Source organism: Mus musculus, chromosome 2, assembly GCF_000001635.26.
Source record: "Mus musculus strain C57BL/6J chromosome 2, GRCm38.p6 C57BL/6J".
In the NCBI taxonomy this organism is placed as follows: domain Eukaryota; kingdom Metazoa; phylum Chordata; class Mammalia; order Rodentia; family Muridae; genus Mus; species Mus musculus.
Window position 1 is genome coordinate 139249901 of NC_000068.7, and position 72089 is coordinate 139321989.

The window sequence follows — 72089 nt, forward strand, 5'->3', positions numbered from 1 at the left end:
TCCAGTGTTTCATGTTATGTGCTTTTCCTTTAGATGAGTGTAGATAGTGATTGGGGAAATTGTGTCTTCTGTAGCGCTTCAGAATGAAAAGAGTTGGGACTGCATTGCTTCGAAGGGGCTTCAATCTCACTGTCTTCATCATGATGGGTCAGTGAACCCTGCCACCTCTTGTCCTAATCTTATTGGTGCTATGATTTGTCCACAAATATTTATTCAGGATATTGCATTTTTTTAGAGTGTTTTCTTTGACAGTGTGCCTGGGAGAGTAACAGAAAAACAATATAATTTATTGTCCTTCATAAATATCTAAGGGAAGAAAAGGAAGATAATATGCAAATTCTGAAATTCACAAATGAGATGGGATAAAAATCTCTGCAGAATTTATAAAGTCTGCACGATGCTTTCAATTGTGATGTATTACTCTCCCCTCCCCCACTCTCCCATCTACAGCAGTATCTTCAATATTTTACTGAGCTTGGCTAACATACAGCTCACAATTTTAAACTGACAAATCTAAAAGCATAAATTTTAGATGCTTTTTGCAAAACAGCAAGGCTGAGTACAGAATGTACGTTCTGAATATTATAGCCTGTCCTAATTCATGCCATTTTCACACACTTTTTCCCTTTTGGAGGCTTTTGGGGCATATTTCAAACAAATACCAGTGCTTTGTGTTTATGCCATGTGATAAAGAGTATCTGGCCCTGTCTGTAGGAAAATATCTGTTATCCTGATCATCTCTGTTATGGGGAAAAATGGATTCTATTCTGAGGACAAAAAAATAAGAGTAGCCTCAAAAACATTTAAAATCTGCTCATTTGGGATGTGCTAGGGACATTTGTCTATTTATTACTAAACAGGGTTTTATCCACACATAAATAGAACATTATAGAAAACACAAGGAAAAGTGCATTGCTTCCTTCTGTAGCTATCTATCTGACAAATTTGGCGGGGCTCACACCTCTGAATATATGATATGCAGCCATGAGAAGAAGCACCTTTGCGATGAGCATTTCAAGAAATTATTATTAAGAGAATCTTCATGGTAATGGCTTAAAATAATTAAAGGGTGGCTTTCTCTTAAAGACCCCAGAAGAGGAATGGCAGAGGGAGAAGAGTGGACTGACAGTCTCAATGGTTAGACTCACTTAAGCAATGGAAGCACAGGAAGTATGGAGAGAAGAGTCTGAGACGCTGATACTTCCTCTCTAATTCCTATCCCAACAAGGGAATTCTTTATAATTACTTATTATCCATTACATCCACAGACACCGAACCCCAACACTATTGCTGATGCCAAGATATGTTTACAGACAGGAACCTGGTATGGCTGTCCTCTGAGAGGCTCTGCCAGCACATGACTGACAGATGCAAATACTCACAACCAACCATTGGACTGAGCCCAGGGATCCCAATGGAAGAATTAGGGGAAGGGCTGAAGGAGCTGAAGGGAATTGCCACCCCATAGGAAGAACAACAGTATGAATTAACCAGACCCTTCAGAGTTCCCAGGGACTGAAGCACCAGAGTATGCATGAGCTGGTCCACGGCTCCAGCTACAGGAGATAACTGCCTCATCTGGCATCAGTGGGAGGGGAGGCGCTTGGTCCTGTAGAGGCTTGATAGCCCACAGAAGCGGGAGCCTAGAGGAATAGAGGGGTAGAGGGGTAAGGCAGGAGTGGATGGGTAGGTGGGGGAGCACCCTCTTAGAGGCAAAAGGGAGGGGTGGGGTGGAGTGGAGCACTTGTGGAAGAGAGACTGGGAAGGGTGATATTTGAAATGTAAACAAATAAAATGATTAATTTTTAAAAAAGATTTACTTATTTATTTATTTTATGTGAGTACACTGTCGCTCTCTTCAGACACACCAGAACAAACCACTGGATTCCATCACAGGTGGTTTTGAGCCACCATGTGGTTGCTGGGAATTGAATTCAAGACCTCTGGAAGAGCAGTCAGTGTTCTTAATCGCTGAGCCATCTCTCCAGTTCCAAGAGAGATATTCTTAATCAGTTTCCTTTCCTCTAATGCTGACTCCTTGTTGATATCCCCAGCTGATGACATTAATAAGAGTGAGCTTGCATGTTGCTGCCGTTACAGAGCCTTTTCACTCTGCCCAAGTCATCCAAGTGAGCAAGAGAGTCAGGAGGTGGCACACATCAGTTACCCAGCACTTAGAGGCTGGAGCAGGGGGATTGTGAGTTTGAAGCTGCTGATCTGGGCTACATAGAGGGATTCTGATGATGAGTAGAAAGGGGATGCAGGGTAGGACATGAGTAATAATAAAAATAGGTTGAAGGTACAGGGCAAGAGAGACAGGAAAATATATGGGAATGGGATTAAAACCCATATTTTTTTCTTGTTTATTAGAGAACACAAATAGGAACAGTGAGTACAAGACACTGAAAGCTATCACTCACCAAGCCTATATCAGGCAGAAAGACATGGTGGTATAATTACCTCTTCTTGTCTCCATCTACACAAGAGGTTTTATTTCCTGTCTCTCTTTGGGGAGCTCAGGTGAAACAGTAGAAATCTACAGATGTTGTTCTGCTCCTTTCATGGGCCTCCTTCTTGAAAGACGTTTTCTCTCTCACTTTGGGTGCACCTATCTCTCTGCCTATTTTCATTCTAGCTAAGTTTCCTTTCAAATGCTTCTCTGCCTTTATAGAAATTCCAGGCTTATTGCCTGTAACAAAGGAAAGATTGGCAATTCTACCAGGATGTTTTACCCCAGGCAATCCAGGATACAATTACTAAATTTGTAAGCACTAAATTCTGATCATTAGAGTTTGAATTTAAGCTGAATGGGGTGCTGGAGAGGTCAAGCCCCAGTGCTCATTTGTAAAATGGGGATAATAATGGCCACAAAATAGTTCGTTGCTAGGATAAATGAGGTAATGTATCGAACCTATTGTCAACTGCCTGGTTATTAATCCATGTTAACTGACATAGTCAAGCACTCTATAAACATTAATATATAGCAACAGTATTTCTAAATAATAAATTTGGGTGTCCTTTTTCTTCACCAGTCTTCCCTATGTGTAGCTTAGCAGCACAGATTTTCTTCTCAATCACACCAGCCAGGGTCAAGCATTTCGAGACACAAATTTTAACCCATATCGTATTTACCAGTCTAAGAGGTAATAAGTCTGGGATTTTTCTAAAGGCAGAGAAGCATTTGAAAGGGAACTTAGCTAGAATGAAAATGGACAGTGAGGTATATGCAACTGAAGGGAGAGAGAAAACAAGTCCTTCAAGAAAAGGGTCCACGGGAGAAGCCAAAACAGAACGCCTGTGGCTTTCCACAGCTTCACCTCTGCACCCCACAGGAGGCAAGAAATAAACCATCTTGGGAAAGATGGAGGCAAGAAGAAATAATCACACTTCTACCTCTTTCTGCTATTTCTCCTTGTGGTTTGGGTGAAATTGAATAAACAGAACCTGTCTTAAGTGTGACAGTAGTGAACCTATAGTCATGACTAGAGCTACTAGAAAAACATAAGCCACATTTTGTACTCAGTTTCCTGGGCTCCATTCACTCACCTCCACGAAAAGAAATGAATATGTATAAAGGAAAGGAGGGGCTCAAGGAAGGAAAGGAGGGAGAAACTGAGAAAAAAAATGAAAGGACAAAACTTAAATTTAACATTTTAACATAATATAGCTAAAGTATTATTGTCTTAATGGTTGCTAAAAAATAAACCAAATCTGTCATGAATTTAGAATTAAGTCTATGTGCTAAATTTACAGTATATTTCAATTTGGATGAACAATATTCCAAATGTTCAATTCCATGTATCCAATGGCTATTCATTGGTTAAGATTCTTCAAAAACACCTAGAAATGTTGATGCATAAACTCTATTTAGCAGATATTTTAAAACGTACACAGAGAAATCACTTGGTCAAAAGTTCATGTGTAAAAGCAGTGTCCCAGTACAGCCCCTGTGATTCTGTGATCTCCATTGGAATTCTCCTCAGGAAACACAAAGACTATAATAATATCAGAAAGCCAATTAGAACACAAAAAAATACAGAAAGTAAAATTCTACAAATATTCTTTTACCTTTATCACCATAACCATTTTATACGGAGATAATTTTTACCTTTTAAAAAGCAGCTTATCCCAGGACTGAGGAACAGCTAAGTGAGTAAAGCCCTTGGCTTGCCAGCATGAGTTACAAGGCAGATCGTCAGCCCCTACATAAAAAGCAGCTTTGAAGCTATGCATTTGTAATTGAAGGTGGAAACAGGCAGCTTACTGACCAGGCATACAACCTAACACTGTACACTACAGATTAAGCAAGAGGCAATTTCTCAAATAATAAATAATAAATAATAATAGTGTAGAGAAGTGATTGCGAAATACATCCCACATCAATATTGACCTCTCGCTCCTTTCTTATGCCTATGTGGGCCAGCACATTTGCACACAGGCATTCATCACACGCAGAAAATATACCCACATACACAATTAGCTTATTGTGAGCATGGTGGTCAAGCATAAACCATAGAAAGACAGTTTGCTGCCTTGATCCTTACAGTAGGTAAATCGGAATAATCTAATCCATTTTTCTTGATACATTCTTTAAATAGTTCACACTATGGACTTTTAGTGGTCCCATGTGTCTAGGAAAGATATTATTAGTAAGTCTTGGTATCAGCAAAATAGAAATTCTGTTCCAGATACTTAAATACTTTATCCTAACCATTCTGTTTCTCTAGAGCTTCTGGTACTACAAACTGTGTTATTCTGGATTATCAGGGTTTTCTAGAGGAATAAAACTGATAAAAATGAGTGTGTGTGTGTGTGTGTGTGTGTGTGTGTGTGTGTGTGTGTGTGTGTGTGATTTTTTAGAGTAACTTACAGGTTGTGGCCTTATTAGTCCAACAATGACCAATGGAAAGGCAAAAAAAAAATTTTTTTTTTCTGGTAGTTTATCAGTCCAGGAGTTGGGAATGCCTGAACTACACTCTACCTTGTAGTTTAAAAACAAAACAAAACAAAACAAAACAAAACAAAACAAAACAAAACAAAACAAAAACCAGTTTCTGGTACCAGTGAATGGCCTCAGCAGTAGATAGATAGACTTGCCAGCCATAGTGAGAGGAAGCAGGCAAAAAGCAAAAGGTTCCCTTTTCCATATTTTTATCCCTCAGGAAGCATGCCATAGACTAGGGTAGGTCTTCTGATCTGAAATGATCCAACTGTAGGATGAATCTTCTTGCCTCAAATGACCCAGACTTAGACTGGGTCTTCAAATGATCTAGTCAAGAAAATCCCACATGGAGGTGTTATGCTTCTTTGGTTTTAGTTTATTATAGTTGACAGAGAAGATTAGTACCACAAACATCACAAACATAATGAAGCAAATTGCCTGTTTTACGATCAAGAAGACAAGAGAGGAGGCAGAAGATGCTGGGGTTACATTTCTTTCTCTTTTTTTTTTTTTAAACTGGAGATTTTCTTTATTTACATTTCAAATGTTATCCAGTTTCCTGGTTCCCCCTCCCCAGAAACCAGCTATCCCATTCCCCCTACCCCTGCTTCTATGACTGTGTTCCCCCACCCATTCTCTCCTGTTTCCTTGCGCTCGAATTCCCCTACACTGGGGTATCTGAACCTTCACAGGACCAAAATTCTCATCCTCCCATTGATGCATGACAAGGCCATTTTCTGCTACATATGCAGCTGGAGCCATGGGTCCCTCCATGTGTACTCTTTGGTTGATGGTTTAGTCCCTAGGAGCTCTGGGGGTCGGGTTGGTTGATACTGTTCTTCCTATGGAGTTGCAAACCTCTTCAGCTCCTTTAGGCCTTTCCCTAACTCCTCCATTGGGGACCCTGTCAGGATCTGGCAAAGCCTTTTAGGAGACAACTATATCAGGCTCCTGTCAGCAAGCACTTCTTAGCATCCATAATAGTGGCTGGGCGTGGTGACTGTATATGGGATTGATCCCCGGGTGGGGCAGTCTCTGGATGGCCTTTCCTTCAGTCTCTGCTCCACACTTTGTCTCCATATTTCCTCCCATGAGTATTTTGTTCTCCCCCTGAGTAGGACCGGAGCATCCACACTTTGGACTTCTTTCTTCTTGAGCTTCATGTGGTCTGTGAATTGTATTTTGGGTATTCAGAGCTTCTGGGCTAATATCCACTTACCAGTGAGTGCATACCATGTGTGCCCTTTTGTGACTGGATTATCTCACTCAGGACGATATTTTCTTGTTCCACTCATTTGCCTAAGAACTTCATGAATTCATTGTTTTTAATAGTTGAATGGTACTCCATTGTGTAAATGTACCACATTTTCTGTATCATAATTTCTTTGGAGGGCACACGTTTAATAAGCAAATGGTCTATGCCATGCTGCCCAAAGCTTCCACCTTATGCCAATGTTTCCTACAGAGATTAACTTTATAGTTTATGAACCTTTGAGAAACATTTATCCGAGCCACACAAAGTTGAGAGATAATAAGGTATAGGTGGCTTATTTCTGTCAGTCATGCTCAGAGATCCCAGTGCTCCGTTGCTTCCTATACTTCCACTCTGAGAAAGCTGATAAGAAACTCAAAAACTTTGGTTTAGAAATTTACTCAGTCTTTGTCAGAGAATCTATGTAATACAAACTCAAGAAAAAAAAATGGAAAGAACAAATACCTCATTTTACTGTTGGTAACGTTTCAATTTAGTGAGAATGAAATAATACCTCAAGATCACATAACTTGCAAATAAGAGGGGAGCATTAGAAAATTTCCATTTATAGAAGAAAACTGTCAATCTTAAGAAAAGGAAAGGTAAATTTGCAAAATGTATTTACAACATGAGTCTTGTCTAGAGTGAATAACTATAGACACTCTGAGAAAGATCAATAATCTCATAAAATGACATGAGATATGCTCAAAGACTATCCTATGATTAAGGATATACAGACAGACCAGGGAACGTTTTGATGAGCTGTGTATAACAAATCTATGCATAAAAGTTTTTTATTGGAAAGTTCTTGATAATTTCTATAAACTGGAAATCATGCAAATGCCCATCGGTGACAGAATAGATTACACATAATTGCGGTACCTTCACAGACTTGAAATGAGATGCAATAAGAGGGAATTAACTGCTAGCATATGTAACAAATGAGTTTCATACAAATTTTGGAAAAGAAAAAAACAGATGCAGTACATGGTTATATACTCCTATGTATATAAAGTTTGGAAAGAAAAAAATATATTCTGTGAAATTTGAGGTCAAGACGTGTTGTTGGCATGAGTTCATAGCAACATAGTAAATAGAAGGGGACTTGTAGGGTGGAGCCATCTAGGTGCTGAACAGGTACTGCTTCTTGCTCCCGGAGTTGAATATGTGCTTCATGTCTGAAAATAAATGTACAGGGTTATACACACAGCCCAAACTCGTCTTTCTCAGTGTCTGTTATACTAAAATATGAAGTATTTTACAGGAAGAAAAGAAAGTCTAGATTTCTCCATAAGCTAGATGCTTTCCTTGGCTGTTGGATTTGGAGAATGTGAGCCCTCCACTGCATAGTGTACTTCACTTCCACAGCATTTGTTACCCTTCTTGTTGATGATTCCAAGCAATATAACACCCCTGTTTGCTATGATAGCAGTTTTAGAAAATAATCTCCTGGTGAGGAGAAGGTTCATTTAATAAAATAGCTCCTTGGACATTTTAGGGCAGCAATTACACTGAGATGCTTGAAAAACTTGTGACAGAGTGGTACAATTTAGAACACGTAGAATAATTTTTCTTCCTTTCTTATAATCCACAGCTATCTATAAGAATCCATAGAAATGATGCTGAATAACACATTGCCAACAAGTATTCTTGAAAACAGAGAAAGCCCTGCTTGACTATTTAGTCATAAGGATGTTCCTCTAAAGCCATTAAGGTGTGCAACTGAAACACCCACAAGAGGTGTCTACTAAGAAGATTTACGAATGAGAGGAGTTCTCAATTCTCTCTGACCCAATGCATCTATGCTAGTTAGCATGATGACTGATAAGTGGCTGCATCCACCTTTTCACAATAGCTGCTTTCTCCAGTATGGCGAAAAGCTCTATATACATACTAGGAGATGGTTGTGCCCTCTGGGGTTTCTATCATCAGTAATGTAATCAGAAACAAGGGATTACTGGCCTTATTTCACCAATTATCATGAACAGTGGTTCTGAGATGTACTAATCTCCAGTCAGAAAGTGTCTGGGCCCAAAGCTGGCTTAGGATCTGGGAAGATGGTAGAAAATAATGAATAGTTTATTGACATAAATATAACTATTAAACTTCCCAAGATACCGTCTCAATCCAGAGGATGGTCTCCAGAGAGGGAGGGCTACTGTTACTGATGTGGTGGTTATCAAGAGAATCACTGAATGTAAGACCCAAACTGCAGGTGTAAACCACAACACTGTATTTCTTCTCTCAGTTACTAAAGATCTATATAGAGCTTAGCAAAAAATAAATAAAATTTCCACTAAGGAATCCATTAAAATTTGACTAGAGTTAAAGAGGTAGAAGTCAAGTGCCATGGCTTCAACTGCTTCAGTTAGTTCTTATAATAACATAACTGTTTCAGAAGCCTATTTTTAAAGTATTTCATTTTAACAGGTTTATTGAATTTAATTAACATATGCACACTGAATATATCTAAATATATAGTTTGGTATGTTTTTGCATATGAGGACAAATGTGAAACTACCATACTTTACCCCAGAAAAGTTCTTCATGATTTTTGGCAAACTATTATTTTTACCTCATTTATGGGCTAATCTGCTTTCTGTTCTGGGAATTAATTTGTTTTGTTTTGAATTTTATGTGTCAAGAAGTATGTTAACAAAGTGCATGATCTGAGATTTATACTGTTCCACAGAATACGGTTTATTACGTTCATTGTTCACTATTATTACATTGACAGATATCACACGAGAGAGAAAGAGTATCTTAGAGAGAACAGAGTCTAAGAATTACAAGAATCAAGCCTGGTAGAACATTCAGCTCACCATTTGACATAGGAGAAGGCATAAAGAAAGAGACAACATTTTCTTCTTTTCCTCTCAGCATTTGCATCCATGAAACAGTAGAAAATTAGACTGTCAGCTGTTTCTTTCCATAGACACTTGGGATGGGATGAGACCAATAGGATAGACTTTATAGATGTTAAGAACCCATAAAACCAGGAACAAAGTTTACATTCAGAAGCAACTCACCTATGTCTGTTACACAGTGTGGCAAAGACAATCTGGTACTCATGTTAATCCCAGCACTGGAGTAAATAGATGTGGTGTGAAATATTCCCAATGAAAAAAGCACAAATTCTTCACCTGAACTTTTTTAAAATCACAAGTACCTGAGAAGGCATTGCATGATTAAATGCATACAAAAATAAGTAAGACTAATGACATTCTAATTATAACATAGACAATAGAGTAGGTCATACTTTATAGACCCGAATACTAACTAATCTCAAGGCACACCTATTAGATTATCATATATATGTTACAGCAGTATATCTATATAATAATATAGATATATAATCAGAGTGATTATAATGATATTAATGCCTTGTAATGAAGTTCATAATAGCCTGTGAGATAAAAATCTCTAAAAAAAAATTTTAAGCTGGCATTTATTTGTCTAATGTGTTTATCATCTCTGCTTTGAAATATCCCCTTCTCTAACCTACTCATCCTGTCTCTACATAATAACCAGGCAGGCCATTCATTTCAACTCTTGAATATTATAACTACTATGTTCAGATTTCCCAAGTAGAAGCCAGTGTCTGTTGGTGTGCTAGCATGTAGTGGTAATCAGAACACTAAGGGAGCAGCCCTTGAGTTAGCAGTGGTGCCTTACTGGTGGTGGTGGGTGGGGTCTAGGACAAAGAAATATGTTGGAGGGAAGAAGGTTAGAAGGAGAAGGTCTGTGGGATTCACAGGAGAAGGGAGAGGAGGGAAGGCTGCTACAGATGTTCTGCTGCAGAGTACAGATGAGGCTGGAGGATTGTGTTGCAGGGGAGGTGGAGGTGGAGGTGGAGGTGGAGGTGGAGGTGGAGGTGGAGGTGGAGGTGGAGGGGGAGGGGGGAGGGGGAGGGGGAGGGGGAGGGAGAGGGAGAGGGAGAGAGAGAGAGAGAGAGAGAGAGAGAGAGAGAGAGAGAGAGAGAGAGAGAGAGAGAATATCTGTGGGCAGTCTACCTGGTTTTCTGGCAGGTGTGACCTGTGCGCCTGCTGTAGTGGGTGTCTGGGAAAAAAGGCAACAAGTGGGAAGGAGTTAGGAGAGGATGATCTGTAGGATCCAAAGGAGATGTGGGCAGGGGAAGGAAAACCTTGCTCCCTGTCTTTTGTTGCAATGCTAAGGACACAAATAAGGGACTGGGTCTGGGGAAACAGAGCAAGAGAAGAGAAGGTCTGCCCTGAGACATTTCAAAGGAAATGATTTTCATGCATTGTTGGCATGCATAGTACATATTTCATAAAACTCACTTATAAAGTTGTAGTTAGCCAGAAATAAATAGATAGTTTCGATGTATAATTGGTACATATTTATGTGGTTTGGTACTGTAATTTAATGAATATTTTAATTTGACAATCAAATCACAGTGACTAGATTCCCTGTACTTACACATAGAAATAATTTTTATTTCTTTATGTTATGAACCCTCAAATTCTGCTTACCAAGTTATTTCAAAATGTAGCATTACTTGTCACAGACTATAACTGCTCTACTGTGCCACACAACTAAAGAATTAACTTCTCCACTGTGTTTCTGTACCCATTACCCACCTGTCACTATCATCTTTCTTTCTATTCCTCTTCACTCTTAATGGCCTCTAAAGAATAAATATTCTGTCTATTTAATTCTAAATTATTTCCATAGACCCACATTTCCCTCATCTAATCTAACATACTTTGCTCTTGCTATCTTGGTACTGACTTATCTTCAGCTCAGAGTAATAGCATCAGAAGTCTCCTTGTTGTCCTTCATTAACAACTCACTTAAAATATTTTTTTAATATTTTTTATTACGTATTTTCCTCAATTACATTTCCAATGCTATCCCAAAAGTCCCCCATAGCCTCCCCCCACACACACTTCCCTACCCACCCATTCCCATTTTTTTTGGCCCTGGCATTCCCCTGTACTGGGGCATATAAAGTTTGTATGTCAAATGGACCTCTCTTTCCAGTGATGGCCAACTAGGACATCTTTTGATACATATGCAGCTAGAGACAAGAGCTCCGGGGTACTGGTTAGTTCATAATGTTGTTCCACCTATAGGTTTGCAATCCCTTTAGCTCCTTGGGTTCTTTCTCTAGCTCCTCCATTGGGAGCCCTGTGATGCATCCATTAGCTGACTGTGAGCATCCACTTATGTGTTTGCTAGGCCCCGGCATAGTCTCACAAGAGACAGCCATATCTGGGTCCTTTCAGCAAAATCTTGCTAGTGTATGCAATGGTGTCAGCGTTTGGAAGCTGATTATGGGGTGGATCCCTGGATATGGCAGTCTCTACATGGTCCATCCTTTCATCACAGCTGAAAACTTTGTCTCTGTAATTCCTTCCATGGGTGTTTTGTTACAACTCTAAGAAGGGGCACAGTATCCACACTCTGGTCTTCATTCTTCTTGAGTTTCATGCTTTTAGCAAATTGGATCTTATATCTTGGGTATCCTAAGTTTTGGGCTAATATCCACTTATCAGTGAGTACATATTGTGAGAGTTCCTTTGTGATTGTGTTACCTCACTCAGGATGATGCCCTCCAGGTCCATCCATTTGCCTAGGGATTTCATAAATTCATTCTTTTTAATAGCTGAGTAGTACTCCATTGTGTAAATGTACCACATTTTCTGTATCCATTCCTCTGTTGAGGGGCATCTGGGTTCTTTCCAGCTTCTGGCTATTATAAATAAGGCTGCTATGAACATAGTGGAGCATGTGTCCTTCTTACTGGTTGGGACATCTTCTGGATATATGCCCAGGAGATGTATTCCTGGATCCTCTGGTAGTACTATGTCCAATTTTCTGAGGAACTGCCAGACTGATTTCCAGAGTGGTTGTACAAGCCTGCAATCCCACCAACAATGGAGGAGTGTTCCTCTTTCTCCACATCCATGTCAGCATCTGCTGTCACCTGAATTTTTGATCTTAGCCATTCTGACTGGTGTGAGGTGGAATCTCAGGGTTGTTTTGATTTGCATTTCCCTGATGATTAAGGATGTTGAACATTTTTTCAGGTGCTTCTCTGCCATTCGGTATTCCTCAGGTGAGAATTCTTTGTCCAGTTCTGAGCCCCAGTTTTTAATGGGGTTATTTGATTTTATGGAGTCCACCTTCTTGAGTTCTTTATATATATATATTGGATATTAGTCCCCTATCTGATTTAGGATAGGTAAAGATCCTTTCCAAATCTGTTGGTGGTCTTTTTGTCTTATTGACGGTGTCTTTTTTAAATATATTAATATATTTTATTTATTTTAAAAAGTAATATATTTGAATTTTCCAGGAAAAATACATATTTGTTCTAAGGAATTGAGGTCTCAAAGGTCTTTTTCTATGTGTTTTCTAGACATTTTATGAATTAGTTTTTGAATTTAGGTCTATGATTTCTTTTTTTTTATTATATATTTTCCTCAATTACATTTCCAATTCTATCCCAAAAGTCCCCAATACACCCCCACTTCCCTACCCACTCATTCCCATTTTTTTTTTGGCCCTGGCATTCCCCTGTACTGGGGTATATACAGTTTGCGTGTCCAATGGGCCTCTCTTTCCAGTGATGGCCGACTAGGCCATCTTTTGATACATATGCAGCTAGAGTCAAGAGCTCCGGGGTACTGGTTAGTTCACAATGTTGTTCCACCTATAGGGTTGCAGATCCCTTTAGCTCCTTGGGTACTTTTTCTAGCTCCTCCATTGGGAGCCCTGTGATCCATCCATTAGCTGACTGTGAGCATCCACTTATGCGTTTGCTAGGCCCCGGCATAGTCTCACAAGAGACAGCTACATCTGGGTCCTTTCGATAAAATCTTGCTAGTGTATGCAATGGTGTCAGCATTTGGAAGCTGATTCTGGGGTGGATCTCTGGATGTGGCAGTCTCTACATGGTCCATCCTTTTGTCTCAGCTCCAAACTTTGTCTCTGTAACTCCTTCCATGGGTGTTTTGTTCCCAATTCTAAGGAGTGGCATAGTGTCCACACTTCAGTCTTAATTCTTCTTGAGTTTCATGTGTTTAGCAAATTGTATCTTATATCTTGGGTGTCCTAGGTTTTGGGCTAATATCCACTTATCAGTGAGTACATATTGTGTGAGTTCCTTTAGAAATGTGTTACGTCACTCAGGATGATGCCCTCCAGGTCCATCCATTTGCCTAGGAATTTCATAAATTCATTATTTTTATTAGCTGAGTAGTACTTCATTGTGTAAATGTACCACATTTTCTGTATCCATTCCTCTGTTGAGGGGCATCTGGATTCTTTCCAGCTTCTGGCTATTATAAATAAGGCTGCTATGAACATAGTGGAGCATGTGTCCTTCTTACTGGTTGGGACATCTTCTGGATATATGCCCAGGAGACGTATTCCTGGATCCTCTGGTAGTACTATGTCCAATTTTCTGAGGAACTGCCAGACTGATTTCCAGAGTGGTTGTACAAGCCTGCAATCCCACCAACAATGGAGGAGTGTTCCTCTTTCTCCACATCCATGTCAGCATCTGCTGTCACCTGAATTTTTGATCTTAGCCATTCTGACTGGTGTGAGGTGGAATCTCAGGGTTGTTTTGATTTGCATTTCCCTGATGATTAAGGATGTTGAACATTTTTTCAGGTGCTTCTCTGCCATTCAATATTCCTCAGGTGAGAATTCTTTGTTCAGTTCTGAACCCCATTTTTTAATGGGATTATTTGATTTTCTGAAGTCCACCTTCTTGAGTTCTTTATATTGTTGGATATTAGTCCCCAATCTGATTTAGGATAAGTAAAGATCCTTTTGCAATCTGTTGGTGGTCTTTTTGTCTTATTGACGGTGTCTTTTGCTTTGCAGAAGCTTTGCATTTTTATGAGGTCCCATTTATTGATTCTTGATCTTACAGCACAAGGCATTGTTGTTCTATTCAGGAATTTTTCCCCTGTGCCCATATCTTCAAGGCTTTTCCCCACTTTCTCCTCTATAAGTTTCAGTGTCTCTGGTTTAATGTGAAGTTCCTTGATCCACTTAGATTTGACCTTAGTACAAGGAGATAGGAATGGATCTATTCGAATTCTTCTACATGATAACAACCAGTTGTGCCAGCACCATTTGTTGAAAATGCTGTCTTTTTTTCACTGGATGGTTTTAGCTCCCTTGTCAAAGATCAAGTGACCATAGGTGTGTGGGTTAATTTCTGGGTCTTCAATTCTATTCCATTGGTCTACTTGTCTCTCACTATACCAGTATCATGCAGTTTTTAATCACAATTGCTCTGTACTAAAGCTTTAGGTCAGGCATGGTGATTCCACCAGAGGTTCTTTTATCCTTGAGAAGAGTTTTTGCTATCCTAGGTTTTTTGTTATTCCAGATGAATTTTCAGATTGCTCTTTCTAATTCATTGAAGAATTGAGTTGGAATTTCAATGGGGATTGCATTGAATCTGTAGATTGCTTTTGGCAAGATAGCCATTTTTACAATGTTGATCCTGCCAATCCATGAGCATGGGAGATCTTTTTATCTTCTGAGATCTTCTTTAATTTCTTTCTTCAGAGACTTGAAGTTTTTATCATACAGATCTTTCACTTCCTTAGTTAGAGTCACGCCAAGATATTTTATATTATTTGTGGCTATTGAGAAGGGTGTTGTTTCCCTAATTTCTTTCTCAGCCTGTTTATTCTTTGTGTAGAGAAAGGCCATTGTCTTGTTTGAGTTAATTTTATATCCAGCTACTTCACTGAAGCTGTTTATCAGGTTTAGGAGTTCTCTGGTGGAATTTTTAGGGTCACTTATATATACTATCATATCATCTGCAAAAAGTGATATTTTGACTTCATCTTTTCCACCTGCCACACCCTGTGCCAGGATTGGTGCCCAGTCAGGAAAGAATAGGGTGTAGTCCGGGTAGCTCATAGAACCATGGAGATTAAATTTTAGCAGTAACAAATAAATTGTGTCTTTTTCTTGACCCGAGCCCCCCAAAACAAACATAATAGTGGAGGGTAAGATTTGGAGAGGAGTTGGGAAATTAATATTTGAGATGCTGTTGGCAGGTTATAGATTCTGGCCTTATTCAATGAGCAATGTAAACAAAGTGGCAAGCTCCCAACATCTGAGCAGTGTGATAAGATTTGTGTTTTAATAACAAAATAAAACAAATCTCTGGAGTAGCAAACGGATTCAAAGAGAACAATCTAGACCAATCACACATGGTGTTCCAATATTCATAGGATTAAAAAGTAATAAAACACAATCAACACCAATACTCAACTGGAAATGAAGTAAGCCTTGATAATTCAGAAATGATGAGCAGGGTAGAGACCCTATCCATAGAGAGCTGTAGAGAGCCAGTTCCCACCAATGAAGTTTAACAGGGAGTCCAAACAGCTTACAGTACTCTGAATTTTCCCTTTCTAACCAAAAGATCACTCAAATGAGAGTAGGTATTTCATTTTAGCTTTTCTTTATCACTCTTAGGGACATGAATTATTGCTGACCTGAGATTCAAGACTTCCAAGTCCCAACCTTCACCTTTTGCCTCCTCCCAGGACAGAGTGATGCCTGCCTTTCACATGTTCCAAAACACTTTGATAATCCCAGATGAGCTCCTTATTAGCAGACTCTCACCATAGTTTTTTAAAATAATTATAATTACTTTTCAAAATATATAAATATGTGGTGGTGGGTATGTGCAGACCTATAGGGTCAGAGATCTAGGATTCCCTTGAAGGTGGAGTTACAGGCAGTTGTAAGCCACTTCGTGTGGATGCTGGTGAGTGAAACCAGGTCCTTTGCAAGAGCTCTAAGCATCCTTGTCCAGTGAGTCATCTCTTCAGGAATACTCCCCATGTGTTTTGAGGAGCGTTAACTCTCTCAAGGCTGGAGATACAGACAGGCTTTTAGAATGCTTGTCTACCATTCAGGAACCCTCTGGGCTTGATTCTCAATACCTCATAAAACTTGCTGGTAGACTCCTGTAATCCCAGCACCAAATAGCTAGAGGCAGAAAGATCAACCTAAGGTAATTATCCACCACCACTAAAGGGCCTGCATCAAAATCCAAACAAAATGAAAACATTAACTCCTTTTTTTCCAATTCAGAAACTCAACCGGTTGCATTATCTTTCCCTTTTATATTCTGATGAGAACTTTTAGAAGACACAGAATGTGGAATAGCAACATTTACACATCAGGCTTCTGATAAGAGAGTCTTAACGTGGCAAGGCAAAAAAAAAAAAAAAAAAAAAAAAAAGAAAGAAAATAAAGCCAGCATTCTTAAGGATATAGCATATGAAATATTTGGCTTCTCTCAAAATAAACATTATACTTAAATTAGAGTCAGTTTTGGCTCTTAGGGGCAATAAGTTCTGTTCATTTATCTAAACATAAATACTCAACTTGAATAAGAATGTCTATCAAGAGCTTCAGTCTCATTAAATCAGCTACAACTTAAACACCAGGGGGAAAATTATATGTGTTCATTTTGCGTGTATTCCCACTTTCAAGTTGCTGTACAAGATTCCCAAGTGTTAAAAACAGCATAAATATACTGAATAACCACTAAGAACATGCTAATCTCCATTGTATTGATTTTTTTAAACGTGCATTTCACGCTTGTTCTTGAATTGTCTTAGTGGACTGCAGTGTTGTAGCCACGGTGATACCAGGAGGTGGTTGTTCTACAGACAGGTGATCAACAGGTATCCAAAGGTCACTGCCAAGATTAAAAAGGGAGGGTCCCAGAAGCAAAGTTGATGCCATATTCTAAGCCCTAGTGATTAAGACCAGCAGTTCCTGGTCCAAAACATGAGTAAAAGAGTAGGACTCAAGTCAAGCATGAGATGGTAAGTATAGGATTGTATGAAACAATCCAGCCCTGCCTGGAAGTCCAATTCGAAGCAAAAGGCAGCATGGTCCTGGTAGGCCTTCCATATTCCTATAGGAGGTGGTTGACACTTATTCAGTAGAAGATAGTGTTTACATTGGACTGTGTTGAACAATCTGGTCAACCACAAAGTCTATACTTATTTTTCTTTTATGTCTCTGTATGAACAGGAGAGGCAAGAAGTAGGAATATATTGAAATTTAAACATGCTTATTTTTGGAAGGCATTTATTTCTTTTAAAAATCAGAGAAAATCTGCCAAATAGCTAACACAAATCCATCTGGGGTAAGCGGGTGGGAAGAGATTGTAAACTGCAGGTTTTCTATTGAGATGCTAGAACCAGCTGGTTGCCATGGAGAAATGATAGAGAGAGATTTTCTTCAGCATTGTAATCTGATTTGGAAAGGCAAAACTGAGACTGAATCCAAAGTCTGGATTTCAAGGGAAGTGGCTGAGCTGGGACCTCATGGGTAACATTTAGAAGAAGGCAGGCCTGAGATGTTAGGACTGAGAGAGGCGAATGGTAAGACTGGGAAGCTCTGAGCAGCTTCCAAATGGGACTGTATTCTAGCCATTGTTTATTGAACCTGGGACCTGTGTCCAGAGTTGTGACAGTCACCTTCTAGATACGCAATTATTTAATATGTATATTTTACAAATAACTAATATAACAGAAATTATTTCCTTTATTCTTTACTGGAAGAAACTGAGATCAGACCGGTCACATAATTTGGACAATTTATATTGCTATAAGACACCAGACTCCAGCCACACTCTTTCACCTCCTAAAATCTGAGCAGTTTAAATAAGAAAAGGAATGGTTTGTGAACCATTGAATCAATAGTGAAACAACAGAATAAACTCGGAACAGATCCAAACTCTAATTATAGATAATGGTAGGACATTATCTCTTAAGGCTTAAATATTTTTAGATTGGTATTTATGTTTTCTTTTATCTATTTAAAAATGAGTTTTATTAGGTCTTTACTAAATGCTTATATGTCATTTTTTTAAAATCAGGAAAGAAATTATCCAGGTTTTTTAGTAAAAAAAAAAAAAAAAAGCAAAAACAAACAAACAAAAAAAACCAACAACACTGTTAACTACTTCTTTGAGCAGTTCATATAATGTGTTCTGATCATATGCAGTCCCTCCCTTCCAGATTAATCCCCACTCGATGCTGTATACTTCCCTTTTTTAACCCATCAAGCCCAATTTGTATTACCCACATGTCCTTGAATGTTTGACCTACAGTCTTAAATAAAACAGATCCTCCTTCTTCCAGCAGCTACCACGTATCAATGGCTTGTTGGCAGGGAGTAGAATTTTGTAGTCACCTTCATTTCCATTATTGTAATTGGCCAAGCATGAACTTACATGAATCTTGTGCATGAGTCTATGGGTATAGCATTAAGTCATTAATGATCTGGTTTCATGCTATCTATTTAGCAGAATAATAGTTGAAGTTCTACCCTAGGACTTATGATCTATCTAGCCACAGGTTCTTAGCTCAAAGATGGTGGATCAGGAGATGAATCTAATCATAAATTGGGGAGTTATTCCCATGATAATCATGCTAGCACTATACTAGTGGGCATGTCTTGTCAGGTGAGTTATTATTGTACCTTGCAAGGTTGAGAATTGGATAAGACTGATAATTCCTTTCTCCTCTAATAGCTGGTATAGCGCTGTCTAACACTATGAAAGCTAGCCAGTAGAGACGAAGCTTCCAGATCAGTACTAGCTTAATATCTCTATGTTCTGTGACTTGTATATGTAGTGTTTTCAGCAATTGGGTATTACCATCAAGTTCTGAAGTAACAAAGAGGATTGGAAATAGCCTGTAATGTCTGGAGTCCTATGGGAACTCATTCTCCAGTAATTACAAAAGAAGAAAACCATAAAAATACTGGGGTTATTGATTCATTCACCTGCGATCTTTTTATAGGAGCATGTCATCCTGCTATAGGATAATTCTGTTTTAAGTGACAGGGTACATTGTGCACATGCATTAGTGAGCTTCTAAGCATTTTCAAAAGATTTTCGTGTTTATGTATCCCTCTGTCCCTTCTCTGGACTGCTTTCCAATTTAATCCTTCCCATTCTGTTGATTTCCTTTAAACTTCTCTACTACATCTTCCTTCTTTTGAAAGCTCCTGCATTATTTGGTTTTATCCTGGGTCCTTGATACTGGCCTAAAAAAGAAAAAAAAAGTGTAGTGATGAAATGACGCCTAATGGTATTCTGCTATATTCATAGATCAGTGCCTTCTTCAGCCATCGCCAAAGAAGCTTTCATGGTTAGTGGTTTTTATGGGATTTCTCAGTGTGCAAAAAGTGGGTTTCTGACTTGTACACCTTCTTTAAGATTTTTATCATTTGTTGGCTTGTCTTATCTAACATTGAGGTGGTAAGGTTTTCTTTTGTTTTATTTTATCTTATATTTTTATTTTGTTATGAATTTTAAAAAATAAATGAATAGATGAATGAGTGAATGAAGAAATTAAAAACTAGGCACAGGATAAAGGTTAGCAACTGAACTGTCACTTACATGTGCTGAAAAGGGAAAATGAGTTTTCTCCAATGCAGTAACTCTGCTTATATACAACTAGCTCAGGACAGACATTGTGTTCAGGAATATTTGACCAAACTATGCTGGACTACATAGTTCTTCCTGTGTTTGTTTAGTTACACTTTGGTGGATTCTTTGTTTTCTCTTTTTGGGTGGTGTTTTATGTTGTTTTCTAGGTTTATAGGTGGTTTATTGGTATATTGGGTTTTGTTTGCATTTGAAAGAAGAACTTAAAATTAAGTAGGTAGGGATAGGGAGAGGGTTTGGAAAGACTTGGTTAAGGGAACATGGAATATATTTATATTTAAATCTAAAAAATTGTTTTTAAATAATAAAAATAATAAAAGAAAAAAGAGAACCCACCTGCAATGACTTTTTATTAATTTCAAGACAAATTAGAAATTAAGAGAATAAACACACACACATATGTCTATATACATATTCTATCATATACATATATATGAAAAGGAGTAAGTCTATAAAATATAGCAGTCCCTACAACTCAACAGAAAGTCTTATTATTCTACCTAACAATAAAGCAAATATGTAAATAGCTTTTCTTCAAAATGTGAAAGGTGCTCAGCATCATTTATTATCACAAAACCCTAAAATGCCATAAGGAAATAATACCCTGTACTTGTTAGGTTAGCTAACAAGTTATCAGAAACAATGGTTAAGGGGTGGAGATATGTAGTAGAAGGAGTGAAAGGGGGCACAGCCATTATAAAAAATAATATGGAAGTTTCTCAAGGAGAATTGAACAGATGACCTAGCAATCTTGCTTCTGGTTATATTCAGTAACAATAAAATCAACACCTCAAATTTATAGTTACCACCAATGCTTATTATAGAAAAATCACAAAAGTAAAAATATAGAGCCAACCTAAGTGTTCATCAATGGGTGACTAGATATGAGAATATGACATAACTAAGGCATAAGAAAGAAGAAGCCACTGGAACTAATATTTCAACATCATGTTCCTAGTGTGTATATGTCTGGACTTAGATCATTCCCCAGCATAGGAATAGTGAAACAAAACAAAACAGAAACATGTCATTATGTGAGGTGGAATAACTGAGAATGAGAGAGAAATATTGCATATTTACATTATTCACTAGTATGAGATATTCAAAAAAAACTCTTACAAACACAAAACATAAATATGATATCCACAAAGTGAATGTTAGAGAAAATGGGAAAATATTGAGCATGGTATGTAAACATTCATTTACACGATGTTCTGGGGATCTGGAACACAACGTAACAGCTACAGATCATCTTACTATATTATTTTCTCAAAAATTTTCTAAAACCTTCAATATTAAATGTTCTCACCTATAAATATAGAGAGATGCACAGACATACACACACCTATAAGTATACACATATACACATATTGACATACACACAGACACCGAGACAAACAGACACAAACAAACACATGTACATGCACACAGGATGATAACTATTAGTTATGAGTTTGATTTATTTTAATATTTATTTTATAATGTGTAACAAATAACCTTTAATGTAAACAATTGGCTCTATGAATTATTTTTCAGTAAGACAAAACCTCTCTGTACTATACCTGAATGGAATTTCCTCCAGTAAATTGAACCTAAATCTTTTCCCTTGTAGCCCCATGGAGAATGTGAAGTACGTGGCTTTCCTTCTTGCAAAGTTTTCATGCATCTGAGAAGTGTCTCTGAAGGAAAGAAGGGATTGACTTATTAACCAAAAGTAATACTTCCAAACACTTATTTTCCTTCAAAGTATATTGAGCATTGTAAACAAATAAAGCTAGTATTGGTTCAAACTGAAGCCACATATTTAATTGCTTATGCCTTTTCATTAATTATAGGCAACCATTATATACACAAAATGGCATTCCAAAGTCTTTATTACCAAATATATTTCTAGGACATTTCTGCAGGCAAGGGATGTAGCAATACACTGGGTTTTACCCCAGCATTGCAATTGAAGGACAGAAAAGGAAAATGTGAGCATATACATTTATTTCAGGGTTTTTTTTTTTCATTTTTGTTTCAATCTAATGAATTTTTAAATAAGTAAGTTATCACAAAAATCACACACGACTTAATTCCTAAGGGCCTGGTTTTATGTTTCTGACTATCTTAACTGTATGACCTTGGTTGGTGAGGTTAGCATCTGTGTGCTTCAGTTGTTTGTTGGTAAGATTTGGGCTTAAATCTGTTTACATATTACAGCAACTCTGGGCCAGGAACTGGGTGGACTGATCTGTCAAAGTGCATTTGGTAAATTTTCATGCACCTGCAGTGCACAGCACCATGATCAGAATTACTATACAGATAAGGAAGCCAGGGAACAGAAATGTAAAATTATAGTCCCCAAATCAGGCAGCTCATACGCACAGGGTCTCAAGCCCAGGAAATTTGCTTCTGGCATCTGGAGTCTTAACCACTGCACACCTGGCTTCCTCTTGCAAATTGAAATCTTAGATAGTGGAAATAGGAAGCAATTGCTGATCTCCAACAAATGCTTACATTGCATAGGGAAGTGAACTTCCTCTCTAGTGGCAGCCCTACACAATGTACCTGTGACCCTCAAAAGCACTAAATGAGATAAAATATGATTTATTTAAGAGGCAATTAAATAAAACTCCAGGAGAACAGGGTAGCATGAAAATGAGATGGGAAAGCGATGAAAATTAAATCAGGCAACATTAATGGAAAAGTTATGCCTTTTAACCAAAGCTGGATCACACTTCTGACCTTCAGAAAAGACTGGGCCCATTCAAGGGGCTGGAAATCTGGAATGTCTCACACCAGCATCCATTCTTCATCCTATGGAGACGTTCCTAGGTTCTCCTCAGTGCATTAACTACAGGCACCTTCAGTGGTGACTATACACTATCCTCATACCTACTTCTGTGAGCAAAGAAAACTTTTAGAATAGTAGTTCTCAGCCCTCGGAATGCAATGACCTTAAATACAGTTCCTCAGGTTGTGGTGACCCCCAGACAGCAAATTATTATTGTTGCTACTTTATAACTGTAGTTTTGCTGTTTATAAATTGTAATGTAAAGACCTGTGTTTTTCAATAGGCTTAGATGACTCCCAGCCCAAGGGGTCACAACCCACAACTTAAAAACCACTGCTTTAAATTTTAGAGGAGGGACAAAAAAACTAAGGCACAGGGGAAAGATATTTGACAGCATGTGTGAAAAAGTGCAAGTTGCAAGTACCAAATTATTTATACTCCATCTTCTTAGGAATATTTATGAAGTGTTCCAAGTGCAGAGATGCTGGTGTAATTTCTGAGTTAAGGCATGCTTTCTTCCTGGAGCCTTGCTTTTGGGAGTTATTATGTTACTAGCCTCACTCACAACTATACACATGAAAAGAAATGAAGATGTTACAGTGTGCATTAATTCATTCAACAGGTTTGTATGGATATCTCTATGTAATTAAGATATCAACTAAATACTAGGGATGTGTGAGTGAAAAATAAAATACAATAAAAATTAGTTAAAGGTTCACCTACATTCTTGTAGAAGGCAACCAAAAAAAAAAAAAAAAAAAAGAACTAAGCATAATTAGTATGTGAATTATACTGTATGCTAGAAAGTCAGTGCTATACAAAACAAGAGCAGAATAATTGGTCTGAAAAGCATCATGGAGTCAATTCCTTTTTAAATGTGACTGCCAACGAGCCTTTCATGGAGAGATGACATTAGAGATTTGAAGGAGGTGAGGGAGTCAATTGTGCAGTTATCTGGGGAGGAAGAGCTTGGAAACAAGACCAAGAAGAACATTCCATCCAAGGATACATGATATGGAGCCTGGAGCACAGGGTAGGTGGTGATGGTGATGGTGATGGTGATAATGAAGCTGCATGGAATTAAAAGAAACGAAATGAGATCTGAGATACCCCTGGTCAGATGTCCAGGCTCTGCAAGATGTTTTGTGTGCAGAGAAATAATGGAAGTTCAGAATGTTGATTTTAAAGTGATATTTCACTCTGCTATGTTGAGGTCAAACGGACTAGGGGGAGGGGTAGAAAAGAGAAGAAACACTAATTCAGAGAACTCTATTTCTTTTATTACTTTTATTTTTTTGTTTGTTTGGTTTTTGTTTTCCCCTTCACAATCATCTTTTTTTATTGGATATTTTCTTTATTTACATTTCAAATATTATCCCCTTTCCCAGTTTCCATCCCTCCCGGAAACCCCCTATCACATCCTCCCTCCTACTGCTTCTATGAGGGCATTCCTCCACCCACCCATTCTCTCCCACCTCCCCACCATCATTTCCCCTACACTGGGGCATCTATTGATCCTTCATAGGACTAAGGACCTCTCCTTCCACTGATGCATTACAAGGCTATCCTCTGCTACAAACACAGCTGGAGCCATGTGGACTCCTTTGTTGACAGCTTAGTCCCTGGGAGTTCTGGGGTGTCTGGTTGGTTGATATTGTTGTTCTTCCTATGGGGTTGCAAACCCCTTTTACACTTTCAGTCCTTTCTCTAACTCCTCTATTGGAGACCCTGCCCTCAGTCCAATGGTTGGCTGTGAACATCTGCCTCTGTATTTGTAAGGTTCTGGAACAGCCTCTCAGGAGACAGCCACATCAGGCTCCTTTCAGCATGCACTTCTTGGTATCCACAATAGTGTTGGTTTGGTAACTGTGTATGGAATGAATATGCAGGTGGGACAGTCTCTGGGTGGCCTTTCCTCCAGTCTCTGCTCTACTCTTTATCTCCATATTTCCTTCTGTGAGTATTTTGTTCTCCTTCTAAGAAGGACTTAAGCACCCACACTTTGGTCTTCCTTCTTATTGAGCTTCATGTGGTTTGTGAATTGTATCCTGGTTATTTGGAGCTTTCAGTTAGAATGGCTAAAATCAAAAACTCAGGTGACAGCAGATGCTGGTGAGGATGTGAAGAAAGAGGAAAACTCCTCCATTGCTGGTGGGATTGCAAGCTGGTACAACCACTCTGGATGTCAGTTTGGCAGTTCCTCAGAAAATTGGACATAGTAGTACCTGAGGACTCAGCAATACCAGTTCTGGATATATACCCAGAAGATGTTGAAACATGTAATAAGGACACATGCTCCACTATGTTCATAGCAGCCTTATATATAATTGCCAGGAGCTGGTAAGAACCCAGATGTCTTTCAACAGATGAATACAGAAAATGTGGTTCATTTACACAATGGAGTACTACTCAGATATTAAAAATTATGAATTCATGAAATTCTTAGGCAAATGGATAGAACTAGAAAATATCATCCTGAGTGAGGTAACCCAATCGCAAAAGAACACACATGGAATGCACTCACTGACAAGTGGATACTTTTTTTTTTTTTTTTTACAGTCCAGTCTTTACCATCTACCCTGCCACAGTTCCTCATCTCATTCCTCCTCCACCCTGTCTCTAAGAGAATGTCCCCATGCCAGGCATCCCTGTTACCTAGGGCCTCAAGTCTCTTGATGGTTAGGCACATTTTCTACCCCTAAGGCCAGACCAGTCAGTCCTCTGCTGTATATGTGTCAGGGGCCTCAGACCAGCTAGTGTATGCTGCTTGGTTGGTGGCTCAGTGTCTGAGAGATCTCAGGGGTCCAGGTTAGTTGAGACAGGTGGTCTTCCTACAGAGTCGCCCTCTGCTTCAGCTTCTTCCAGCCTCTCCCTAATACAACCACAGGGTCTCTAACTTCAGTCTATTGGTTAGGTCTAAGTATCTTCCTCTGTCTCTGTCAGCTTCTTGTTGGTCCTCTTGGAGGATAGCCATGCTAGGCTCCTGTCTGTAAGTACACCATAGCAGTAATTGTATTGGGCCTTAGAGTCATGCCTTAAGATGCATTTCTTATTTGGGCCAGTGACTGGACCTCCTTTCCCTCGGTCTCTTTTCCAACTTTGCCCTGTAGTTCTTTTAGACAGGAACAATTCTGGGTCATAGTTTTTAACTATGTGATGACAACCCCATCCCTCCTCTTGATGCCCTGTCTTTCTACTAGATGTGGACTCTACACAGAGAATGCTATTTTAACACAAGTAAGTGACTAGGAAGATAGACACAGAGGTAGCAGGAAGATGGTAAATAGAACTTCTGTTTTCATTATACAAAAGATTTCCAAAATCGTAGATAGTTAAAGTGTTACAGAGCATAAAATTTTAGGGATGATACTCTAGTAACAAAATCACATGACACAGCCAGAGAACCAGAGCCCCTAATTTCACAGTCAAAATAAATTTCCCAAGCATATGCCATTAAAAATGGGAGTAGATGCCAACACCTCTAATTTCGGAAAACCCTAACACAACTAATATAGCAATGGAGGCCAGAACTTCAGGCCAACTAATCTCTGTGTGACTTGGTAAAGGTCTAACCAGGTGAAGACACATAGACTTAAAGAAAGACCTAGGAAATATACAAGCATCTGTAACCATTCCTGGTACAATGACTTTTTCTGTAAAGAACGGTGACATTTTCCTTGAAAGCAGCACTAAGTCATACATAGTAGCTGTGTTTATATGGAAGCCATGAACAGTAGATTTCTCCTTTAAATCGTTGATAAATAATAAACCCTCAGGAAAGTCTTTTCCAGGACAGTAATGGTACATGTAGTGATCAGGACAACTCTGCCACAATGAGTAACATTCTGGTCGTCCCTCTGCAGTTATCACTTTGACATTTCCCACAAATGTTCCTTCCACTGCCCTAATAATTCCTATAGAACTATTTGGCTGCCAGCAGCAAATCCCCCTTGGGTAATCTCAAAACTCTAAAGGAAAAATGCCTTCCTCTTTCAGGAAATATTGTCTTTTCACAATCTATTAATCCCAGCCTCTGCTCTTTGCCAACAAAGGTTCTATTTGTGTATTATAAAAGGGAGTCCTTAACAAATGTTGAGAGACTGATAAGGTGATTTTCTTCTTATCTAAGGGAAAATTAAAGGCCTTTTATCTGGAATAAAGCCAAAATAATTTTGAGAAAAGTCCATTTTTCTTTCCCTTCCTGGCATATCCAGGGCTCATTCTCCCTTCTTATATATTTGCTTGACAGGAGAGCCAGTAAATCAAGTCGAACATATTTTTATACAAGATGCAATGCATAATGGTATTATAAAATATTTTAGCTACTGGTTAAAAATTTCTTAATAGAGCGAAATATTGTGTGCATTCCCTGATACCCACCTCTCAGCCAGCAGGAGAAGCTTCCAGAAGCCTGCTGAGACACGAGAACAAGTCTGTCTTGACACAACGCCATCTTTGTTCCTCACACATGGCTGCTTATTCAGCTTTTACAATGGCTTCAAAAGAGGACCTCATATGGCAAGTATTGTAAATGTCACTTTCTAGTCTAAAGACTACGTTCAAGCTATCATTCCTTCTCAATGCTAATAAAACATAACTTCAGCAGGAATCTAGCAATTTTCTAGATATTTGTTGATTAGATTGACTTATTTATTCTTTCTGGCTGCTGGTGTTAGCTCTGTTACCTTTGTCATCATGTACTCATCCTGAGGCTATAAAGTAATAAAAAAAAATTAAAGTAGCATTTGCCTCTTGAAATAGAAAATAACAAACTTCCTTCGTCATCTTCAAGATTGCAGAGCAGTGGTTCTCACCGTTCCTAATGCGTTGACCTTGTATTCCTCATCTTGTGGTGACTCCCACCCATAAAATTATTTCATTGCTACTTCATAACTGTAACTTCACTACTGTTATGAATCATAATGTAAACAACAGATGTGCAGGATAGCTTATAAGCTACCCTTGTGAAATGGTCATTTGACCTCTGTGGCTTCTCGCCACACAGGTTGAAATCCTCTGTTGTAGAGACAGACTGGATAGGATTCTCCACATTTAACATTATTGAGGAAAAATACTCCTGAGATCAAGTAATGCCACGCTGCTTGACGAACACTTGATGAAGACAAAGAAAGCGAGGTTCAGAGACAATGTACTAGAACATTAGAGACATGCATCATTTCTATATGAAAAGTGATTGTGTCAAGAAGAGTCCATGAACAGATTAGGAGAGGATCTGGATTTGAAAGTGATACGCTTACAGAGAGATGAGATGCTCGTGCCTGCTTCAGTACTTCTGTGTGGTTATTAATAATCTGCTAACACAGCATGCATGGGGCATATGCTCCCGTTACAGAGAAACCAGCTCACTGAGTCACCAGGCAGGGAACCAGGCAGAGCTCATCCGGAACCACACAGTGCTGTCAGCACACAGCCAGCTTCCGATACGGCAAAGCAATGGTGCTGCTTCTGTTACCGGCACTAGCTCTCAGAAACCTGGAACTGAGGAAAGAAAATAAATTAGATCACAGCCCAGGTGGGATAGCCATTCTGTTGGACAGCAGGGTGGACCCTGAAGGAAGCGTGGGCAGTAATTCTCCCAGGTCCCAAGCAGAGACAGGCTATGTTGCACTAAATGCTTCCAATAAGATGAATCTGGGCTTCAAGAGTTGGAGAAGGAAGGATGAACCTTCTGGAGCCTACGATTCCTACTGAGTTATTTCACTGGCTGTCAATCTGGCCTTCACGCACTGCTCACTTGTCCCTTCTTTGTGACCCTCTTAAGAAAAATTAACTCAAAAGTACAGAAGTTGGGGCTGGTGAGTGAATACTTTGCTGTATAAGCATGGGGAATTTGAGTTGGTCTCCCCAGCAACCACATGAAAAGCCATGTGTACCTAAAACCTCAGCAGTGTTAAAATGGAGAGGGGCTATCTCCAGGTTCAGGGAGAGACCTTGTCTCAGGAGAGTAAAGCAGAGAGCATCAGAACAAGATGCCCAACAGCATGCTCTGGCTTCCACAAGTGCACACAGGCACATGGAAGCGTACAGCACAAGTGCACAAAGAAGTTGCCTACAAAAGAGTGGCGTCTTTAATGGCTACCACTTTAAACAAGCAGTGACATGCTAAAAAGTAATTTCCATTGTGCAAAATGGTGTAGACACTTAAGCCCTGATACATCAAATATCATCATCCATGAGAATTACCTCATGCCCTGATGACAAATCAAAATCCATCCTAACTGTCCTAAGTCAAATTCAACATTACAGAGAGATCCCTAGGAAATGTATATGGATATTGAATTTGAAGTGCAAAATAAAATGTTTCAAGGAAAAACAAGAACACATTGGGCTACATGATGAAAGGTGCATAGGTTTCTAACTCAAATGTGTCATTTGGAATCTGGCTTGGCTTTTCTTTTGGTGCTTTCTTCTATATAAGCATCACTGGGAAGCAAACTCCCTAAGGAAGTAGCTATGAATGCATCCATCAACATGGCCAGGCTTGTGCACTAGTTGATGTGCTCACTGTAGCAAAGGAACACACTTATTTCTCATAATTCCAGCAAAGGTTCTTGAGATTCACTTTGGTAAATAGGCCACATACTCGATTCTAGAGAAATTATCAGTCAGATTTCCTGATTATGTGACATTTGAATCACCAAAAAAAAAAAAAAAAAAAAGTGACCACCCTTCAAAACAAGATAAAACCGACAAGATGTTCTCAATTACATGAGAAATGCAACTGCAGCAGAGGGCCAGCACTTTGCTGTTTCGAGCACCATTTCAGACAACAAGCAACACATAGGACATATTCCAGAGTAAGTGCCACGGCTGCCTTAAACACCTGGATTAGCCCTGCAAGCTTCAAGAGTATCTACGCTTCCAATGTGGGGACCCCAAACGGAAGTAAGAGCTGTGATTCAGTTATGTCACCCAATTTTAGGTTGTAGAATGTGAAACACTGGAGGATTAGAACCACACAGCAAAGGGTACCTGTGATTGGAAACTTGTGTGAATGAATTTTAAGAACATAAGTTTTGCTCCCCCAATTGGGGAGGTTTTACAATACTGCACAGGGGATAAACTTCGTTTTCATTACAGTTTAGATAAAAAAAAAATTGACAGCCTAAATTTTTGCATCTAAACTACCATTAGTCAGTCATCAGCAGCCTTCCAAAATAAAAACCTAGTTATTAGATTTAAAAAGAGGGGACCCAGAAGAGTTGGATAAAAGTCAGTATGCAATTCCTTCTACCTCTTTAAATATCTAATATTTTGAAATATGATTTTGCATTAAACTAGACAGCCAATTGATATGAGTTGTACCTAATTGCATCCTCTGCAAATACTATGTGTATATTGTTGTTTTAATACTCAAAGCTACAAGGGGACTTGTAAGATGGCTTAGTGAGTAAAAGTTTTGCAGTACAAGCCTGACCACCTGAGTTTGATTATCATAATATTCTTAAGAAGCTGAATACAGGGTAGACAGTTGGAACCCCAACACTCTCACAGTGAAGTGGAAAGTGGACACAAAAGAGTCATCCAGAAGCTGCTGGCTCAGCTATGCAACACATCAAAAACAAGGGAGACCCTTCCTCAGCAACATGAAGGGTGAGAACCAACAACCAAAAGAAGTGTGTTCTCTGATGCCGCCACACACACTAACAATAATAATTATTTAAAGATAAAAATTACTCTTGGGGAGAAAAGAAAGAAACAAAGAAAGAGAGAGAGAGAGACGTGGGAGAAGAAGAATTGAACAAGAAAGGATGGGGAAAAAATGTGATTAAACCAGTGAGGAAACCATGAGGAGGAAGGGACAGAGGAGAGTGGAAACAACATTTTAAAAGTCAAATGGGGTTCAAAAACCTTTCCTTGAATTGATTTCTGTCAAGGCCACCTGCTGACGGTCCTTACACTTGTAGAGTCAGATGTCACTCTGAGTTTAAGCACAGCACTCACAGTTCTGACAGCAATCTACAGCACATTTAGAACCGTTTGTAAAGGTGACACTGGGAAAATACATTTTCAAACCATAAAATGAGAGTGAATGTTGTGGATCCATAGGATGCCTGGCCTGCTGTGCAGGAATGCTCTCATCATGTCAAAACTGCAGCTCTCATAGGGACCAAGCTGGCTACTGTCCTACCAAAGGAACTGCACACCTGTGTCAGGATGTAAACCCATCTGCTCCAGAAGGCATTGGACAACAACTGGCTACTTTCTCAGGGACATGTCTTTCTTTCAAAATAGCACAGTCCTGGTATATTTATGTCATAATGAGTGGTGTCTTCCTCCATCACTCAATGGATATTTGTGTGTGTGTGTGTGTGTGTGTGTGTGTGTGTGTGTGTGTGAGAGAGAGAGAGAGAGAGAGAGAGAGACAGAGAGAGAGAGATTTGGATCTGTATGCATATCCTAAACTGAAAAGAGTATGGTTATTTATGAGCATTTGAATGTATGCGCATTTGCAAGCAAACACACTGATTTTTTTATCATGTTCTCATCCAATAAAAAGATGACAACAACGTATAAGAGGACATTTTTCTTCTCCATAAAAGATTTCAATATTTGTTTTCATACAGAAAGCAACTATTCTTGTGTAGCCAAAGGTAGCTATCTTGGACTCATGGAGAAATGTCCAAAATAATACTCCCTAAATGTTATTTAACATTCTACTGGAATTGCATTTTTAGGTATCCAAAAGGAATGACAGAAGATAGTTGATGGCACATTATTTTAGAGGGAGAAAAACTATCAAAATGTTTCTGACTGTAGCAACAATAAAATACTAATGAAGCAGAGGAGCAGATGGAAATTGCAAAGCCTGTGCAATGTTAAAGCCCAAAACATGGTGATTTGTTAAATTACAGGGTTCTTTCCCCTGAGACAGGAGCTGCAGTTTGCTGATAACTCAACAACTGGGATTATTACTGTAACGCAGCAACGCCATTTTCTTCCCGAACCCTGCATGAACTAATTAATTACATAGCTTTGGTTACTAAGTGAGAATCAAGCTTTGATATCCAATTTCCAAAGACTGAACTTCATAAACTGTCAGAAGAACAGATTTTTCTTAATTGTGTTCTGACTATTTTGATTAAGTACAAAGACTACTATCAATTGCCATAAGACAATTTTAAGAAAAACCTACATTCTGTTTTGACCATTTGGAAGAGTTCTCCTTTTTTCCAAAACACCCCCTCCCCTTTTTTTTTAATCCTGGATACAGAGACTTCTTTAGTGACTGGCAATCTATCATGTTGCGTGGCTGCTCTAAGCATAATGTAAGCATCAGGAGGCCAAGAGGCTCCTAAAAGGGCTTTATAATGGTGCCAGCTGGGCATACCAGTCTAGATGGGTGAAATATAATTTCTTCCATCACCCATATTGTCCTTTCTGTTCGAAACAAAAGTCCCCAGTCTATTTGTCAATAAATAAGTAAAATTTCAGAAGCCTCCTGAGTGCAAGCAAATGGGAAATAAAGCTCTGTCCATTGTAAGAGAAAAGAATTGCCTTTGTTAAGTGGTTTTCCCCTAGAAGCAGCTAAGTATCAGAAACAAGACTGACCCCTGGAGGCCCAGTGAAAATTGGGAAGGAAACCTGGATCCTGAGTCTCCTGCAGTATGTAAGGCCTTTCCTCTATCATCATGTCTCGCCATCTTCTCCCAACATCTTCTGCTGTCACAGAAACAACCCCTTTCCTACCAGTGGAAGAGTACCCCCATAATGCCCAGGGACTAAACCACCAACCAAAGAGTACACATGGAGGGACCCATGGCTCCAGCCGCATATGTAGCAGAGGATGGCCTTGTCAGGCATCAATGGGAGGGGAGGCCCTTGGTCCTATAAAGGTTTGATAATTCAGTGTAGGGGAATGCCAGCAAGGCAGAAGTGGGTGGGAGGGTGGGTGGGTGGGGGAACATCTTCATAGAAGCAGGGCAAGGGGCATGGAATAGGGGGTTTCCAGGAGGAAATCGAGAAAGGAATGCATATCTATGTGTTTTGGGATGATTGTACCAGGGTAACCAATACAATGTTGCTAATAAGCAAACTGTATAGGACCATTGAGTTAATAATGATGGAAGAGCTAAAACATGTACACATATATTTAAATTATTAAATCATTTGTAAAAGTTTATTTAAGATGCACTTATACTAGTGATACCAGAAGAGTTCTAAACTAGAGAATTGAGTAAAGGCAAGCAACTAGATAAAATATAGCTATAACATAGCATTGTTGGAGGAGGACAAAAACATACCTAAAATAATATTTTTATAAATATAAGCACAGATGAATAGTATTGGTTTATTTATTTTAAATGGCAAGGCACCAGTATTCTCTAAGATGGATTTGGATGTATAGGAGCTGGACAGGGAAGATTTAGACACACCTCATTAGCTAGCAGTACAACTTGAGAAAACTTACTCTTCTTTGGATGCTTCTACACTCTGGAGATTAGAAAAATGCCTGCCTGATAGCGACACTGTGTGAATTAAATGAGTTAGCAAAAAGGCAGCTACCTCACAACCCAGCAATGTTCTAGATGCTCTGTCTTACATCGTTGAGTATGCAGATGCTAGGACTAATACATCCAATTCACAGGTCAAGAAAATGAGACTCACGGATGGTAAGGTAATTCACCAATATCTTAGAGAAATCTAGAGATTCCGGGACAAGGACGGTCTTCATGGACAAGTGTCTAAAGTAGAATGACTACATTTTCAATCCAAAACTAATCCCTGAAGTCCATGTATCCTCTTATAATATAGGGGAAATAAACGAATCGTATTAAGGTTATATATCATTGCAAACTTGACCAATCTGGAATCCCCTAGGAGATTGGTGGGCACTCCTGTGAATGCTGTGAGAGTGTTTCAAAAGACGATTAACTGAGGGGAAGAAGACACACTTGACTACAGAAGAACTAATCCATTTTTCTGGGACCTGGACAGAATATAGTGACAGGAGTTCGGGCATGAGGTAGTCTCCTGAGTGCTGCCACTTGCCTGTTCCAGCTTTCTCTCCACCGTGATGTGAGCTCACTGTGCCCTACACTCTATAATGATCCCTACAAACCAAATACACTTTCACTTCATCAAATGCTTTTGTTGAGGTGTTAGATCACAGAAGTAGCCCCACTAAAAGAGATCCACCGTCTGGGACTTGAGGCTTAAGAATACATTGCTCCAGGATCTAATTAAACAGAGCGGATAGTGTTCCTATCTAGTTCAAAATCCGAGAATGAATGTAAATCTCCCTTTTGCCAAAAGTGGTATGACAGATTGAAAAACTGATTCTAATACTTTGCCTCATGTGAGTTTATGGTGGAAAGATGTAATGTGTTACCCTTTAGCTTTGGGTTTGTCTGTGTGAATTGTTTTGCATCATGGAATGTGAATCATTGTAATTTGCTCAGAGGTTTTAACTGTACTTGTTTTATGCAGTTGGTTTTATCTCCTTGCACATGTGTTAATGTGGCAAGAAAACATCCCAGATGCTTACAGCTCCTGTAGAACCAGACAAGTGGAATAGACATGAATTGGACTCAGGCCAATTCCAACCTAAATATGCTTCACACCAAATACAGAATTACCATGAGTGGAAAAACAGTACATAGGCTCTAAACTACTGGACCATTACTAGTTTGTTGTCATTATTGTTACAAAGCATTGTGGTGCCTTTGTAGACAGATAAAACTGGTCATGTATAATCATTCTTCCTTTTATACTTCTGAAAGGGCCGCTCTTTCCCTGCTAGGACTAGAAGCTTTAGCTCTGCATTTAATCAATATGAAAAGAGGGTCTTTTATTGTGCTCTCTGCATACAGCATCAACTCACATATCAATCTGGGGGACTGAAGTCTTTCCACAGCCGGCTTTTGCCACACTTATCCTCTTACTCCAAAGTCTTCAATGGCTTCCTTGTATAGAATGCTTTCACACTGCTCCAGGTTTAACCAGTGCCTTCTCCCTTAAACATATGTTAAAGTTCACACTCACTGTGCTGTACCTGGAACATTTTTTAGCAGACTATCATTTCCATATCCTCTTATCCCTGTGTTGGATTTTACTACAACTTAAATTCCTCCTCGAGCTGAGCCGTTCGCTTCTTACAGTACCATCTGTTTGGCACACACCTCACCCCTCCCATTGATGATGGACTGAACACATCATATTCTTTACTAAGCTCTTAAAAGTCCACCCTTCATTTTCATAATTTTATAACCATCGTGGTTGTTTGCTCCCAGGGAAGGCTACAGGCATATGGGCTCTGAGTATTTATCAGTGTTATCTTGACTATACAAAGAAAGTTATTTAATTCCTGAATCTGTTCTGTGATACACTACTGCCACCACACAGTTAGGCTTTGAGGTTGTCAGAGTACAATATGGTTTTATTTCACTCCCATGTCACAGAATGTGTCAGTTAGGATTCTGGTCCATGTGGTGGCTACCCAGGGACTCATGCTCAAAGAAGCTTCACCACAGTACTGTATTTACAATTTCACACTGAAAAAAAAATGTAGGAGCAGGTAAATGACTCCCAGACCCACACGTTTAATCCCCTATTTTATATGAATCCTAACAAAACTTTACCTACCAATCTAGATAGACAAAATCAATTACCACCTAATACGTGACAGGTAAATACTTTTATTCATGAAGTGTTGCTAGAAGGAAAGTATTGTGATATATTTAGCTAAGAAAATAAAATTCCCCTGAAGTTTGGCAGCTTGACAAAGATGTCATAGCTAATATATATAATATATACAAATATTATATATATTAGGAGTAAAATTTAAAACCAAGACTTCATATCCCCAATCTTTTATTTAAAATGTAGCATTTGAGGATTAGAACAAAAGCATATCTACCAACAATGAAGAATAAGGCTATAAATTTGAAAACATGCAAGAACGATATGGGATAGTTTTGGGGGTGGGGAGTGAAAGGGAATGATGTGATTTTTATTGTAATCTCAAAAAGTAAAACAAATATATGTTATAAGATATTGTAAGGAATGAAGCATACCAACACAGGGAGAGCTAGGTAGAAAGATATCTTCTGTAATTACTTTTCCAAAGAATTTTTCCTTTGGGTGTATGAAGAATACTCAAAACAAATTCTATTTGAATGACCCAGATCTGATATACTGAGAACCAAGTAGCACAAATATACACTAGAGCCTCATTTTTCATAGTTTCTGCATTCAAAACTCTATGTACTCACTGAAAGCAATCAATGATCCCAAGCTCATAGAACCTTCACAGTCATTCACAGGGATAGAAGCAGTAATGAAACTCTGGAATTTTATAAAGTGCAGATTTCAGGCTGAAATAAAACAAGGGAGTACTCTGTCTTCTTGTCTGATACACCACACTATAACGGGGTTTCTTCCTCTCCATTTGCTCCAAGCCACTTTTTTTTTCATTATTGCACTTTTGCTTGTTCTTTTGCTTTAGAGTGGCCTTCTGCATAGTGCCAAACACTATTTAGTGTTTTCAAGTCCAGGAACATTAACCGTGTCTCATGAGAAAAATGTATGGTTCGGATGAGCTTCAGTCATTCACAGGTCACAATGCTGTGAGTTTAACAGTCATAACTCAACAACCTGGCACATCCAAGAAGAGATAGAACTCTCTCCTTCCTCTGTGAAGTTGGTGAGAAATAACCATAGAATGTGAAAAAATAAAAAGCTATGGGAAGATAGTAAGGAGGGTACATTTGTTCATGTCTAATATGGCCACTAACTAGATAATTGTTCTAAAATTGAAAGCCAGGGAAGTTTATTGTCCTCTTATCCAGAACCAGAAAAAAACAAACAAACAAACAAACAAAACGCCAAATCATTCTCACCTAGTTCCATCTGATTTGCATGTTTCAAAAAAGATTGTGGCATGAAAAAAAATAAATTTGCAGTTTCTGAAGTTTCAAGACATTGCAAAAGAAGTTTTTTATGATTTTGACAAATGCTATATAGTAAAGGTTTATAGGAAAGAGCAGGTTTTCATCTATGATGAAACTAGCTCATCTCATAAGCACACTGCTAAAAGAACTCAATTAACACAAACAGCACAATGGTCAAATGTTGCAGAGGAGCATACAAGAACCTATCTCTATCTTCCTCTAAGGAGCCATGGTTCAATATTTGCTAATTCTCTGCTATGAGTGATTTTACAAAGCAAATATCTGCTTGGAATAATGACAATTGTCTTAGTTTGAAATAGAATGCCCCCATAAGCTCATGTAGTTGATCTCTTGGTCTCCAGCTGTGGGCGCTGTTTGGAAAGATTTAGGAGGTTGGAGGAGGATATCACTGGAGGTGGGCTGTGAGAGTTTAAAGACTCAGGCATTTACAGATGCTTTCTCCACTTGGTTTTGCAGTTCAAGATGTGAGCTCTCAGCATTCTGTTCCGGGTAGCATAGTACCACTGTGAACCTTAAGCCCAAATAAACACTTTCTTCCTTAAAGTAGCCTTGATCATGGCATTTTATCAACAGAAAAACATCTCTCTCTCTCTCTCTCTCTCTCTCTCTCTCTCTCTCTCTCTCTCTCTCTCTCTGAGTGTGTGTGTGTGAACATTTCAAATGCGTTTTTTAAATTCCCATTTTTTCTATTGTTTACTTCATTTTCTTAATGTTTTGTGTTTCATTTTTATCATAGCTTATTTAGCAAAACTGGAAAGTGATTTGGCACTTATTGTGCCCCTCAACTAACTATTATAATTGAGGAAGGAACTCATCAGTGTTCAGGAGTAGCGACAAAAATATATTCCTTAAGTAAGAAACTGGATTTTTCCATATTTTGCAATCAAATTTCTTTTCACATCATGTTTTATGTGTGTTAGCACTAAACATAATTAAGTGCCTCCTCCTATTCATACAAACCTATTCTCTTTTATACTTTAAGAATTGGTGCTGCAGAGATGGCTCCATGGTTAAAAATACCTGTTCTTCCAGAGAAACCTCATTTGATACCCAATACCCACATACTTGCTCAAAACCACCAATAAATTCAGTTTTATGGTATCCAAAAGCTTCACCTGCCCTCTATAAACACCAGGCACATGATGCACAAGTATGCAAATACCCTCAAAAATATAAAATAAAATAACCTAGAACCAAACAACTGAGAAGTATTATTTTTAATTGCCTTTTAATTTAAATTGAAGATTGAAAAGCAATAAAAAGGAAAACTTCTCCTTCACCTACATACAGATTTCCTATCTCCAGGCAACTGTTACTGCAATTTAATTGTTCTACTTGATTGCAAATCATAAGACACGAAGAAAGATGAGTCTGTCACGGAGAATTACCATTAAAAAAATCTTTAAGTACGGTCTCACAAACAAGTCAGGGATGTTATATTCTTAGATAAAAAGGAAACAAGCAGAGAAGGCATCTTTGTGCTGCGAATCTGAGTGATGCAATCAGAGTAAAATTGCTATAAATGTATAGCATTTTTAGTAGTGAGAGAATGTCAACATGCCTTCTGAAATTAGAGCAGGAATTTCATATACATAAATGACTAGCAATACATTCTAGCTTTGTGCTGAGGCTGTAGAGAACAAGGTTCAGAGATGCAAGATTGTAGGGAACAGGTACATTGGTGTGAGTGTAGAATTAGCCATAGAGCAGAATTCAGAGTGTTTCATTTGCATTACTGCAGTACCCTTCCAGTGCTTACCTTACGACTATAGACATTTGCGAATCTGAGTGATGCAATCAGAGTAAAATTGCTATAAATGTATAGCATTTTTAGTAGTGAGAGAATGTCAACATGCCTTCTGAAATTAGAGCAGGAATTTCATATACATAAATCTTGGCCTCCACCTGTCCCCCTTCCAAAAAGCAAGTCACTTGCCCTCTTCTTCTCTCTGATCCAGAAGCCCTGCTACTTCTCACCCAGTGACCAGTCCCCTGAAACCTTTATTCCTAAGGGGAAGGTTCTGACACACTATTCCGTTGACCAAGACTACATAAGCGATAAAAATTAATATACATTTAAGTCAAGTAATATTCCTTTCTTTCTTTCTTTCTTTCTTTCTTTCTTTCTTTCTTTTTTTTTTTTGTTTTTTGTTTTTTTTTTTTTGTTTTTTTTTCGAGACAGGGTTTCTCTGTGTAGCCCTGGCTGTCCTGGAACTCACTTTGTAGACCAGGCTGGCCTCAAACTCAGAAATCCGCCTGCCTCTGCCTCCCGAGATTAAAGACGTGCGCCACCATGCCCGACAAGTAATATTTCTGATTCTAAGTCCTGTCTTCTGCTCTGTAACCAGTGCACTGCTTACACTATTAGCACCCATGGGTACAGACAGGTGTTTGGGATTAAGTCATTTTAGCCTCTGTTGAAGTGTTGTTCTTCTTGAGAGGAGTGGTAACATGAATGTATAAGTCAGTGTTACTTTAGCATGAGCTGGATCCCTGAGAGGGACTATAACTCGGGATCTTCACACTCCTATACAAACGTGCACATATGCTCTATGTGCTTATCTGTTCTGGTGTTTTGTGCTTGGGATAACTGTACATTACAGTTTCACTCTAGCCTTTATAAATGGCCTCTATGGGTGTCTCATTCATTTCTTTATTTACTTTTAGCTTTATTTTTTTTGAGACTATATTACAGTTACAACATCCCTTCCCTTTCCTTCATCCAGACTTTCCCATATACTCACTCCCTGCTATCCTTTAAAATCCATGGTCTCCTTTTCACTAATTGTTATTGCATGCATATATGTATTTGATAAGCAACATGAAGTAGGAGAATCAGAGATAATTCTATGGATGAAATGTGTTTCTATGGAAAACATGAAACTTTAGGAAAACAGTAGTATGTTCAAAGCTGGGTTCTACTTTAGACTACTAAGATTATAGGCTAATGTCTGGAAATATTCAAATCTAAAGTTCCATGTATAAATAGGATCTGCCACCACCTTATGTGATGTGTGTGTGTGTTATACTTACCTAAGGCACTTTTTTTGCCATAAAACTAACTCTTCACACTAACTCTATACTCTAACTCTAGTATAGAAAAAAGAGCATTCCAGAGTCTAATTTCTCCTCTCATTTCTTCTCAGCTCTTCTCCTTTTCCAACCTTAGTCTCTCTCTGTCTCTCTGTCTCTCTCTGCATGTCTCTGTCTCTCTGTTTCTCTCTCTCTCTCTCTCTCTCTCTCTCTCTCTCTCTCTCTGACTAGCTAATTGGCTCAAACTTTTGAAAAGAAATGCATGAGACAGGGTTTACAGAGTGCTAGCCAAGATAGCTATTGATAGGAGCATGCTTTATTAGAAAGAGAGAACCCCCTACCTCCCCATCTTCGTCACTTACATTGGTCTAAGCCATTGTTCACTTAGCACTCTATCAGTCCAGTCACCACATGACAGACTCCATTCTACGATCTGTCTTCCTTGTTGCCTCAAATGATGATGTTCACTTTGCTTCTGCCTCATCAACTCACCCTTTCATCTTTGTTTCAATGGAAAACTTATCTTTCCCTCCTTTTGCTTCCATGGCCTATGCATCCCCAGCTTAATCTCCTCCTGTTACAATTCTTTTTGGTATCTTAATTGTTTAACCTACTGTGCCTCTTGGGGAGTACAGGTGCACAGCAGATGCTAGACTAAATGGAAGTAATTTGTGAATGATGGACTATATTTTCATCATAATCAATCTACAGTTGAATAATATTTTCCTAAAGAGTTCTGGCCCTGGCACTTTGATGAAAGTTACAATTTATTGAACACTTTATCAGCATATAATCTACTGTAGCCTCCCTCAGCCTTGAAGCAGGCTGATCCAGACTTTGACCTTGCTGCCACTAAGAAGGAGATTACGTAGGGTAGAGCCTTCTGACCTTGATGGCTCTATTTGCTCTTCTCCAAGACTCTGTTTCCTGCTGAAAGGTCCTAGAGATGTTCTGGAGACACACCCTGTAGATCGCCTACTGGCTGGCTCCAGACACCAAGAATGGGCTGGTGGGGGATGGGCTTACCATCTTTATAAGCACAGATTCTCAGTAAACTTCAGAGGCTTTGAACAGAAAGGTTTGTCTTGGCCTTGTTCTCTTTTCTCACCATCTGATCTCTTTCAGCCCCAGCCCGCCTTTCAGAGGAACCTAGTTCATGTGGCCGCAGGCGGCTACAATCTACAACTATAACAAATACATAGATTGTAAATGTATGATCTGATGAATTTTCACAAACTGAGCTTAATTACAGAGCTGATATCTAGATCGTGCAGGAGTTTCAACCACTGTTTCATTTCTCCTTCCTCCTCATCCCTCTAAAAAGTAACCACTACCTTGATTCCTAATGTAATAAATTTGTTTCCAAATTTTGTATGAATTAACTCATATGTAGTTTATTCTTTTGTCTGGAACCATTCATTGACTATAGTGTTTTGCTATGTAAATATACTTCTGCTTGTTGTACTGGCTAAAGTTTACTCATTTCTACATATTGTGTATTTGTGTGTGTGTTTGTGTGTGTGTGTATAAACCATGATATGAATTCCTATAGATGTCTTTTTGCATATATGTGTTTGACTGGATATTTGCTAGATCATAAAGTATCCATAACCTTAACTTTTGTAAACTGTCAGTTTCCAATGCAGTCAGATCATTTTAAATCTCTGCAATATAGTATAAGAATTCCCATTGTCCTAAATCTACAACAGTATTATCATGAAGTTCACTTAGCATTTTATCATTCTGCTCTTATTCTCTGTATTTATTTTTTATTTATTTATTTATTTATTTATTTATGCATTACATTTTGGTGAGTACAGAGCTGTGTATCACTGTGGTGTTAAATTGAATTTTCCAGGTGATGAATGCAGCTTCCTTCACATGCTTGTCACACATTTGAGTATTATGTCACATAAAGTCCCAATTAACTCCTTTGCGAACTGTAGCCTTTTACATGTAACATTTTGTAGAAAACTATGCAGAATAGGAGAATTAGTTGCATTTTTACAACTATAGACAGTGGCCATTAATACTATCTTGAATTGCCTGTAATATCTCTGAGTAACTTAATTCTGTTCGTTAAGTGCATTCCCTATCATTTTTCTTTTTTTTTTAATTAGGTATTTTCTTCATTTACATTTCCAATGCTATCTCAAAAGTCCCCCATACCACCCCACTCCCCACCCACCCACTCCCACTTCTTGGCCCTGGCATTCCTCTGTACTGAGGCATATAAAGTTTGCAAAACCAATGGGCCTCTCTTTCCACTGATGGCCGACTAGGCCATCTTCTGATACATATGCAGCTAGAGACACGAGCTCCAGGGGTACTGGTTAGTTCATATTGTTTTTCAAAGCAACAGACAGAGACTCAGAAACCTAGTTTTGGTTAACTAAAAATCTCTGACTAGAGTAAATACCTCACTCTTCATCCTCATCTGAAAATGTAAAAATATTAAACCCAATATTGTCCAACACTAACATTTCATAAAACACTAGTATACATAGGTGAAGGGCAGTTCTCCACTGGATGCTTCCCCTCAGAGATCAGGACCCCTGTTCAAGAAGGGGAGGAAAGACTATAGAAACCAGAAGAGATGGTGAATACCAGAAGAACATGGCCCATTGAATCAACTAAGTAGGGCTCATATGGCCCACAAAGACAAACAGCAAGCACAAGGCCTGCTTAGTTCTGCACCAGATCCTCTACATATATGTTGCTTTAGCTTGGAACTCTTGTGAGACTCCTAACAGTGGTGGCAGCTGTATCTCTGAATCTTACCTATTCTTCAGACTCTTTCTGTTATTGGGTTGCCATGTCCAGTCTCAATATTAGGGTGTTTGATTGCCTCATGTCTTTTTTTCTCTCTTGTCAGACTATTATTTTTGGAGAGCTGATCTTTTCTGAAGAGTAAAATGAGGGTCAGTGGTTCTTGGAAAGAGGGGAAGTAGAGGGAGCTAGAAGTGGAGGGAGAAGAAACTATAGTGGGAATGTATTGTTTGAGAGAAGAATCTAATTTCAATTTAAAAGTTTAAAAGCAATAAGAAAAAGGGAATACTATGCAATTAAAATAACTCTCTGTTCAAATTACTGACCCTCTGTATACCTGAAGGCTTGATGCCCCAGTGTAGGGGAAGGCCAATGCGGTGAGGTAGGTGTGAGTGGGTAGGTGGATGGGTGAGCACCTTCATAGAAGCAGGGGGAGGTGGAATGGGATAGGGGGTTTCTGGAGGGGAAACTGAGAAAGGGGATAACATTTGAAATGTAAATAAATAACATATAAAACAAGAAAAAATAACTCTCTCAGATGCTTAAGTTTTTAAAAAAGCAAGATATTTTAACTACAGTTTCACAATGTTATTTCAGTGTAAAGTTCAACAACAGACATACTGGATCACATCATTTAATAATTGATAAAATATAATACAAATTGTTTTGTGTAAACTACCTCATCTCAACCCAAAGATGCTATTATTACTATTTCACAGATAAATAAAAAGTATGACTTGGTTTTCCCAGCAAAATAGTTAAGAAGGAAAACAGCTAGAAACTCTGGAGTTATAATTTAAAATCCCACTTGCTTTCAAATATCCTATTTCCCTCACAGAAAATGAGTAAGTCATGAACCAAATGTCCCAAAACCACCACTGCTATGTGACTTCAGTCAGACTTTGTAGATGTTGTGTGTGCCTTGCTTTTCCCATGTATCAAAGATGAAAACCTGAGATTACAAGCATGAACACATACTGAAATGTACAAACTGACAAACATAGTCAATGACCTCTATTCTGATGGGATAAGAAGTTATACTTTTAGTCTGAGCTAATTATTGTAGTCCTTGATTGCTCTATTAGATACCAATTGTTTCTCATGCTTTCACACACTGTTCCTAGCCAGCCACCTGTCAAAAGAAATAAGAGAACATAATCTAATTGGAAGACTTGGACACTGGGGGCAATTATAGTAAGCTATAGAGGGCTAGTACAGTCAAGTACAACTGGAAGCAGGAGAAAGTACACTTCTTTTCTACATTGAAAGTGAATATATTTTTTTTCTTATTGCATTAACCAGAGAGAGGTTAAGGTACACAGACTGGGACATTAAGCTCATTCTCAGCCAATTCTAGCCGAAAACAATCTCTGGGACTATCTCATATGTCTTCTGACAGAGGGGCATCCAATGGGGAGATTATGTCTGTTATCAAGGAAAGCAATGAACTTTCCATTTACATTGGACATTTATAATCTGATGAGAGAAAAGGTACATTTATCTAGTCTTTTAAAAAGGAAAAGGAAACCTTACAAATCTGTCCATTATACCTGCTGAGAATCTAAAGTGAGGTCAAGACAAAAACAGATTATATTTGATAGTGTTAATAAGAGTTTATTGCAAGCCCGCTAGCCAGCTCTCCCTCTGTAGATTTCTGAACAGCTTTGGAAGCTGAGCTATTCTTAGAGTAATGAGAAAGAGCCTTATCTCACACCATAGGAAATTTAAGATCCCCACGCCTTTCAAAGTCTTATTGATGCTCTCTAGCATGAAAAAAGCCAGGGTGATTATTGTCACAAATACCTGGGCAACGTGTGGATATAGAGGAACTCTGAGATGCAAGGACATGCTTTTTCCAGAATGCCATTTGTAAAAGCACACCAAAGGACTGCTGTGCCTGTTTCCACAATTAAACTGCTGTTGGAGACATTATCGGAATTAGTGACTTAGTACTATGTAATACAAGTGCTAAACATTTATTCTATCTATTTTAAATAATAATGAATCTAACAAAAATATATTAAGAGCTCAAAATGCATTAGTGAATTGTTAGAACATAGGTGGCAGAAGCCAAGAGAATGACCAGGTAAGAAGCAAGAGGAATAGCAATAGTATCCTGTCTGTAAAACTCCAAAGCAGGACACTACCTTTATCATGTACACAGATGTATTATTTCATTGGGTTCATGCTGTACTCGTGTGCTTCTTTGGGTCCTGGAAGAGATCAGCTAATTGGCTAAGTTTAGATCATAGGTAGAGTCCTTTCTCCAATAATTAAAACCATGTAGAAGACAGAGATGAAATGTGATACTATTCTGCTTTAACAGTTGACATATGTTTCACACGACATTTCACTAATATTCCACCAAACCTCTATTTTGAACCTAATTCAGATCCATATGTTGTGTTTCTAAAGAAAACTGAAATTTGCAGGAAAATGGATGGAGTTGGAAAGTATAAGTGAAAAAATCCAAACAAAAAATACAAAACCACATGTTCTTGGCCATAGGCAGTTCTTGAACCCATTTCAAATGGGTGTATTAATACATGTAAACTGGGTAAAATACGATAATGTGCAGAAAATGCACGTAAATGTGGGTAAAATACTATAAAGGAGATTTTAGATAAGAAAAAAAAAGTAGCTGATGAGGTGGATATGCCAGGCAAAGAATGCATGATACAATACAAAAGAAAAGAGACTGGTGATTTAGGTAGATCTTGGAGTAGGGAAAATGGAGGGGAAAGAGAATCTATTAAGACACACTGCTAAAAATATTGTAAACAAAGACTTACCAAAGAAGAAGAATTACACACCAATTTCCCTTTTGAAAATTGATATAAAAATACTAAGAGAAAAAATTTTATTCACAAACCAAATCTAAGAACACATCAAAACCATCATCCACCATGATTGAGTTGGCTTCCTCCCAGGGATACAGGGATGGGTCCATCAATGTAATCCACCATATAATCAAACTGAAGGGGAAAAAAAAGCAATGGTCATCTCATTAGATGCTGAAAAAGCCTTTGACAAAATCCAACACCCCTTCAAGTGTAAAGTCTTGAGGAGATCATGGACACTAGGCCCTTACCTGAGCACAATAAACACAATAAACAGCAAGCTAATAACCAACATCGCATTGATCAGTGACAAGCTTAAAGCAATTCTACTGAAATCAGGGACAAGGCTCCCCTCTGCTCCCCACACCTCTCTCTCTCTCTCTCTCTCTCTCTCTCTCTCTCTCTCTCTCTCTCTCTCTGTGTGTGTGTGTGTGTGTGTGTGTGTGTGTGTGTGTTTATTCAATATAGTACTTGAAGTTTTTTTTTTTAACTGAGAATCTATTTTATTTCACATACAAGTGCTTAAGGAATAAAGATGCAATAACATGTTGGTGGAAGAAAGTAGGCATTTACACTTGGCTCCAGGTCAAGGGTGGTGTACTAGGGATCCTGAGCCATCTTCAGAGAGAGGTGGAGTAGGCCCCTGGAGGGGCATCATTATTCATCTCTGACTGATTTTTGTCCTCTCCTGAAGTGCTCTCTCCTCTTCTTTTTTTTTTTATTAGAAATTTTCTTTATTTACATTTCAAATGTTATCCCCTTTCCTAGTTTCCCCTCCAATAATCCCCTCTCCTCTCCCCCCCCCCACCCTCCTCCTCAATCCACCCACTCCTGCTTCCTGGCCCAGGCATTCCCCTATACTGGGGCAGAGAACCTTCACAGGGCCAAGGGCCTACTTGAAGTTTAATATAAAACAGTAAGACAACTAAAGGAGATCTAGGGAATACAAATTAGAGAATAAGTCAGGGTATCACTATTTGCAGATATGATAGTATACATAAATGATTCATAAAACTACCAAGAACTCCTACAGCTGACAAACACCTTTAGCAAAGTGACTGGATACAAAATTAACTCAAATTCAATCAGTATCCCTCCTTCATACAAATGATAAATGGGCTTAGAAAGAAATTATGGAAACAACACCCTTAATAATAGCCACAAAAAATATATCTTGGTATAACTCTAACCAAGCAAGTGAAAGATCTTGATGACAAGAACATCAAGCATTGGAGAAAGGAATTGATGAATATATCAGGAGATATAACGATCTCCCATGTTCATGGATAGGTATGATTAACATAATAAAATTGGCCATCTTACCAAAAGTAATAAATAGATTCAATGCAATTCCCATGAAAATTCGAACACAATTCTTTACATATCTTGAAGGAACAATATTCAACTTCATATGAAAAAACAAACAAACAAACAAACAAACAAACAAACAAAACAGGATAGCTAAAGCAAAAGCAATCCTGTACAATAAAAGAATTTTGGAAGAAGTCATCCCTGACTTCAAGCTTTACTACAGAGTAATAATAATGAAACCACATGGTACTGGCATAAAAACATACAAGTTGATCAATAGAATCTAATCAAAGACCCATAAATAAACCCATACACCTACAGATACTTGATTTTTGACAAACAAGCCAAAACTATTCAATGGAAAAAGAAAGCATCTTCAACAAATGGTGCCGGTCTAACTGGTTGTCTGCATCTAGAAAGATGCAAATACATCCATATTTATCACCCTGCACAAAAGTCAACTCCAAATGGATCAAAGACATCAACATAAAACTGGATACACTAAATCTGATATAAGAGAAAGTGGGGAACAGCCTTGAATCTATTGACACAGGAGAAGATTTTCTTAGCAGAGCGCTAACAACTCAGGCACTAAGATTAACAATTAATGAATGGGATCTCATGAAACTGAAAAGTTTCTTCAAGGCAAATGGGACAAAACAGTAGCCTATAGAATGGAAAAAGTTCTTCACTAACCCTAAATCCAAAAGAATGCTAATATCCCAAATCCTCAAATGGCCAAGAAGCTGTTAAAGAAAAGTTCAATATCCTTAGTCATCGTGGAAATCCAAATCAAAATGACTGTGAGATTACATTTTATATCCTTCTGAATGGCTAAAAACCTAAGACAATGTAAACTCCCAGGAATCTACGAAGGTTACCCGAGCTAAGACGCTAGCAATAGAGGATAGAAAACTTGAAATGGCCACCTTCTGTAACTAGGTAAGACTTCCAATGGAGAGATGGGAACACCAAAACTCATCCCCACATTTATCCTGCCTAAAAGGTATGCAGGAAGAAAGTTGGATCAGAAATATAGGGGATCCCCAACCAATGACTGACATAACTTGAGAGCGATGCCAAGAGAAAGAGCCAATTCCTAACACTATTAATAATATAATGCTATTATTACAGACAGGAGCCTAGCATATCTGTTCTGGGAGGCTTCTCTGAGCAGCTGATGGAAATAGATGCAGAGACCGCTGCTAAATATTAGATGGAGCTCAGGAATTTGAGGGCAGCGAGGATTGAAGGAGCCAGAGAAGTCAAGGTAACCACAAGAAAACCTACACAATTAACAGACCTGAGATTCTAATGATTGGCTCTTGACTTCAGTGGATCTTGCCGAATTCCTCAAAGGCAGGTGCCAATTATCCAGTTTCTGTTCACTGTAATATTTCTGTGCCTGTTGTTGAGCTCAGCATAATAACACAAATGTTCATATTGAGTACTCACAGTAGCTGCACTATTACCCAAGAACTGCCACCATTTTGCAATCATCTGACTTGACAGCTCAGGCCAACTTGCTGTTTTTCTCTGCTCGCTACATTGACATTCAGGGGTGAGAACAGAAAGTGAAAATTCAGGAGACAGGGAGTACAGATTCTTGCTCCCCTCTGGTGACTATATCTGTGAGATCTTGGGTAAGTTTCTTAACTTTTCTGTGCCTAAAGTTTCTCCTCTGTAAGTGAAAACAGTAACATTACTACATAATAACCAATTTGAGAGTATTGAATTGGGGAAAGTCCCAAGAACTATGCCTGAAATGTAACATTTAGGAAATGTTCTTCCACTTGCTTAACTCCTTACTTCATGGCCCTGACTCCCTTTTCCTGGGAAGACTCACCCACTCTGTGACAGAACACAGTTCTGACCTGTTGACAGCCTGGAATGGATTCATCAAGAGCCTGATGTGTCTTCATCAGGACAGAGCCTCCTCACTTCCACCTTGACCAAAAGACAAAGGAAATCTCTGATGTTCTCCTATGTATTTCCGTTCATATTACAATGTGCTTCATTATTCCTCCTCCTCAGTTTAGAAAAGACCTACCTTCTAGTTATGGAGTTGATGCCTTAAGCTAGTTTTCCTTCTTTATTTGATTGTTTGTAATATTTGTTCTTAAGTTATTTTCTTAGTGAGACAATTTAGGAATTACAGTGTTAATGTCATAGTCAGTAATATTAAAATAAATGACAAGCTATGAACTGGTGTATTAAAACAACTAATAATTAGATTGGAGAAATATAAAAATTCTGGATTCAGTGAACCAGCACCGGTCTAATTTAAATGTCTAATTAAAAGTTATTTGGAGGCACAGCATATACAAACTGCACTGCAGTCATCTATGACTACGAAGAAGCTTCATAACCAGAAGGAAAATCAGACTCGCATGAAGAAATGGGGATGGACTGTAATCTTTAATCAGAGCACTCTGTTTCAATCAAGACCTGCCCAACTCTCCATTTCATTACCACTTCATTAAAATACGCTGTCCCTGGTGCTGAAGCTGCTGTTAGGTGCTTACTGGAAGGGTAGTCAAGCTTCAAGGCAGAAAATGGGGTAGCAATTCAGAATGGAAACAGGAGCTTCCAAAGTTGGCAGAGAGCTATAGAAGAAAAAGAAGAAAGGAAAAAGTCAAGATTAGAACCGATTTAACCAGAACAAGCCTTCCAGTCTGCAAGCTGATTCATTCAGAGGGCTATTCATAGCAGAGGGCTATTTAGCACATTGTCAAATATGTCATTCTAACAGAGTGTGATCGTTAGTACGAATAGAGTATGAGTAGTGACATATTTAGATTCCTTGTATAGAGGTGACAGGGTATGTACAGTTATGCAAAAGGAACTCTATCTTCATATGGAAAAAGAAAGATGCCTAAAAGTTCTAAAATTTGGTTGGTTTCTGAAACTTACCAGCCTCTAGCTCTACCAGTTTGTCACTGTTATACTTGCCTTTTGTTTTCTCAACTGTAGTATAAGCAAGCAATGACATCTTCTATGCAGTCTTATTATTAGAATTAATTAGATATTTAATAAGTTAATATATTGCAGATATATCAATCTACACATTTATGATGCAATGAGAATGGTAGCTAGGAAAAAGAATAATCCATTACCATCATCATTGTAAACATTATCACCTAGAAAAACTTTTCCCAATACAACACTATGAATAGTAGGTATAACTGGACCAAATCTAAAAATACTCAATAAAATTTTTGCAAAACGAATCCAAGAACACATCTGGCTTAGTTAGGATTTTATTGCTATAAACAAACACCATGACCAAGGCAAGCCTTATAAAGGACAACATTTAATTGGGGCTGGCTTGCAGGTTAAGAGATTAAGTCCATTATTATCAAGGTGAGAGCATGGCAGCATCCAGGCAGACATGATACAGGCAGAGCTGAGAGCTCTACATCTTCATCTGCGTCTTAGCTGTTAGTGAAAGACCGCCTTCTAGGCATCTAGGGTGAGGGTCTTAAGCCCACACCCACAGTGACACACCTCCTCCAACAAGGCTACACCTCCTAATAGTGTCACTCCCTGAGCCAAGCATATACAAACCACCACAACATCAAAACCATCGTTCACCACAATCAAGTAGGCTTCATCCTAAGGAAGCAAGGTTGGTTTAATATACGAAAATCCATTAATGTAATCCACTATGTAAACAAACTCAAAGAAAAAAAAATCACATGATCATCTTCTAGATGCTGAAAAAGCATTTGACAAAATACAACACCACTTCATAATAAAAGTATTAGAGAGATCAGGAATTCAAGGCCCATACCTGAACATAATAAAAGCAATTTACTGAAAACCAATAGCCAATATCAAATTAAATGGAGACATACTTGAAGCAATCCCACTGAAATCGAGGACAGGACAAGGATGCCCACTCTCCCCATATATGTTGAATATAGTACTCAAAGTGTTAGCTAGAACCATAAGACAACAAAAAGAGATCAAGGGGATACAAATTGGTAAAGAAGAAATAAAGGTATCACTATTTGCAGATGATATGATAGTATACATAAGCAACCCAAAAAATTCTACCAGAGAATTTCTCCAGCTGATAAACAACTTTAGCAATGGCTGGATATAAAATTAACTCCTCCCATTTTCTTAATAACATCAATGCAGTTCAAGTCTTCACTCAGATGAAACTTTGGAAAGCTCCTATACTGACTGGACACTCCATTAGATTATGTTACCACTTCAGTTAACACTAAGGATAGCAAACAAGGAGCTAAACAAGCTCCTCCATGAACTACCTACAATCAACACAGCACCCTGAAATGTGCATACAAATTAAGCTGTTTTGTTGCTATACATGTTATAAGCGGGGACACTTAGGGTTGGTGGAGGATCTGTCTTCCTTATGAGATCAACATAAATGTCACACTATCTAGTCTAGGCCCACACCTCACTGCTGTGTCAACCTTCAGGAGCCCATGCTGGACTCTTGTCCTCCCATCTCCCATTATTCATTTCTGTGTAAATAAAACAGTCAAGGGATGGAGTATAACTTAGGAACTGAAATGAATAGTGAAGAACAAAAATCCTTCATCTCCCTTCAGACACTCAGTCAATAATGTAAGCTAAAATTTTATATATAAAATTTTATATATATATATATGCAGTCTAAAAGGAGAGAGCAGAGCAGATAAATTACCTGTCTACTGAATAACAGATCAATAGGTCCCTAGGTCATATGTACTGCCTTTTGGTCCAATCATGCGTGTTCATTTTGTTTTGTTTTGTTTAAAAAAATTTTTTTAAACTAAGAAACTTAAATAACCAGGGGACATTTTCACAGTTTACCATCTAACAAGACACAGAAGCAGTAATTAAAACAATCTGGGGCTACAGGAAGACAGACAGAAAATCTGTCATCACTGAGATTATCAAGAATGGGAAAAGCAGTCCTGGAGGATCAGGCAGAAGCAGTGACAGTTTGTTACATCTCACCCCAGAGTGATAAGCAGAGAAAGAACACAGTACAGCTCACTGCCCGGGGAAATGTCAGCCCATGTGAGGGCCTCATGGAAAAACATGAGAAAGGTGAAGACGATCCTGCTCTTTTGCCAAGTTTATAAAGGGACCAAATTTCCTTTGTACACAGGAATTATCCTTGTAGCCATTTTCCTAGGCTACTTTTGGAAAGGGGCAACCACACTGGCTTTCTAATCCTGTATAAGCAATCTAAGTCGAGAGTTTAAAACAGCAATGTCAACTCGTATCCTGAAAATATCAATATTTTCTACAAGTTGATTGTTTTAAATGTCATAGTTCTTTCAGGATAATGTACTCCTTTTCTTTGTTCTAATGTTATTCAAAAACACTCACTGAACCTCAAGCCATTAGCTCCAAAAATTTAGCCTTCGGATGACTGTGAAATTTCTCAAACACTTAAAACTTCCCATCTGCACTTTTAAGGTGAATTCATTAGGAACACCCTGCGAGATATCTGACCTCAATTTGCTGACCATTATCACTTTGAATAAAATGGTTTCTTCACTGGGAGCAAATGAAATCTAGTCAAGGTTTCTCTGAATCTAGCTTTACTTCTATGACAAATAATAACTAAAAGAATACATAAGGCTGTTAATATCATATAGAATAGACTTTGGAACAAAACATTTACTAGAAATACAATAGAAGACTATATAATAATCTTCTGTAATAATAGATGAATTAATTTTCCAATGAAAGATAGTGATATTAAATGTTTATTGCCAGAAAACATGATTGCAAAGCCTAAGAAAGCAGCCAATTGTGGGATGCTTGCCTAGCAGATACTGGATTCTGAGTTGACTCATCAGCATTAATAAAAATTAATAAGTAAAATATTTTTAATCCTACAAAAAAATCTGAAGCAAAAAACCCATAGGAATGAAGGGAAAGCAAATCAGCATGGCTAATGATGGAGACTTCAGTGTTTACTTTTGAGCAATTTTAAAAGCTAAACAGAGCAAAAAAGATATAAAATACCTCATTTTATACCTCATAAAATACCAAATAAAATACCATTAAGCATCAAGGTCTAGGTAATATTTGTCAAATTAAACTGGACACCTTCACCTTGTCCAATTTAATTGTATTCTAGACAACAGAATAAATGTAAACACACTTAAAAGAATTGAAATCATATAGAAAGAATTCTTTTCCTCAGTAAAATAAAAACATCAATAACAGGATTAAAAGAACATTGCAAAATATCTACAAACTGAACAGCAGACTTTTAAATGACCAATGAATTAAAGAGAAGATAACAGGGAAAATTATAAATTGTGTTTAATTGGTTGAAAATGAAAATACTGTGTATCACAATTGGCAGGATGCCAAGACAGTACTGAGAGAAAAATATATAATTTTTAGGAAAAAAAAGTCATCAAATTACTAGCCCCAGAGTACACAGGGGCTACCCATAGATCCAGATGGTTAGACAACAGAGGATTGCCTTATCTGGCATCACTAAAAGAGGAGGCCCCTGGTCTTGTGGAGTCTTGATGACCCATGATAGGGAACACTAGAGCACTGAGGCAGGAATGGGTGGGCAGGTGAGGGAGCACCCTCATAGATGCAGGGGGAGGAAGGAGGGGATTAGGGTTGTGGAGGGGAAACTGGAAGGGGTTAGCATTTGAAATGTAAATAAATAAAATAACCAATAAAAAAAAAAAGAAGAACCTAAAAGAAGGAGAACAAAATAAACCCCAAAACAACCAGAATAATGGAAATAATAAATACTAAGGAAAGCAATCAAATTACAAACAGGAGGATGATAAGAGAAAAGTCAATGACAAAAAGAATTGGTTATTGAAAAGTACAATAAAACTTCTGAACTTATAGCAATACTATCAAAGAGGGGGGAAAATACAAATTATTAATAATAGAAATGATGCAGAAGAAGAATACAATTGTACTTTAAAACTACATGCGACTAAGTATGAAGTAGATCATTTGAATATCTTCATCACTGACAAGGTAATTGACTTCATAGCTTAATTTTACAATAATTTATTTATTTCTTTAGTGTGTTGTGTGTCTTAGTGTACATCTTTGTGTATGCCATTGTGTGTGGAAGGCAAAGAAAAACTTGTGTGAATTGATTCATTCGCTGGGTGTGTTCTGTGTATGAGACTCAAGTCCTCAAGCTTAGCACCAAGCACCCTTATCTCGCTTTGCATACCGTGAACTCATAAAACTCATAAAAAAAATGAAACTTCTGGGTTCAGAATTCTGATAAATAGGTAAGGATGTAACATCGGTTTTTAAATACATTCATGTGAAATATTTACAACTGGTTTATCAAAGTCTCAGAGTAAAAAGGAACAGAAATTAAATTTGTATGCTGCCAATAGGTATATCAACACTGAAACGAAAGAAGTAATATCATAATAGCTCAAAACAGACATTTAGTCATATATCTAAGAAAATGCATTTTGAGAATTTGCTGAAAGTGTCAAAACATTGATGAAATAAATCAGGAGAGCTAAAAAGAAATGGTATGTACTATGTTCATGTATTGAATGACTCAATACAGCGAAGATGTCAATCTCCCTAAATTGATGGGGTTTGCACACTTACTATAAAAATCCGAGAAACATTTTTGTAGATTCAGACATGATAGCTCTAATAGTATGCAGAAAAGCAAAATAACTAGAAGTAATTAAAATAAATTTGAAAAAATAAAGATAGAAGAAATCTATTTATTGATTCTAAGAATAATCTATTGACACTAACCAATTAATGACAAAGATAAACATATAGATTAATTTTTTAAAGCACACACATTCTAAAATAGAGCCTTACTAATAAATCTAACTTACCTTTTGACAAAGATGCAACAGCACTTCAGTGGAGAGAAGATATTTTCTTAAATAAATAATGATGCAATAAAAAAGGGATTTGCCTTGCATGCTGTGTATTATGTAACTCAAATGTGTTGGGTAGTTCAATGTAAAACAGAAGATTATAGTATGTTAAGTAAAAGAATAAAATCCTCTGACTCTAACACTATGCAAGGAATTCTTAACTATGATGGACCATTGTACATACACTGGAACTGACTAATGGTTATGGCAACATGCACATGACCCACACATGATCAAGCTAGTTCAACATGGGTAGGAGAGAGGCTCATGAAGTCCCACTTCTATCTGAGAAGCTATTGGCTGTGAGGGGAGCCAGTTTTCTTCAGAGAAATGTTAAAGGACTTCACATACTCCAATTGACAGTTCTATACCAACTCCCATAAACAGCACTAAGTGAAAACAGTTGGATGAGAGAGAATGAAAAGACAGTAAAGTTAGGAAAAAGGAAATTATGAGGGATGGGGAATTGGAGGGGAGGAGAGGAGATAAACAAGAAAGTGGCTAAAATGATACTCATCAAAATTAAAGGCTTGCCCTTTCAAATGTAAATTTAGAAAACAAAGAGCAAGCCATAAACTGAGAAAAATATTGAAATTTATTTATCTGGCAAAAGACTTATTGATAATGTATAAAGAACTCCCAACACTCTACAGAATAAAACAAGCAATTCATTTAAATAATGGGAAAATACACAAGGAGCCATTTTATTGTAGAAAATATGCAGATGGCAAATAAACTCATGAAGAGAGTTTCAATATTATTAGCAATGGGGGAAATACAAATTAAAGACATATCAATACATATCTACCAGAACACTTTAAAAGTGGCATCACATATTAGTTAGATGTAGAGAAATTAGGTCATTAATGCATATTTGAAATGTAGATTAGAATAGACAAAAGGAAAACAGTATTAGATATCTCTAAAAGCTAAATATGCATCTACTACACAATTTAGCAATTACACTCCTGGGCATTTATCCCATTGACTCGAAAATGTTTACACAAAATTGCCTAATTAAGGTTTAGAGTGGCTTTATTTCATAGTAACCAAAACATGGAAACAAACCAAATGTTCCATAATGGTTAAATGGTTATACAAAATGTGTACATCTACACAATTATTAGCCCTAGATTTTTTTTTAAAAAGGGCAAACTATTGATATTCACAACACCTAAAGGAATCTCTGAGGAATTAGGCTTGCTAAGAAAAGGGTAATTCAACAATTGAATAATGTATAATTCCTCTCTTAGTACATACTTAAAATGAAAAATTATAGAAAATGGTAACAAATTGATAAATGTTGAGTATTAAAAATTCTGGTAATATAAAGAAGTGATAAAAAGGAAAAAAGTGATATTAAATATTAGAAGATTTATTTCACATTAGTTTAACCACTATGAAAATCAGTTTAAAGAATTCTCAAAAAGTTAAAATTAAATCAACATGAGACCCAACTACTGATAACTTCTTTTTTATTCCCAAAAGACTTGAATGCCTATGCCACAGATATTTGTTCACCCATTTTAATGGCTGCTATATTCATAATACATAGGAAATGAAAACAATCTAAATGAGCTTCAACATAAAAATGGATAATTAAAGTGTTGTACACATACACTATAGAATAGTATTCAATTTTAAAGAAAATATAACAGATGGACAAAGAATCTCAGACATTGAAGAAACTGTAGGAAAAATGAATACATTAGTCAAAGAAAATGTTAAATCTAAAAATCTCCTGACACAAAACATGTAGGAAATCTGGAATAGTATGAAAAAGCAAAAGCTAAGAAAAATAGGAATAGAGGAAAAACAGAATCCCAGTTCAAAGTCCCAGAAAATATTTGCAACAAAATCATAGAAAATAAATGTTCTAATCTAAAGAAGATGATGCCTATAATGATACAAGAAGCATATAGAACACCAAAGAGATTGGACCAGAAGAGAAAGTCACCCTGGCACATAATCAAAACACTAAATGTACAGAACAAATCAAGAATATAAAAAGTTACAAGGGGAAAAGACCAAAAGCAGACCTATTAGAATTATTTCTGACTTTTCAATGGAGACACTAAACCCCAGAAGGGCCTGAAAAGACTGCTAAAGACACTAGGAGACTACAGATGCCAGCCCAGATTATTATACCCTGCATAATATAAATGAGAAATAAGATATTCCATCATAAAGCTGAATTTAAACAATAGTTATCTATAAATCTGCCACCATAGAAGATGCTAGAAAGAAAATTCCAACCTAAGAAGGTTAACTACATGCAAGAAAACACCAAGAACAAATAATCTCAGACAAGCAAAATCAGAATAAACACACACAAAACACCACTCACATCACCATCACCAACAACAAAATAACAGGGAAGAACAATCATTGGTCATTGATATGTCTCAATATTAATAGTCTCACTCTTCCAATCAAAATACACAGGCTAACAGAACAGATACAAAAACTGGTTCAATACTTCTGTTAAGTCCAAGAAACTCACCTCTACATTAATGATAAACATTCCCTTAAAATAAAGGTTGGAAAAAGATATTTCAAGCAAATAGACTTAAAAAGCAATCCAGTGTAGCAATTTTAATATCTAATAAAATAGACTTCAAACTAAAACTAATCAAAACATATAAGAAACTACATCACATAGTCATAAAAGGAAAAAAAAATCCACCAAAAGACATTGCAATTCAATTCTTTTCTTTCTTACTTATTCACTTTATATCACACTCACTGGTTCTCTTCCACTTCCAATCTTTCCTCTTACGCGCATTCGCAACCGGCCAGGAAAGACACAAGCAGCCAGAATCTTCTTCGGCAAAGCTTTATTGCTTACTCAGGAGCAAGAGAGGAAGAGCGCGGCAGAGAGAGGCAGAGAGGAAGAGAGAGAGAGAGAGCAGAGGAAAAGACGAAGAGAAAGAGACGAAGAGGTGAAGAGAGGGAGTGCCAGAACCCGGTCCCTTTTAAGGAGAATTATCCTCCGTCTAGGACGTGTCACTCCCTGATTGGCTGCAGCCCATCGGCCCAGTTGTCATCACGAGAAAGGCAGAGCACATGGCGGGGAAAACTGCCCCTGCACATGTGCAGATTATTTACTACTTAGAACACAGCTGTCAGCGCCATCTTGTAATGGCAAATGTGAGTGCGGCTCCCCACACTTTCCCCTATTCACCCTCTTCTTCTCCTCTGAGCAGGTGGAGGTCCCCCCAGGGTATCCCCCACCCTGGCACATCAAGTCTCTCTGAGGCTAGGAACATCCTCTGCCACTGAGGCCAGACAAGGCAGCCCAGCTAGTAGAATATATTCCACATACAAATAATAGCTTTTGGGATGGCAGCCATTCCAGTTGGGACCCACATGAAGACCAAGCTGCTCATATGTGCAGGGAGAAATATGTCCAGCCTGTGTATGTCCTTTCATTGGTGATTCAGTCTCTGAGAGCCCCAAAGGTCCAGTTTAGTTGATTTTGTTGGTCTTCCTGTAGAGTTCTTATCCCATTAGGGACTTCCGTCCTTCCTCCTTTTCTTCCATAAGAGTCCCCAAGCTCCATCCATTGTTTGAACATGGTTGTCTGAATCTGTCTGAGTAAACTATCTGGTGGAGCCTGTCAGAGGATATCCATGCCTGATTCTAGTCTGCAAGCATAACAGAGTATCATTAAAAGTATCAGGGATTGTGCTTGCCCATGGGATTGGTCTCAAGTTGGGCCAGTTATTGGTTGGTCATTCCCTCGGTCTCTGCAACATTGCAATTCTTAACAACTATGCCCCAAACAACAGGACAGCCATGTTTAAAAAACAAAGCAAAACAAAACAAAAAACTACAGTTTAAAACACATGTTTATTCTCATACATTGATAGTAGGAGGCTTCAAGCCTTCAATATCAAACTTTACCAATGAACAGGATATGTCACCCAGAGAAACACTAAACAGAAAAATGCTGTATCTAACAAATGTTATAAAACAAATGACCTAATAGTTATTTAAAGAACAAACAAACAGGAACAAATATTCCTTCTTCTCTATAACTAATGGAATGTTCTCAAAATATTGATCACCTTTGAACCAAAGCAAGGCTCAACAAAAACAAGAACAGAAGAAAACTGAGTCAAGACAGAAATAAAGAAAGAAATTAAAGACTTTTTAGAATGCAATGGAAATAGATGCACAGCATACTCCAACTTACAGGATACAATGAGAGAGGTCCTTTGTGGCAAACACAAAACATTAAGTGCCTACATGCACAAACTGGAGAAATATAATACCAGCAACTTAACAGGACTCTTAAAACCTCTAGAACAAGAACTAATCACAACCAAGAGGAGTATACAGCAAGTAATAACCAAACTTAGAGATAAAATCAATAAAATAGAAATGAAGAGAACAACATGAAGTATCAGTAAAAGAGCAGTTCTTTGAGAAAAATCAACAAGATAAACAAATCCTTATCCAAAAAATTAAAAAGATGAAGATAGAATCTCCAATTTAACAAAATTAGAAACTAAACAGAGATAAAACAGAAGACATCAAGGAAATTCAGAGGATCATAAAGACATACTTGATAAATCTACACTTCACCAAATAGAAAAACCGAAAAGAAAAAGATGTTTTTGAGAGGTACCACTTACCAATGTTAATTTTAATACAATATCAGATAACAATTTAAATAGACCTATAACTTCTAGTGAAATTGAAGCTGTCATTAAACATCTTCCAACCCAAAAAGCCCAGAGCCAAAAAGCCTCAGCACATTGAAGCTTGAACTCTGCTAGACTTTCAAAGAAGAGCTAACCCCAATGCTTCTCAAATTATTCCACAAAAGAGGAACAGAACGAACATTGTCTACTACCTTCTATGAGGCCGCCGTTACCTTGATACCTAAACCACACAAAGATTCAACAAAGAAAGAGTACTGACAATTTTCCCTAGTAAACATAGTTATAAGTGTTCTTAATAAAATTCTTGCAAACCAAATCCAGGAATACATCAAAAATTTATCAGCCATGATCAAGTAGGCTCATCCCAGAGATGTAAGGATGGTTCGATATCCGAAAATCAATATATGTAATCTGTCATATAAATAAACTGGAAGAAAAAACACATAATCATCTAGTGAGATGCAAAAACAAAGGCCTTTGGCAAAATCCAACACCCCTTCAAGATAAAGCTTCTGCAAAGCTTATGGAGATTAGAGATACAAGGGGCATTCCTAAACATAATACAGGCAGTTTACAGCAAGGCAATAGCCAACATTAACATAAATGGACCAAAAATTTGATCGAGGGGATACAAATTGGAAAGGAAGAAGTTCATGTATCACTATTTGCAGATGTTATGATAGTATACATAAGTATCCCCAAACATTCTGTCAGGGAACTTCTTCAGCTGAGAAACACTTTCAGCAAAGTAGCTAAACAGAAAATTAACTCCCGAAAAATCAGTAGCCCTCCTATACATAAATGACAAATGAACTGAAAAAGAAATAAGGGAAACAACACAGCTCACAACAGCAACCAACAACGTAAATTATTTTGGGGTAACTCTAATCAAGTAAGTGAAAGACTTTTATGATGAAACTCCAAGTTTTGAAGAAAGAATCTGAAGAAGATATCAAAAGACAGAACGATCTCTAGTGCTCATAGATCAGTAGGATTAAAATATTGGTCATTCTACCAAAAGCAATCTACAGATTTAATGAAGTCCCCATCATAATTCTAACACAATTATGTACACACAACTTGCAGTGACAATTCTGAACTTCATATGGAAAAACAAAACCCAGGATAGCTAGAACAACCCTAAACAAACACACTTTTGGGCATATAACTGGCCCTGATTTCAACTTCTACTACAGATCTCCAATACTAAAAACTGCATGGTATTGACATACAAACAGGTATAGTGATCAATGAATTCAAATTAAAAACCCAGACATAAACCCAAACATGTATGGATACCTGGTTTTAGATAAAGTAGCCAAAAATACACACTAAAAAAAAATCATCTTCAACAAGTGGTGCTAGTCAAACTGGATGTCTGTATGTAGAAGAATGAAAAATGACTCATGTTTATAACCCTGCACAAAACTCAAGACCAAATGGATCAAAGGCCTCAACACAAATCCAGATATAGCAAACCTGATAAAAAGAGAGACTAGTAATAGTCTTGAATGTATTGGCACAGGAGTGACAAAGTAACAATAGTAGCACAGGACCTAAGATCAACAATTAATAAATGGAGCCTCATGAAAGTGAAATTTTTCTGTAAGACAAAGGACATGATCATTTGGAGAAAGCAGCAGCATACCAAGTGGGAAAAGAATTTACCAACACCACACCCCATAGATGACTAATATCAAAATATATTTTAAAAGACTTAAGAAACTATATGTATTCAAAAACAAGTAATTGAATTAAAATATGGAGTACACATTAAACAAAGAACAAACAAAGAACTCTCAATAATGGAATTTCAAATGACTTAGAAACACTTAAAGAAATATTCAGTATTCTTTATTTCTGGTTGAAAAGGCCTTAAGTCTAACTAGAGAACTGTTGTTACTGCCAAGGTATGTGTGGTATTATTACACCCTTAGGGTTGTTGTTGTGCTTCATAGACACCATAGCTAGGTAAGACTATTGGTTTGTTCCCTCTGGTACCATGAAAACTTGTTTTCAAGAATGAGGCTTTTAGTCAGATCCAGCTTGGGTTCTCTGTGTTCTGTATCCAAAGTACATGATGACTTCAATAATAGGGGCTTTCTTTCCATCCCTGAGGGCAACCAAAGGCAACAGCAATAGCTGTTTTAGGAGTCTTTTGTACAACACTGACCAACAACTCAAAGGAGTCTTTTCATGCCTAATGTTGTGATTTTTGTGTAATATTCTCCAGCTCCTGGAGGGAGCTTTGTCAGCCTAGACAGGATATGTTCATTTAAACAGCATACATATACTGTGCACGTATACTTATGTGAGATATGTAGCTTTAGGTTGATACATGATAATATGGTATCTTATGACTTTTTCAGACACACTGTTCTTTTACCAGAGGAGGGAGTCTTTGATGCTGAAAATGCCTTGTGTCTGATTGCATCAATGTTAACACCTTTGTTGTGCTAAAACTTTGTTAAACACCATTACTGGGGAAATTTGGGTAAAGAATACACTAAAACTCTCTCTGTGGTTTATTACAAGCAAGTATGTCTCCACATTTTTCTCCAGGTAAAATGATTTTTTTACAGTGTCAACACTGGCTTTTTGCTCACAATTTTGCATCTAGTGTTAGAAATGCACTGGCTCAGCACTACCACCAGCTGTCAGGGAAGCAGCCCCTCTGTGAGCTCACACAGCACATGAAGCAGATATTCTGCCATCTGTGCAAGGCCCTTCTCCAGGCCAGTCTTCCCTCAGACCCAGCAGGTTCTCACTAACTAATTTATTTCGATCTTTTTTTCTCACCCTCATAACATAAGCCATGGATATGTGGATATAAATGATACAAATGCTAAGTCAGCACAATTTCCTTATTCCACTCAAGTCTTTACATCACAATTATGACACTGCCAAGAAGCAAGTAACTAACTAGCACATATGCCACAACAGATGGCTCACATGTCATGGTTTCTGCCCCCAAAGTTCCTCTGCTTAGTAAACCTATCAATAAACACATTACAAATAAGCATTGTGGAAAGGGAAAAAAAAGACAGAAGACTGTGCTGTGTGATGGGATCACAGATAATGAATGAATAGCTTCCCAGAAAGTTCCACCTGAGAATAAACACTGTAGAATCCAGACCCTAGGGTGAAATATTCTTAGTTGATGGTGTTGTTATATTTTGTAGAAATTATTTTGCTTTTGCTTGATTTGTTTCTTTTGTTTCATTTTGCTTTCTGAGACCAGTAAAGAAGCCATTATACATAAACACTAGAGAATCTAAGGAAACACTCCAGGTATCATGTGTGTCAGCTACTGACACATTGATAGTAATTAACTGTCTTTACAGGGATTAGCATCTATCATCTACAAGTTTGCAGGTCTGCATCTATGCTGACCTCAGCTGGGCTTAGTGACGGCTCTACTTTGGACTGCACATCAGCTGGACAAGGCTTGACCTTGGTTTGGATGTGATCCAAATGTATCTCTTGCACTTATTTGAGGTTTTAACGGCAAATAACAGCAGAGTCGAAGACAAGCCGAATCATACATGCCTGGGTGAGAATTTGTCTGATATCACATCTAATACTCAGTTAGTAACCATAAGCCTGTGACTGAGACCAGAATCAATGGAGTAGCCCAAACTGGCCACATCAGGATGAAACAAGAATATTTGCTCACTCTTCTATTATTTCACAAACTACAAACTTCTTTATAGTGTTCTCAATAAGGAGGCCATAGTGGTATTTCATAATACTCAAATGAGAAAATCATGTGATTAAAAGAGAAAGCTTTAGCTGAGTCTACACTGTTCAACTCAACTGTGTTTTAGGACAAATTTCTGTGTTTGAGGCCAGCTTGGTCTACAGAATGAGTCCCAGGACAGCTAAAGCTACATAGAGAAACCCTGTTTTAAACAAACAAATAAACAAAAAAAAAAAATCTCAACCTTAGCAATACTAGCAATTTGGATTGATTGTTAAGGCATGGGAAGAGGACTATTCTTTCTGTCAAAAAATGCTTAGTAATATTTCTAGCCTATCCCCACTAGGTGCCAGTAACTACTTCAAGTCATGATAACAAAAACTGTCTTCATCATTGCCAACTGATCCCCAGAAGTAAAATTTACCAATGTTTTAGAACCAGAATCTTAGAGAAATACTCAACATTCAAGTAGTGTTATGAATGGTCAAAATATTAGAAAATTCTAATAATAAATAAGTTGGGTCAGTATAAACAAATGTACACTACAGCAAATTTGACTTTGCTCTTCTCTATAGACTTGACATATCACCCTTAGAGACTTATAATGATTCTATCAGGGGATTTTTACCTCCCACTATAAATATTGAAATTAACCAACATTGGTAAACAAAGAAGAGGATCTCAAATTTGAACAGAGATTTTTCTGTTTAAAATGAGCTTTTAATAGAAATGCATATAATTACCACAAGAATTTCTGATTGTTAAAATCATGTCTATTCTGCTTTATCAAGGATCCTTTTGATATAAAAATACATGGCAACCAACAAGCTGCGAGAAAATGAGCCAGTCCTTTTAAAAATAAGTTATTGAGGATCCTTGATCAATCATATCACAAACACTAAGTGATTAAAAAAATATTTTAATAGTCTTCAGTTGCTTTGCATGGTATAGCTGCAACATATGCATGCCATCAAAAGTATCTGTCTTCTTACCAGCTTACACCCAACAAAATCATCATCAAAAGCATAATTTTTTAGTAAAGATTGCAGTTAATTCATCTCACTTTGAAAATGGGTAGAAAATTCAAAGCAGAAACTATTCACCACACTTAGATACTTCTAAAGTGTGCCTATCACCTTCCCAAAACAATGCAAAGTTGTTTGTTAAGTTTGAAAGAGCCTAAAATGCTGGCCGCATCATATCTCTACCTTTACCCACGGATTACCCCTACTCATTCAGCACAGCTTAGCCCTCCCCAACACCACTTGCTTACTGATGCTTGGAAACAATAAGCAGTTTCTCTGGTTATTGGTTCTCCACCTCATAGACCACCTACTTAGCAGCCACGCTCTTTTTCAGAATTTGTCACTTTTGCTCAACTACTCCTCCCTCTGTGAAACCTTTGTAGAAAAATCTACATGAGAATTCCCCATCTATTACTGCCCACTTCTCTTGCCCTGTTCTTTTATGGGGGGGGGGGCATTAGCTGTCTTCACCAACAGAATACAATGTAGATACAGACAGGAACTACAGTTTGCTCATTACTCTTATTCCAGAATTGAGGGTATGTTGTAGGACTTCAATAAAATTCAGAAAGCAAGGGAATAATTGAAAAATAGAGGCTGACAGGATCTTTTTAAATATTTCTGGTATTCTTATGCAATTGGACTATTTTGTCATGACTACCACATGCTCTATAAATGTAATAATTTTCTTCTCTAGCAGTGACTGCATTTGCAATTGTAATCATCACACTGCCTAGCACATGCCATCTTTGCTTCTGTAAGGTTGCCTGTGTATTTGGTGAATCTTACTGAAGATTGGTAGCAAGAAGAAGTAGCTTATTACAGGATGTGGTGCATAGAGCTTCAAAATAAACAGCTCTTCATTCTATAAAAAAAATGATGAACTTCAATTTCCATTACTCAGGTATTCCTGAAACAATTGCCCTGTGGATCCTCTTTGTATATACAAAATTCCCAGGCCCAGCTTTCCTCATCTGCCCTCTTTGTTGTCCTTATAAAAATGAGGACAAGTTTCTGTCTTCATCTCACCCAGTTCATTCTTCTCCTTTATAGACTTTGGTCTTTCTAGCTTCATCCTTCTTAGTCTCTTCCTCCCTCCATTCCAAGAAACTCTTCCAGGCATCTATCTAAACATGACACTTCTCTATAAAGTCTTGACCCTTTAAGGCATGATAGTCAACTAGAAACTGTCTTTATGTAACCTCATGAGAAAGGGGAATCTTGAAAAAAGTAAGACAGGCTCTGTTTATATACAATAAAAAGCAGAAGTATACCAGTGACAGTGGGAAGGTGGGAAAGGGGCAGGTGATATGGAGAAGATAACAGAGCTATGAATTCCTCCTCTGAGAAGCAGCCATGAACAGTCATGACCTGTTGCCCTGCTGGGAAACACTGCTTGGGGCAGGATGGGGTCAAGGATTGCTGCTATGGTGGTAATGGCCCTTCTGGACATGGATGCCATAAGAAAAACAAGCCAGAAAGAGAATGACCAGGCTACTATCAAGAGATAATCTCCGGGAAGATCAGTGGAGACTGCAGCAAAAGTGCAGTATGGGAGCCTGGAGAGAAGCCTAAGCTTCTCCCTGAGCACTGCAGAGTGACTCACTTGAAGAATTTACAATTGTGATTGCCTTCACCACCAACTCAGTGAGCTACAACGGGGAATGTAAGAATTACCCCTTCTTAGAATTGGAAACAATCACCCATGGAAGGAGTTACAGAGACAAAGTTTGGAGCTGAGACAAAAGGATGGACCATCTAGAGACTGCCATATCCAGAGTTCCATCCCATAATTAGCCTCCAAACGATGACACCATTGCATACACTAGCAAGCCTTTGTTGCAAGGACCGTGATATAGCTGTCCCTTGTGAGACTAGGCTGGGGCCTAGCAAACACAGAAGTGGATGCTCACAGTCAATTATTGGATGGAACACAGGGCCCCCAATGGAGGAGCTAGAGAAAGTATCCAAGGAGCTAAAGAGATCTGCAACACTGTAGGTGCAACAACATTATGAACTAACCAGTACCCTGGAGCTCTTGAATCTAGCTGCATATGTATCAAAAGATGACCTAGTCGGCCATCACTGGAAAGAGAGGCCCATTGGACACGCAAACTTTATATGCCCCAGTACAGGGGAATGCCAGAGCCAAAAAATGGGAATGGGTGGGTAGGGAAGTGGCGGGGGGAAGGTATGGGGGACTTTTGGGATAGCATTCTAAATGTAATTGAGGAAAATATGTAATAATAAAAAATATTTAAAAAAAAGAAGAATTATATTGAGCTTGGCACAGTCTTGCTGGAGGATGTACATAGAACAGAAAAGAACAGTAAATGACCAAGAGCACCAAAAACAAACAGATGAATGAGAACAATACAAAACCAAGTCCCATACGGCTGAGATCTAACCAGAAAGTGAAAACTTAGCAGCAAAAGTAAGCACAAACACCTAGGTGTCTTCGCACCCCTTCACAACCTCACAGGAAGCCATGTATGGAAAGCATGGTCCCCAGCACAGGTAGTAGGAAGTCACAGGTGGTAGACAGCAGGCCTCTCTCAAACTTTAGAGCCAGCTACAAAAATCAACTCAGGGACAAGAGTTGACATATTGTTCTGCAATGGGAAGCAATATTGAGTGGTGCTATAATATTTTCTGTTTAATTTTACTTTCATTTTTATTATCTTAGAGTCATTTATAATTTTATAATTTAATTATATAGTAGTTTTTGTTTTAGATTGCATCTTACCTATGTAGACTCTATAAATATCCTTTCTTTTTCTGTATCTATTCTATATTTATTATTTCTTGTAGGTCTAGCTTATATATTTTTTTTCATTTATTGATTCCTTTCCCCTTTTCATATCCCTTATCTTTATACGTCTTAATCTTTGTAATGTACTTATTTCTAAAATACTATGAATTGTGATTTATCCCAACCAGTACTTGAATGGCACTGTATCTGGACCTTAATGATAACACACAAGCACAGGATCATCTTTTACTGAAGGTTACTGCAGAGACTGCTGTCAAATCACTGTATATCTTACTGATGTCATCATACACACTAAATAGTGCTATGAAACCTAAGCCCAAGTTGAGGCCCAGGAAGAGTCACACAAAACAAAGCAACCCCACAAAAGTAATGAGAAAAGAAGAAAGAGGAAACTGGAAGATACATCTATCCTACAGATATACAAAACACAATAAACACAAAGAAAAGATAACCACCCTCTACAAGAGTTCCTCATAACTGCTCAATACTAGAAAACATAGACAATGGGATGGCTAGACTGCGCCTCAAAGTTCATCTGCTAGAAGCTTAGTTGTTAATGACACTATGTGGAATCTTTAAGGGAGGATTAGATAACAAAGTAAGGATATTGTCATGGAAGAGAGAAAGTCATCGTGAAAGAGGGCTCCTGCATCTGAGAACATAATACAGATAGAACATGCTATATTTAGGGATAAACACACACACATATAAGTATATGCCTGCAATGACAATAAATGTAAAAACAAGCCATGAATTTGAAAATGGATAGAAATGTAATATAGGGAGGTTTAGATGGAGAAAGGGGAAAAGATAAATTATTTAATTATTTTATAATCTCAAAAGAAAAAACAAAGTGTATTTCTCCTTTTGCACTTTCGCCTTTACAATGGAGTGTCATGGTCAGAGTACCCTATCTAGATCTAGGATCTCAGTATCAAGATTCTCAGCCTCCAGAGCTGAAAGTCAAATTACATTATTTTCTTTGTAACTTATCTAGCACTTACTAATTCTGTTACAGCAGTGCCCAGTGAACTAAGACAACTTTCTAGATCCCTGTCTACCACACGAAGATAGTGATAAATAACGATGCCCTCATGCCTGCTGACTTCTTTTGTCTCTGTGGGTTTCTATCCCAATAACTGCTTTTCCAAATGACTTCTTGTGTACACTGTCTGACTACTTACTGTTGTATTCTATAAGATTCCCTCTGTATATACAGAAACCATGGAGAGCCATTTAAGAAATCATAAAACTGAGAAGCCAAGAAAGAGTAAGGGTCCTTGGAAAATATAGACGGGTAAAGATGTTCTAAAATCTTTCATATGATATTTGAGCAAGAAAACTATATTACCTAACATTTTAAGTATAAAAAAAAAGGTTAAGTCAATAACCACTAGAAAATAAAATTTTAAAAGAGCAAATATGTCATAAACAGTGTTGGACAGCTTCCTGTACTACTTCATGGCCTAGCAAATGGCCATGGAAATGAAATCACACCAGGTGCAAGAGAGAAGTCAGCTTAAAGTTAGTCAGCATCGTGGTTACAAAGATGTTGAGTGTAGCAGGGGATGCCATTTTCAACTAATCTAAAAATGGAATTTTTAACCCAAAGAGGAAAATGAACTAAATATTCCACTGTTTGTGAGTGGAAAGAACTAAAACATTACACATATGACTCCCTTAGGAAATAAATTGACATTAAAATATAATTCTTCATCCTAGCTCTTTACATACACTCTGGTAGAGAAGACAGATGACTAAAAATGATACTTAAAATACAATTATTATCCATATATTAAAGTAATAATTCCAAAAATATTGCTGACCTAAACATAAAAGGGAAATTAATATATATTTTGCAAAACAATTCAAAACTATAAGGAAATTTTTCTTAAGCAGAGGGACAGAAATCATCAAGAAAACAATAAATTTGGCATGATGGTATACATCTTTAATCTCAGTACTCAGGAGGCAAAGTCAGGCAATTCTCTATGAATTCAAAGTCAGCCAGGACTACCTCTAGGTGAACAAATTCCAAGTGAACAAGGACAACATAGTGAGAACTTGTTTCAAAAAATGGGAGGGGTCGGGAGAAATGAAAGAAAAACACTAATAAGTTTGATATTATTAAAAATGAAAATATCCTTCCGGGCAATGATGGTGCACATCTTTAATCCCAGCACTTGAGAGGCAGTAGCAGGCAGATTTCTGAGTTCGAGGCCAGCCTGGTCTAGATATTTATTTCCAGGACAGCCAGGGCTACACAGAGAAACTTTGTCTCATAACAAAAAAAAAAAAAAAAAAAAAAAAAAAAAAAAGAATGGCTATTCGCCAAAAGAAACAAAGTTTTAGCATGTAAGCCATGTGGTGGGAAGAGATACATATACTACATGTACCCGACATATTACTTCTATGAGTCAATAGAAGTAAGATATTCCATAAAGAAGCAAGAAACTTCAACTGGCATTCACAAAAGAAAGCATCTCTATGAGAAATAAAATCTGAGAATAACAAAACAAAACTAAGAGCCACAATGAGACACCATCACATAGTTATCAGAACAGAATGCCCCTGACAGTGGCCATTACTAATGAGAATGAGAATGTACTGAAATGTACAGGCATGGCAAAGAGATCAAGTTAGAAAGAATATTTGGCAGTATCTTTTAAAACTAAATATTAACATACTCTATAGTTCCTTATTATGTAGTAGTAGAAATGATCACTTACAATACGGACAAAGTTGTTCCCAATAACATTATTTGAAAAAAAGAATATCAAATATATAAGTGCCCATGAATATTACAATGTATGTAATTAATGTCATCCACAGTGAGACATTATGCACTAATAAAAATCGGAAAGTATAGTCATACAGTACAACATAGTTTTCCAGCACATTTTTAAGTCAGATTTAGAATTATACATGCTGCACAATTCTATTTATATGAAGTTCTAAAATGTTCATGAATCACTGCAATATTTAAACCAAGGCAAGTCCATCCTAAGATTGAGGACATGTCCATTAAAAGTGGTTTTATGAAAGAGGTTAGTGTCGATTTTTGGGCCTGAATAGTGGTTATGTGGGAAGATAAGTAAGTCCTATGTTATTAGTTGTGAAATTATCTGCATGAACAATGTATTTACTGAAAGAAGCTTTTAAAAATATAAGGCAAAATGTGGGCCTAAAAAAATAGCTCAGCAGTGAAAAACATTTCATGCTCTTGCGGAGGATCCAGGTTAAACTCCCCAAAATCATATTAGGGAGTTCACAAACACATGTAACTCAGTTCCAGGAGATTTGATGTCATCAAATATTATCTACAGGCATGTGTATACAAAGGATACACATTTGGGCACAAATATAAAATAAAATAAAATCTGTAAAAATAATGTCAATGCTCTCATAAATATGTCATAAGCCCTATTAGAAATTAAAAATCCATTATTTTTGAACATCTTTCTGGAAAAATATCTTTTTTATTAGATATTTTCTTCATTTACATTTCAAATGCTATCCCAAAAGTCCCCTATACCCTCCCAACCCTGCTCCCCAACCCACCCACTCCCACTTCCTGGCCCTGTCATTCCCCTCTACTGGGGCATATGATCTTCACAAGACCAAGGGCCTCTCCTCCCATTGATGGCCAACTAGGCCATCCTCTGCTACATATGCAACTAGAGACACAGCTCTGGGGGGGGGGGGTAACTGGTTAGTTCATATTGTTGTTCCTCCTATAGGGTTGCAGACCCCTTTAGCTCCTTGGGTACTTTCTCTGACTCCTTCATTAGGGGCCATGTGTTCCATCAAATAGATGACTGTGAGCATCCACTTCTGTATTGGCCAGGCACTGGCATAGCCTCACAAGAAAGAGCTATATCAGGGTCTGTCAGCAAATATCTTAATGTTTCTATTTATCTATAAAAATAAAGAATATAGCAGCATATAGAATAGGAAACAATATTATTGGCCTAGTGATGGTATCATAGAAAATGAAATTATAAATCACTTTAGCTAAAACTAACTTTAAAATAAGGATTGCTTAAAGATATCTGATGGAAGATTAAGTATCAACTTTCATTTGAACATGCCTGAGCACAGAACTTATTTTTATATCTTCATAGAGTGATAAAGGACTCCAGTATTGTTGAGCTTTGCTATTTCATGAAGAGAGCATTTGAAAATGAAACCTTGGGAAACTGAGCCAAGGGTCACACAGACAGGTGCCAAGAAAAGAGCTTTAGGCCAAACTGATACCTTAACTCACAAACCTTCTAATGCCTTCACTTCTATGTACTATAGCCACTGACCCTGTAAATACTTACTGAATAGCATGTGTAACTAAGCCACTTTTTCTACATGCCATGAGAATGAGTTAACACTATCTAACTTTATTTGTACCAAATAAATGAGCTGGCCTCTACCAACTAGTGTGTTGCCCACTGGGAATTTAGCATTCCATTTCTGTGCTTCACTTATTCATGTTATTCTCTAAAAACTAAATGCTCTCAAGCATACAGGGTTGATTCAGTGAGTATCTGTTCCATGATACATTCCTCTGTGGGAGCTACTGTTGACAAACTTTATCTCTAATCCTATTTCCTATTCCCAAAGAACAGCAAGTCAACTCCCATTTCCTGTATAAAAGGGAGCTACTTCTCAATAGGTTTTATGAGGTGATGTTTTAATATTAATATTACCAAAAAAAAATGTTTCTGCCCTCACTGCTCATGGTTGCCCATGCTTATATAATTCCTTCAGCTCTTGAAAGACAGTGCCTTGTCCAACTGATCAGAGGAGATAAAATGGATGAAATGGGAACTGAGAGGCCATGGTAAGCCTGATATTCCCAATGAATTTCTGCTATTACATTTTACGAATACATCAATAGATATCTGTGGAATCCTGTGATGTAGCTGTTAAATATGTCCTCCTTTTTGTAAAGCTTTATTCCCCTTTTCTAAATGCAAAACCTTCTGAATTAATATACCAAAATCTTAATCTAGATTATCAGTTTTGCTTCCTCCAAAATACCCAAGAAATAATTAAAGACCTTGGGCATCTACCACATCGGACAATCGCCGTGATGACCTCAGATAAGTCCACCTCCATGAAACGGGGAGACAGACCTGAAGGAGCAGCAATTGTGTGCTGGCAAATTGTCTCTGTGAAGCTTTCAATGGGCAGTAATAACCATAATTGTCATCATAATCATTAGAGAAGCTGATATTTATTGGGGGCTTATGTTCCAGACACTTAGCTGAGAGCATGACACTGTGTTGAGGCCATAGATGGGTCCCATTGTGAATTTTAAATTTCCACTTATGACCTGTGATGGCCAACCAAAAGATTATGACCAGATCGTGGTATATAGCTCTTGCTTTCACCTCTAAATTAAGTGGATGATTGCCTCCTTTGTAGTATTGCCAAGATAAAATACCTTCATTTCAACAATAAATACAAGATCCATTGGCTACATCTGAAAACTCAGATTAAAAAATGTGAGAAGCATCTATTTCTTTGGCTATCACTACACCAGCATTAACCTTAGAGTTTAACTACAGCTGAAATCTGGCTGTTTGCCTTCAGTTCCTTCATCTCTAATTTTGGGTATAAAATGACAAGTCACAGAGCTCTCATGGTCATTAAGTGAGCTAAATTTTGTAAAATCTTTAAAGGCTTTAAGATTAGTAGAGTG

General features: G+C 37.8%; 1 long non-coding RNA gene across 1 annotated transcript; it reads right to left on the reverse strand.

The window, feature by feature from the left end:
• Positions 1–6443: 6443 nt before the first annotated feature.
• On the reverse strand, positions 6444–57024 carry Gm14066. Its single transcript, XR_375033.2, has 6 exons — positions 56970–57024; positions 48869–48949; positions 48190–48290; positions 26837–27955; positions 21243–21359; positions 6444–7372 (listed from the first exon to the last, which is right to left on the reverse strand). It is a non-coding gene; the product is annotated as a predicted gene 14066 (long non-coding RNA).
• Between the last annotated feature and the right edge of the window lie 15065 nt (positions 57025–72089).